Here is a 70,469-nt window from a genome sequence, read left to right on the forward strand (position 1 = left end):
CTCCTGTGAGCTAGTCCTCTTCACCTCAGCACGAAGACTGTGGGGACAGTAAGGACAGTGACACCTCATCTCCAGCAGGGGTTTCAACCCAGGAGGGGGCAGTTTGGACACCAAGAAGGTGGTGGATCCCTGAGTGCTCCAGGGGGAGGACTTGACCTCTTGCCTAGCAGAGATAGTTCTAGAAGCTAAGCCTCTGGGTGTCCCAGGGAAAGAGCAGGTGGGCTCATGTGGTCTCCGGTTTAGAATAGGTTACTGCCACCTGTAGTTGGGGGTAGATCCCTGTCATCCTTCACGGCTCAGGTCCCCCAAGACTCACTCCTAAGAAGCCCAAGGTTCTGTCTAGCCCTGAAGCTCAATTCAAACCTAGAGTCATGGACAGTGGCCATTTTGTGCTCTCATTCCAGTGACTGGGTGCTGTCTTGGTGCCACTTGTGATTTTGCAAGCCTTTTGGTGGAAGAAAGGAAGGGACCTTGTCCAGGGTCAAAGATGGGGGCTTTGGCAGACCCTCACCTAGGCAACAAGCCACCTCTGATCGCCCCTGACTCATCCCACTCAGCTGTAAGTAGGGTCATGGAGAAGGGCCCTATCTATACTGTGCCCACACACCCTGTTTGCAGGGCTTTGTTCACAGGTGCCCTGATGTGTATGTGTGGGTGCATTCATGCTGTGCCATGGTGCACATGTGGAGTTCAATGGGCAATTTGTGGGAGCTGCTTATCTTCTTCCATCATATGGGTCCTGGGGATTGAACTCAAGAGGGTGGCAGAATCCGGTGCCTGTGGTGTGATGCCTTGCACAGCCTTGGTGCAGTGGGAAGGGGCTTGGACCCGCCTAGGCTCAGTGTGCCGGGCTTTGCTGACTCCCCATGGGAGACCTTGATTTGGGGGATGTGGGAATGTGGGGTGGCTTGGGAGAGAGGACTGGGAGGAGGGAGGAGGTGGGATCTGTGGGTGGTATGTAGAGTGAGTAGAAAATTTCTTAATAAAGAAAAATGAGAAAAAAAAAAAGAGGGTGGCAGTATCCACTCTCTAATGAGCAGACGTTCTTCCTGGAACACTCACTCTGAAGGAGGGTCCTCGAACCACAGGCACCCCTTAAGCCTCCCAGAGTCATTCTTACTTCTGTGACATTGCTTGTTTTTGAGGGACTTGTGTCTGGAGCCAGGAAGAAAGGACAAATACACATATCTTATAGTTTTTGGGAAATTCCTGGGGATTGTCAGCCTTGTGAAGGAAGGAGTTCTGATGCCTACTACGTCAATGAACCCTGAGGATATTTTGCAGCCAGTCACAAGAACAAATACCTTGCCATTGTGGTGTGTGTGTGTGTGTGTGTGTGTGTGTGAGAGAGAGAGAGAGAGAGAGAGAGAGAGAGAGAGAGAGAGAGAGAGAGAGCGCATGTGCACACGCGGTATAGTTGCAACTAAAACTAACAGAAGCATGTATTTAGGAAATCCTCGGGGGGAAACAGTTATGTCTGTGTCAAAGGGGCACAGGAGCCCATGGGAAAGGCCAAGTGGAAGCAGGTGGAGCCACAGTAACTGAAGACCTGGGTTGTAACTGGAGTGCATTAGCACCTTGGGTCTGTGCTACATGGAGTGAGGGAGGAGGTGAGCAGGGCATCAGAGACGGATCTCTCCCACAGAAGAAAATTCCAGGCCATTTAGGCACGTGAATCCTCACTCCTCACATGATGGGGCACAGTGAGTTACTTTCCCAGGGCCAGGAACGGGGTGCTAGCTTACCACAGAGCAGCCTAGCGCCGGGCGATCAAGGCTGACGACAGCGAAGACAGTGTGCGCCGTCAGGGTGGGATGAGGATGGCCTCTGCAGGGCACCACCGTAGTCATGGAAGGCAGAACCCAGCCAAAGGGGGAGAAAACACCTGCCCAGATGGACTCTGAGCCAGCAAGGCCACCGAAGGAAAGAATGTTTGCGATGCTGTTATAGCCAAGTGGAACCTAGGGGGACACTGGATACAGTGTATAATGTTCTGGAACAGGATGGGACACCAAGTAAAAACAGCAAATCTGGATGAAGGCTCAGTTATTGAAAAAGATTAGAGCCCTGGAGAGTTGGTACCGGACAGTTCTGGAGTGTAATGTGACTTTGGATAAGCCACACACTTCACAGGCTGGGCTATGTGGACCAGATCCTGGCTAGGTTCCTCTAGCCCTAGACCCCAGACTGCTTTGTAAGCTGGCCTGAGTCATATCCCTGGCCCTGGCCATCTATGGGGCACAGAGCTGTTACAGCTGTACCACCTTGTGTCCCAGCTGTGATGTTCATAGCACCATTCCCCACTGGAGGGGAGTCTGGGGGACAGCCTGGCAGAGGGCTGAGGGGCACTGTTGCTCACTCTGGGAGGGACTTGAGAGAGAGAGAGAGAGAGAGAGAGAGAGAGAGAGAGAGAGAGAGAGAGTGGCCGGAATAACCACATTTAACCCATCATAATGTGGAGAGTTTTGTTATGAAAAACACCAGAAAGCCATTAATGTAAATCATGAAATATTCATCAAGGAAGTCACTTAAATGTCTTGTGTTCCCAGAAGTGGCGCTGGGTTCTTCCTGCATCCGGGCGCCAAACACCAGCTACCGAACATCTTCCTATGCATTAGTGCTGAACTGGAAGCCATAGCTCATACCACAGGCAGTGGCCTCTGTGCCCTCGCTCACCTAACAGGAGTGGGAAGGTGTTGTGGGGGCCGTGACCATTATTCTCCCTCATGTGTCAGTTGCCTCACCAGAAATCCCCTGGATCAGTGCATCAATACACATCCCTGCCTGAGAATGGCCAGAAAGGCAGCTGCCAGGCTGCCAGGCTGGAGAGATGAGTCAGCAGTTGAGAACACTTGCTGCTCTTCCAGGGGTCCTGGGTTCAGTTCCCAGCACCCACATGGCTGCTTATAAACACTTTTTTTTTTTTTTTTTTGAGACAGGGTTTCTCTGTGTAACAATCCTGGCTATCCTGGAACTCACTCTGTAGACCAGGCTGGCCTTGAACTCACAGAGATCCACCTGCCTCTGTCTCCCAGGTGCTAAGATTAAAGACGTGTGCTACCACCACCTGGCATTTATAAGCATTCTTTTTGTTTGTTTGTTAGTTTTTGTTTTCTTTGAGACAGGGTTTCTCTGGGTAGCTTTGGAGCCTGTTCTGGATCTCACTTTGTAGACCAGGCTGGACTCGAACTCACAAAGATTTGTCTGGCTCTGCCTCCCAAGTGCTAGGGTTAAAGGCGTGCGCCACCACGGTCCGGCAACATTCTTAACTAAAGTTCCAGGATACCCTCATCTGGCTTCTTGGGCACCAGGCACATACATAGTGGACACGGGGACATACACACACACACACACACACACACACACACACACACACACACACACGCACGCACGCACAGGCAAAACACTCATAAACAAAAATTTTTAAAAAATGTCTAAACAAGAGGGCATGAAGATGTGAGGGGGTTGGGATGGATCTGGGAGGAGCTGGAGGGGATCTGCCTGCCTAGGAAATGGAGGTCTAGTTCTCTCTGGTCCCTGCCTGTTCTTGCCAGTGGCAAAAGCAGGGCAAATGTTTGGTGAAACTTGCCAGGATTCTTCAGGACTTCTTGATTCTCTTCATGTTCCCAGGGGTTTCCTGGGCCTTCAGAGTCTGGCCAGGGTAGGCAGGGCCGGATGAGGCTGGGGCAGGAAGTGGGAGAGCTCTGGCTCCTGTTCCTTTGCTTGTGTATACCTGACTTCCCACCTGGGGGGAGGCATGGAACCCCTAGCAGCAGAGCTTGTCACCCTTGTCAAAGGGAGGTCAAGGATGTGCCACCCAAGGTCACTGTCACCTGCTGGTGTTCAGTCCAGGAGCCAGGATGCTAACGACCACTGTGTGTGCCATAGCCCCACCCCATAAAGTACCGTCTGCTCACAGTGCTGCTGTGACAAGCCACCACCAGTCCCACAAAGCCCATCTCAGTGAAGAGCATGTCGCCTTCCAGCAAACCAAGCCTCTGGAGGCCCCGGGCTCTCAGATTCCCAGTGACACGGTTCCAGGGACAGTTAAAGACACTGGTTACAGTAAAGCTTTGGTCCCAATTCAATCATTTCCAGGGGTACAGCTCACTTACGCACACAGCTGCCTACTGTTTGGCATCTCTGAGGTTGCCCAGATGCTTGATGTCTCAGGCCTGTTGGACCAAACTCTGATTACCATTGGGGAAACCGTGGGCCCATAGGGTACACACAACCCTCCCCTCCCCCCTCCTCCCTTCCCCCCATCTCCTCCCTCCTCACTTCCCCCTCCTCACTCCCCCCACCTCCTCCCTCCTCACTTCCCCCTCCTCCCTCCCCCCACCTCCTCTCTCCCACTTCTTCTTTTCTTCTCCTCCACTTGGTTTTTCTTTTTGAGATAGGGTTTTGCTATGTATCCCCAGCTGGTCTGGAATTTACCATATGGACCAGGCTGGCCTGGAAATTGCAGTAATCCTCCTGTCTCTGACTCCCTGGAAATTGCAGCAATCTTCCTGTTTCTGACTCCCAAGAGTTGGGATTACAGGCCTGTCAGCATGCTCAGGTAAGAATCTTTTTTGTTTTGTTTTGTTTTGTTTCGTTTCTTGAGTCAGGGTTTCTCTGTAGCTCTGGCTGTCCTGGAACTCATTCTGTAGATCAGGCTGGCCTCGAACTCAGGGTGATTAAAGGTATGTGCCACCACCAGGCAAGAACCTTGTTCTTTATACAATCTCTGTGCTATTGCCCTGACACACTCCACAGGGAGCTGTTCTTTCGGGGTCGGGGTGGGGGGGCTCTCATGTGCAGAGGTGGTCTCTGTCATGGCCATCCCTAGAATTCCTATATTCTTTCTTTTTCCAGAGTTGAGAGGACCAAACTCAGGGTCTTGTGCTTGCTAGGAAAGCTTTTTACCCCTAAGCTAAATCCCTAGCTCTTCATCCACACTTTCTGAACAGTCAAGAGCAAACGTGGCCACTCACTGGCTCACAGGCACACAGGGGTTGGGGAGGGCACAGTAGGACCTGGAGGGGGCAGTCTACACAGGATCCCAGGGGACTGTGTGGAGGTGGAGTCTGGGGAGGTCGTGGGGCCTAATTTTGAGCCTGTGGGCTCTATTATAGGTATTGCTCTGGGTGAGCCACAGGGCAAGGTGAAGGAGAACAGTCTGGGTACAGAGGGTGAGGGATCCCCACACATCTGGCAGCAAACGGAACTTCTGAAGGTTGGGAAAAGAGGTTTTCTCCAGACAGGCTGGGGCCGAAGCAGCAGTCACGAAGCAGCAGTGCCGAGGGGGCGGGGTCTGGGCAGCGACCCTCCTGTGTGCTGCTGTCACCCTCTTTGAAAGGAGGCATCTTGGAAAGCATTCCTTCCCACAAGAACAATCAGGGAAGGGCATCATGAAATCTGATTTTTTACTTACTGTGAATTTAGTGAATTGCTATGGTTTACCGGGCACTTGGGCCAGCCTATAATTGCCTTAAACAGCAGAAATAGCCCTGGGAAGCTGCTGCAGGGAGCAGGGGACTCCGCTATCCGGTTCTGGAGTACCACCATTTCTACCAGCACAAACCAGAAGACTGACATCAGGCCAGGCCCTTGGTCTCTCTCTGTCTTTTCATTTCGGAGACACAGAGGAGATGCAGAAAGTCCACTTCGGTGTTCAGTCCTGGTCCACACTTCCAGACAGAAAAGTCTGTGAAGGTTAAGGTTACACAGGACTAGCCTGTACCAGAGTGAAGATTGGAATTCAGTGTCTGTGCTGGTCTGGGTCAAGCCTCCCTTCTCCTCACTCCGATCATAGAAGCAGGACATAGAGTGGCTGCCAAGGTCCAGGAACCAAAGAGTGGGCAGCATCCCCTGTGCTGAGGGGAGGGGTAGCCTGCCTTTGGCTCCATAATGATATTCCTTGAAGCTGACAGAGAAGCAAGATGACCTGGTGGTCCCTTGGTCCCTTGAGGAAGGGACAACGGCCCTGCTGCACAGTTGAGGGCCCAGCTCCCAGATGACCGGAATGGTGGCTCCTCCTCATTATTTGGGGAGCTGGGAAATTACTATTCATGACAGTAAACTTAAAAATGAAATAATAAGTCTGTCCTTTTAAGAAGCAAATTGCGATGTCGGAATATTCATGAGCTGTGACTTCACGGGAAAAGGCAGCCGCCGGGAGATTATCATTTGGTTAAGTCAGCAGCAGCAGAACTTAGGGAAATGTGCCTGTCAGTCTGAGGAGATGGTGATTAATACTTCCTGTTTGCGGCCCCTTAACGGGTGCATTTTAATGTAATAATTAATTAACCTTGGGGATCACTCACATTTCACAGCTTCTGATGCTGTGGCTCCAGGGACGCGGAGGCAGCCTCTTTCTGCCTGGTTCCTGTCCTCCCAGGGCACTGGATCCTTGGGACTGACCTCCTGAGGAGCTGAGAGGTCACGGTTGAGCCCAAATCTGAGTGAGAGAGGGCCTTGTGTATGCAGGATGGGGTGGCCATAGGCAGGACTGGGAACAAAAACACAACCCTGTGCTAGTAAATGCCCATGGCCTCTCCCTTAGTGCTGCAAGTTGAGGCTCATGTTACTCATGTCCACTTGGAACCCTAGGATGTGGCTTTTCAGGAGGGGGTCTTTGTACGACCTTTCTCTAGAGTTTGGGTGGCACTAAATCCAACAATGGGTGTCCTTATAAGAGGAGAGAACAAAAAGAGTCAGAGGGAATGGGCCAGTGATTTGAGCCAAGGTTAAGGATGCCTAGGATTGAGGGAGTCATGGGAAGCTGGGAGGAGCCTGGGATGGCCAATCCTGCTGGGAACTTGATTTTGACTGCTGACCTCCAGCACAGGTGAGAAGGCATTTCTGTTGTTTTAAGCCACAGACTCCCTCATGGAACTGCAGCTACCCCGTGACACTCTAACAATGGTTGATTATGGTGGCCATTTGCTGTTCAAATGCTAAATGGTCTTATTAACAAAAAACCTTGTACCAGATATTGGGGTAAAAGCTGAAAGATGAGAGAAGCAGAGCAAGCCACAGCCAACCTCACCTCACCAACTCCTCAGCCGATCCTGTTTCCATGAATTCTCAGACTGAAAGCCTCTGAGTCCTCACCTGAACAGCCTCAGCCAAAAAGAGCCTTTAGTGTCTCCTCACGCCTTATATACCTTTCTCCACCCTGCCATATTCCTGGGATTAAATAAAGGTGTGTGTGCCAAATGGACAGTAGTATCGGGACATAATATCATGAATATAATAAATCAATACAATTAATGTAATTAATAAATATCATAAATATAGTTATTGAATGAATACTGCGAATGTAATCAATGAATACTATAAATGTATTTAATATCATGAGTATAATTAATATCTTGAATGTAATTCATGCCACTAAATTGTGAATTTAAAAATGGTTACAATTGCAAATATTATGTTCATTTAAAAACTAAGGTGGAATGTAATCACTATACATTATATGTGTGTATGAAATTGAAGACAGAGGGCTGGAGAGATGGCTCAGAGGTTAAGAGCACTGACTGCTCTTCCAGAGGTCCTGAGTTCAACTCCCAGCAACCACATGGTGGCTCACAACCATCTGTAATGAGATCTGGTGCCCTCTTCTGGTCATACATGCTGTATACAAAATAAATAAATAAATCTTAAAAAAAAAAAAAAAAAAAAAAAGAAATTGAAGACAGCAATGTTCTAAAATAGAAAGTGGTGATGGTGTCATGGGCCTATGAGGATGCTGGACTAAAGACTATCAAATTGTGCAAACAGGCAAATTGTATACTATGTGAATTATTTGTCAATAAAGATTTTATAAAATGTAAAAAAAAAAAAAAGTGTGTGTGCTTCCCAAGCAAGTGCTGGGAATAAAGGTGTGTGCCACCACTGCCTGGCTCTGTTTTCTCTCTTAGACTGAGTCAATCTCATGTAGTCCAGGGTGGTCTTGAACTCACAGAGATCCAGATGGATCTCTGCCTCTGAGTGCTAGGATTAATGGTGTGTGCCACCACTGCCTGGTCTCTATGTTTAATCTAGTGACTTGTTCTGTCCTCTGATCCTCAGGCAAGCTTTATTAGGGTACACAATATATCACCACAGCCATTGTCGAGGCCAACTCATGGAGGCCTTGTGGGGAAGAATAGAAACTCTTTAGGAGTTGGATCAGAGGACCTGGTACTGGCTTTTGTGGTGAACAGGACAAGAGACCAAAAGTCAGTTGTTTCCTCTCTCTAGGTGTAAGAGTCTTCCATTGTAAAGTGTTGGACCAGAGGTACACTTCTCAAACTGGATCCCCTCAGTGTACCCTAAGGGAGCATGGAAGTTGAAAAGTCTTCCCTTCTATTTCCTTCACTTGTTGCCTAGGAAACATAGTCATCCTTCATAGCCCAGTCCCAGCACCCTCCTCTGGTGGTGCTGCTCCTCAGTGCTCTGTACATCCTGCTCCTGCAATGTGGTGCTCTTTCCAGACACCTCCAGCTCTGGGCCCTGCAGAGTATCAGTAGATTAAAAGTGGCCATGCCAAGCATTAGGGTCCTGGGTCACACACACACCTGCACATTTATGTGCACCACATACACACCTATGATGACCGGTATACCTACAGACACAAACATGCGCACAGGCATATTCCCAAGTAAATTCATTCATACACATATGTGCACAGATATATACACATGTACACATCCATATATATGTTTGCACAGTATGCACACTCAGGCCACACATCCAGCCAACTCACAAATACCTGCTCTGAGCTGGACAGCAGCTTACTTGCGCCCTCTAATGGTCTGTTCCAGGTACTGCAGTATCCCCCTTTTGGCAAAATTTGCATCCTAAGGACTCTGTCCTATTTATGGCTGGCAGGATCAAAGACTTGATACCTTTTTGCAGGGAGACCCTTCCCAGATTGCCAACATAGCTAATGCCAACATAATATGTAAACTGACACCAAACAGGGCTCAATGGGTTGGGGCAGGTCTCCCCAGGGTGCTTGCCATGGTAGGGGAGGAGGAGGTCATGGGAAGGAGGGCCATGTTCCTGTCAGCCACCATTCAGGGATGCCACCTCCTCCAGTGAACTCTTGGTGCTTGAGCAGAAGCCAGCACCTGGTTGTGGTAGCTCTTTCCTAATCACAGCCCTCTTTGGTTCCCAGCTGGGCCCTGGGGCTTGCCACACTCAGACCAACTGAGGCGGGGAGCTGGCAGGATCTGAGAGTACCCATCTGGTTTGTTCTCTCCTTGAAAACTATATGGGTAGAAGGGTGTCCCTAAGGGTGTAAGTAGTGTTGCAAGCTACAGGTTACTCGGATCCTACTCATCAAGTTTTGTGGGCTAGGGTCTGGGGTAAGGGGTCCAGTGTGAAGGTAGTGGTGGGTTTGCCTAGGGAGCCCTGTATAGTGTGACTTCGGGACTTTATCCTGGTCCTCTTGGCTAATGGAGGTTCTGAGGGAGCCCAGGGACCCCTCTGTAGATTCCTTTCCTCTCTGAAGTGGTTCAAGCTGATTTTAATAGCTTTGATTAAGTGACTTCAGGGCCTTGTCTGGCCCACCCTAGGAACACAGGATCTACCGACCAGGAGCTCCACTGCCTTCCCCTGGTGCACCACTGGCATAAATAGCAGGTACTCAATAAACACTTGCCTTTCTGTGGGCTGGCGGGGAGGGGGCAGCATGTTCTTGGAAGCAGAGGCTGAGATTGGGCAAGGTGTAGAAAGGCACCAGGTCAGGGAGAAGCTGAGTGTCCATGCAAGCCCCATGCATGAGCCAGGCTGGTGAGCAGGGGGAGAACCAAGTGGGTGCTCCCTTGAATACTACATGAGCATCTACATAGCTTAGCCATACCAAGAGGGTTGTGACCTCCAAGCTTCTGTAACAAGGCTGACCTGGGAGGCTGGACAGCTCATCCTTCCTCAGACGGCTTTGAGTGAGTGGTATTTCTGTTTCTACATGGAAGCCTGGGTCTGTTGGAAGAGGGGACTTGTCGCCAACTGGGGAGGAACAACAAACATACATTGCAAAGACCACTATCTCCACAATTTCTCCTGCTTAGCACCCTCTCCTGGAGATCCTGGAGAGCCAGATCTAGCACATGGAAGGGACTCGTCCCATGTCCCTCTGGGTACTCCCTTCAGCATCTCCAGTGACAGGGTGCTCATACTGACTTTTGGCTCTGTGGAAATACTTTGCCAACACTCTCAGTATGCAAATAGGTAGCCCAGGGGATGCAGCCATGACAGGCTTCCAGGAGAAAAGTGCCCTAAGGCCTGAAGAATGGGCTGAGTTGCCTAGGCTTTGGACAAAGAACAAGGGGTTGGTTGGAGAGAGGCCTGGGGTACTTGACCAGCTAGAGGGGCCTTAGATCCACTCCTCACAACTCCCATTGCTCAGTTCTGGGACCATCTGTGGCAAGAGTCTTTACCTGCATGGCCTTGTGGACAGGATACCCCAGGGTGATGCAACATACCATGTATTGTACTCAGCTAGAAATGGGTCCTATGAACCCTTCTGGGCCTGTCTAAGGTCAGCAGAAATATTGCTTATGACAGGATCTCATGTACCCAAAGGTAACTATGAACTTGACCTTCTGATCCTTCTACCCCTACTTCTAAATCACCATTCCTGGCTCAATGATAGCTGTTCATTGTTTGCTTGTTTCTTAATTGTAAAAGACTTATTTTGTGAGTGTTTTGCTTGCAAATATGTATTAACATTACAGACAAGCCTTTGGAAAGCAGAAGGGGGCATCCGATCTCCAGGATAGTTGTGAGCTACCCTCTGGGTTCTGAGAACCAAACCTGGAACCTCTGCAAGAGTAGCAAGTGCTCTTAACCACTGAGTCATCTGTCCAGCTCGTGTGTGTGTGTGTGTGTGTGTGTGTGTGTGTGTGTGTGTGCGTTTTTTTGTGTGTATTTTTTATGCAGGCTTTCATATATTCCAGGGTGGCCCTGAACTCATTTTCCTTTCTGGTCCTTCTGGTTCTGCCTAAGTGCTAGGATTATAAACACGTGTCAGGGTTATACCGTGCTGGGGATCAAACCCAGGAGTTCCTGCATGCCAGACAAGTACATACTGTGACACATTCCTAGTGCCCTGATCGAGACGTTTTATATTTTTTCCTGCCAACTCTGAAGTCGTGTGTGCTTGACTTTGTAGCTAAGGCTGTTGGTGTTGAAGGAAAGAGGCGGATGGGGACCTGACCCGCTTCACACATTCCTTCTAAGAGGTCGGGAGCCCCTGTGGGAACTACATCTCCCGGCATGCCTTGGTGCACTACGTATTTCCGGCGCGGCTGCCAAAAAAAACCACAACTCCCGGCATACTCACGGGCGCACATTACGCACTTCCGGCGCGGCTGCGACAGCGCGCCCCCGGCGGCTACTGCGACGGCAGCAGCGGCAGCGAGGGGACAGCTCCGGCCCCTTCAGTGACGGGCGGCTAAGCCGACAGGAGCCGGGGCGGGGCGGCGGCGGCCAGCGAAGGAGCGCGCGGCGGCCCGGCCCCGCCCCTGATCCTCCCGCCAGCCCCGGTGACCTTCACGGGTTCGGGCGGCGGGCGCAGGCTCGGGCGGCGGCGCGATGTTCGTGCAGGAGGAAAAGATCTTCGCGGGCAAGGTGCTTCGCCTGCACATCTGCTCAGCCGACGGCGTCGAGTGGCTGGAAGAGGCGACCGAGGACACGTCGGTGGAGAAGCTCAAGGAGAGTTGCCTCAAGCATGTAAGGCCGAGCCCCTTACGACCCAGTTCCACTTCTGCCTCCTACCTGGAAACCAGAAACCTGTCCCGGATTCCGCCCCAGAGTCGCATCTCCACATAGGCACCAGACTTTCACTTCCACCTGGGACCCGACCCTGGGGTCCGCCGTGCAGCCTGCAGCTCCCAGCCGTCGCTCCTCCGGGTCGGGGCAGCACCTCCCGCTCTCTTTCGGAGCGAGCTGCAAATCTAGGAGAGAGAGCCTGGCCCGGCTGATGGGCGAGCTTTCTTTAATTTCTGCAACATGCTGAGGTAGTGAAGGCAACGAGTGAAGGGAGACTGGGAGAGAGAAAGCAAGGACTCATGGTTTTCTAGTATTGGGACTTTTTTGATGTTGGGATGAGGTTTTTGTTTTACATTAGCTTTCCCCAGAAGCTGAGAAGTAACTCGATCTCTTTATTAAGAGGGCCCGCTCCTTGCCTGAGAGCCAGCTGCTAGGAGCCCCTGGCCTGGGCTTGGCTCTTAGCTGTAGTCACTTAAAATAGTCCTTGTCTGGGACAAGTCCTTGGGCTCCTGTTTTCTGCTGGGGCAACGGTTTGATTGAGTGGGAAGATCCAGGACTGGGTCTCCTCACCAGCAACTGGCATTTGTAAAGTTTACTTACATGCAATGAGCTTTGTACTATAGTTAGCTTTTTAGTTTTAGGTAGTTAAGTCTTGGGACTAATTTCTGAAGCCTTTCTGCCTCTAAACTGCTCTCAGTTAAAGGTGAGACAGGTGCCCGTCAAATCCTGGTGGCCTATAGAAGCACTGTACCTGACCCAATTAGTGCCAGAATTTATGCTAAAGGTGGCCCCAACTTTTTAGTGGGGATTCTGGAAAGTTAGGGATCTGCAGTAGTAGGTTGTATTAAAAGGCAGCATTGAGTTGCCTCTAAAGGCAGTCTTCAATTTTTTTAGCAGCTCCTTTAGCAGTCTCCTTTGTGGAGTCGGTCTGTAATGTCAGACAGGCACCAGGAGATTGGGTTCAAGCCCCTTCTACATAGAGTAACCATGGGTCTTGGCTTCTGTGGTTCACCTCAAGGAGGCTCACATGGCCAAGGGCAAAATGTATTTAGACTGCTTTCTTGTTTTTCTTCTGAACACATCTCAGTGGTCCTGCCATCTAGAAAACTCACAGGCTTAGCACAAGCTAAAAGGTTGGGGACTCCTTGGGCATCTAGACTGTTTCCTAGCATTTGTCCTTGTCTGGTACTGTGCTGTGTACTCTGCCACCTGGTTGGGTTCCTCAGGGCTAAGCTTGGAGTCACTCCAAAGCCAGTATAAGGATTGACAGAGTCGGTGAAAATGTGTTGGCAACTAACTCCAAACCACATCAACATGGGATGTCCCCTCCGTTGGTGTGGCGTTTTGCTTGACTCACTAATGGTGTGAATTTACATAATCAGCATGGCAATACTTTATGAAGGGAATAGGAAATGATTCACAAATGCTAACTAATAAATTTCAGGAGCAGTGGGGTAAATTAGGCAACTGATTTTGATATGATGCTAATTATTAGTGATATTTAATATTCCATTTGGTATTGCAAGTTGTATCATTTTGAATTTGTTTGTTTGTCATTATCCTTCTTGAAATTGAGATTTTATTCTGCTCTGCATTCTCCAGGTGTGAGGACTGAAGCAGCAGGGGACACAGCGTAATTAAATAACAGGCCTAGAGAGCTGAGGCATCAGAACTGACCCACCTCCAGGTCCCATTGTTTGGGAGTCACAGAGCATTCATTAGAAGAGAGGGTTTTCTAGTTGTACCTGACTGTCTCCCTGGAAACCTGTTGGTGCACATCATATTGCTATCTTGACCTGATTTCCTTTCTCCTCATTCTCTTGTGCATACTTGTACTAGGGTTGTTTTTTACTATTATTTAATTCTTCTCTCCTCTCTACCTGAGGGGTATGATATAGTCTTTTAAAAATTTTCTCATACAGAACACCTGGGAGTCTACTGTTGTATCAAGGAGGGGCTTGTTATTATAATTCTTAAGGAAATGGATTTGTTTTTTGCCTTTTTTTTTTTTTTTTTTTTTTTTGTTCAAAGTGACTTCACCATGGTATTCCTCTGCTTCCATTGACCATGTCTGGGAATGGGACACAGTAAACCCTCTTTTCTAAAGGGGGTTAGTGGTGGTATGGTGTGATGGAGCTGAAGTATGGAGGGACCTTTTTGTGGTGCAAAGCACCTGGATGAAGCACAGAACTTCTCCCAAGGCTAAACTGTCCCAGGTCCTGTGAAGATTCAGGCCCGGTCATCTTTCTGTGATGTACAGTACCAGACATGAGCAGAAGCCAATGCCAGACACCTCTGGAATATGTGTATGTGAATGTTTGTGGTAGTGTGACGACCTGTGCTTATGTCTTGTTCCTGGTGTGCTGTTGACATGTTTCAGAATATAGTTATTTTATTTTTTAAATTGTATTTCAGACTGTATTCTGAACTTGAAAAATCCATTAGGATTAGCTACAGATTTTAGAATTTCAAAGCAACCCCTTTAGTGTTTCTGGAAGCAGAATGGGTGTTATACTCTTTTAGCTGCTGTGACCAGGTACCACATAAAAGCTCTTAGGGGATGAGTTTATTTTGGTTCACGGTCTGAAGTGTTACAGTTGTTTATGGTGGGGAAGATGGCTCTGTGGCGATGGGAGCTTGAGGCTGCTTGCTCTCATATCTTTGGATCAGGAAGCAGAGAGAGGGCAGTGCTGGCTCTCAGTTGGCTGTCTTCTTTTTATTCAGTCTGGGACTCCAACCCATATGATGGTGCCATCACATTCAGGATTGGTTTTCTTCCCCCTCACCTAATTCTCTGTGGAAAAGCCCTCAAAGTCACCCAGAAGTGTACCTTATGAATGCCTTAGGTGTTTTTTAGTTATCGAACAGCCCTTTCTAAGTTCAAGGGCAGTTGGTATTCTCTGCTTTATCACAGTGGTGAGTATGTAGGCTGCTGTAAGGTAGATTCCATCTTATATATATGCCCTTTGGTCTTAACAGCTTGGTGTGTGATGGTTCCCTCTTCCAAACTGTTTTCAATCTGAGACTGATGGAAGATTCTAGTATTCTAAAATTCCAGGGTCTAGAGGGAAACACATGCTTCATTTTTTTCTTTTCTGATTAGCAGCCATATGTACAGGGGCCTTTTGTTGAGTCTGTGCATCATGGTATCAAAGATCCTTCCAGAACATCCAGGAAGGCCTGAAGAACCCTGTGTCCCAAATGTGCTAGGTGGCCCATTCTGGGATGGACCAAAGCTTCCTCCAAGCCTGTGTCTTAGTTCCTTCCAGGTTTTAGAAAGTGCTAACGAGCCATCTCATTGAGTTTCCTGGCTTCTTCCTTTCTTAATCTAACACCAAGGGACCCATGGCAGCAAGAAAGAGTTATAACCCTTAGCCTTGTTCTTAGTTCGGGGAGGGCCAGCAGCTGACTTGGTATGATGTGTGGTACCTGGGCCTGAGAAAGCTATATGATGATGGGCAGTGGTGAACTTGTGGAAACTTGTACAAACTCAGGTGAGTATTCCTGGTGTTGAATACACAGACACAGTCATGTGGCACCAGCAGTGTGTTCTTGGTCTTTGTCTACTTGACAGGTAGAGGATGGTACGACCCAAAGGCAAGCAGGACTCTGTCGTTGGAAATGATCTGTTTGCATTCTGTTTGGGTGAATGCTGGAGCCTGACTGAGCTCGTGAGCTGTGTTTGCCAGGCCTCTGCCTACAGTCTGTGGTGAAAGATTGGAAGGGGTTGCACAAGCCTCCACTCAGTATGTGAAGTCACTTGTCATGAGGTAGCTTCTCTGGTCACCTGCGGGGTCCTTTTGGAGAGGCTGTCTTCCTCAGTACTTGGGATAGTTTGCTTTCCTAGTTCTGCCTGCCTCCTCTGCCCAACACTCTTACTAGCTGTCTAGGGCCCTGGGGACACAGGCACAGCTGTGAGCCCCTGACTCCTGTAAGCTGCATCTGGAGTGTGGTTATTGCTTGGGCCCAAGGCAAAGCTGAGGCCAGTTGTGCACTGTGCTCTGCTGAGGACTTTGTGATATTCATTGGGCAGGTGTCACCTCCTTGCTGTCTTCTTTCTGTGCAGTTCCTCTGCCCTTCATGGGTCTGCAGAAGAAGGAAAAGCGAATGAAGAAATCAAAGGGATCTTTAGATACTCGGGACCACAGACATTTTCATCTAAGTCATTTGCCAGATCTTCCCAAACTAAAGTGATTTGGGTTGCAAGTGCTTATCAGTAGGATCTTGTGCTCCCAAGCTCTTAGCCATCCCAAGAGTTTACTGTGGACTGGTGATAAGCTTGAAGGCCTAGAGGGGTCAACGCTTGCTGACCTTTCACTCAGCTTTTTATCATGTGTGCAGATTCTTTACTGTTGTTTATGCTTTAACATCTGGACTAGGAAAGAAACATGGGCTGGGGAGATGGCTCAGTAAACTGTCGGCCTTACACGCATGAGGACTTGGGCTTGGATCCCCAGCACCCATGTAAAGGCCAGTGTCAGCAGCACATTGTAATCCGAGCATTGAGGTGGGGCAGGGGTGAGGCAAAGACTAGAGGATCTCTGGAACTCATTGGCTGGTCACCATAGATGAATTGATGAGCCAGGTTCAATGAGAGATGCTGTCTCAAAAAATAAAGTAGTTGAAGAAGACTCCCAACTTTAGCCTCTGGCTGTCATATGCTTGTGGACACACATACAGACACCCACATGAAAAAATATATATACACTACACATATATACTATACACAGAGAGAGGGAAGGAGGGAGAGATACGGATAGACAGACAGGCAGACGCAGACAGAAGCAGCATCAGCAATTCCAGGTGTGGCTTGAGGTGTTAAGCTCTATGTTACTCTATCACAATTCAATTCCTATTTATAGATCTATGCCTGATTCTTCCTCCAGGGTGCTCACGGGAGCTTAGAAGACCCCAAGAATGTAACCCACCACAAGTTAATACATGCTGCTTCAGAGAGGGTGCTGAGTGACACCAAAACTATCTTGGAAGAAAACATCCAGGACCAAGGTAAGAGGGCCTTGAGAGGTAGTATCCACAGAGCATGGAGCCTCATTCCTGTGCCACCACATGGCGCTTTTCTGAATTTAGAAAGAGCAGGAGAGCCAGATTGACTCTGGTTTTGTTTGTTTATTTTTTTAAAACTTTTTTATTAAAAGAAGTGTGGGTTTTGGTGTACTTGTGAAAAGTAGCAGAAACCTAAACTGAACAACTAGCAGACATCTCAGAAGCCAAAAGAGTGTTATGTTTAATCCTGTTTTAAAGCAAAGCCAGATTCTGGAGTGTCTGTGCCTTTCTTTTTGTGATGGAAGTGCTCATCACAGTGGCTGTTTCAGGGTCCGAGTGAGAGAGACGCCTCTGCTCTGCACATCCACTTCTTCATTCGTACTTGGCTCTGGGAGAAAATAAGTTGTCTGTAAGTCATGCAAATGAGGACTTCAGGCTGTCATCTTTTATGATGAGCTATGATCAAAGCTCAAAATGGAGTAGGAGGTGATCCCCATAACCCCCCCACCCCCCACCCCCACCCCCACAGTGAACTGTGGACTGGCTATGTATGGTTCAGGTTGTTTGGGCTTTAGGTCAAGCTCTCTAGCCTCACAGATTTTTAGGACCAAGCCCTTGAAAATAAGGACCTCATGTGAGATGTCCACCAGTGCTCTGTATGGTTGTCACATGCTATGCCCACCTCTGAAGCCACAGGTCATCTATGGTGACCCAATGGCCACTTCAAAGCTAAGGAGGAAGAGCTGGCTTGGCTTAGGAGGGACCCAGAGGAAACTCCTGCTTTCTGACATCAAGCATCTAGCATTCTTGTGTGTTATGTGTATACATGTATGAATATTCATGTGGAAGTCTGGGGTTACATCATTTTATTCATTGAGGCAGGTTCTCTTGCTGAACCTAGAGCTTGTCTGTATGGCTATTCTGGCTAGCCAATTTGCTTTGGGGATTTTTTTGTCTCTGTCTTCCAAGTACTACAGTTATGGATAGGCTACCATGCCCACCTTTCATTTATGTGATTCTGGGCATCTGAACTCCAGTCCTCACTCTTGTATAGAAAGCCCTTAAACCACTGAGCCACTCCCCCCATCCCCATCTGGTACCTTTTATGTCATTTATGGCTATGAAATGGTAATTGACTTCAATATGTAACTGTTCAATTTTTTTCTAGATGTCTTGTTATTGATAAAAAAGCGTGCTCCTTCTCCACTTCCTAAGATGGCTGATGTCTCAGCAGAAGAAAAGGTAAGTTTCAGAGTTTGGAACTAGGGCTCTTCACTGGTAGCTGTCTCTTGTGCCTCAGACTTCAAAGTACTTAGTTTATTCCCTGGGCCTGCGTAGTCCCTCCACAGCATGTGTGCTGTAAGGGGTCCTTCATCATGGCCGAGCCTGGTGTCTAGTGACGGAAGAGCTGCCACTGGTCTGGAAGCAGAGGCGAGTGAGGACACCGTCCTCAGTGGGTGCTCCCTCCTGTGCTCCTTTGCAGTGTGACTCCTGTACGTCTGTCTTTCCCTTCTCCCGGAAGAGTGATGTAGAGAGCTGTAGCTAGGTATCTATCTGCACACAAAGAGCAGGCATGCAGAGAGGTGACAAGCAGCTGTGCACCTGGGTTGGCCTGGGTGTTCTTGTAGCTACGTTGAGGTCAGTGTCCTGGAGTCCCTGTTAGAGGGTGATCTGTGGCTGCACCTTCCCTTTACCTGGGGCCTGAGGAAAACCACCCACTTTGTTGTTTGTGTGGTGGCTGCTCCCGAGCCCATCCTTCAGCAGGGTTCTCTTACGCAGTGCAGGATGCATCCTGGGGGTAACCTGTCTCAACACCAGATTGCACACTTGTGCCTGGTGGAGAGAAATGAGATTTTGAAGATTTTTAAAACGTTTTTATTTGTGTATTTGTGGTTGTCTGTGTTTTTTTGCCTGCAGAGGCCAGAGAGGATGTCTGATCCCCTGGAGCTGGAGTTACAGATGGTTGTGAGCCTCCTGATGTGGATGCTGGGAACTGAACTTAGGTCCTGTGGCGGAGCAACAAGCGCTCTTAACTGCTGAGCCATCTCTCCAGTCCCAGGATGAGCTCTTTTAAAGGACAGTCACCTTTGTTTAACACCTTTTCCTGTTTCAGGGGTCTGGACTTCCTTATATGTGCTCTGATGTGCCCGGGAGAGTGTTAATGTCAGGGAAGGATCAGGCTAACTCTTGGGCTGGATCCATGGCCTGATAGCAAATGAGTTATTTTGGAGCCTCTTCTGAGGTCAAGGATATAGGAGAGTGCCTGGGCTTCACGCCCTCCTTATCTTTGGCCACCTGGCCGTGGTGGTGTGGGTGTGGGTACAGTCAGGCAGCAAGTGGGCAGGCTTCATCAGATAGTTCCTGGGCCACCCTCTACTTTCCTGAGCTGATGGCAGAGCTCAGATTACAGTTCTGAGCATGTAGACTTCAAGTCCCCGTAACTATTAAGAACATAGTTCTGACCATAAACTGTGTGGCCTGCTTGCTTAGGGTGAGTACCTAGCTAGTAGTTTGCTAGAGCTGCGTTGACATAGTACATAACTGCAAAGGGAAACATCATGGCATTATTTAAAATTCTAACAGTGCAGTTATTAAGAGTCAAAGAGTACTACAAATCTAATAAAAAATCATACTGGACTCATGTCTCCCAAAGGAAGTCACTCATAACTATAAGTGTTGGGGACAGATCCCAGCTGCCTTATGCTTGCCACCGAAACCCACTGCAGCCTGCCTCTACTTCTTTCAGCCGTTATCCTTGGCAGTTCTCTTCCTGCTTTCTAGATACTCTGCGTTCATTGTCCTTCTGCCATTACCAACGTTAGATTGTGGCTTCTAGTGATAAGGATACAGCTCCCCTCCTAGCCTCCTTCCCTCCAGTGATAGTAGGCTATCACAAGGTTGGCTGAAGACTGTTTCGTGTTTGCTTACTGTCCTAGTTAGGGTTTTTATTGCTGTAAAGAGACACCATGACCACAGCAACTCTTATAAAGGAAACATTTTACTGGGGCGGCTTGCTTACGGTTTCAGAGGTTCAGTCCATTATCATCGTGATGGGGAGCATGGCGGCATGCAGATGTGGTGCTGGAGCTGAGAGTGCTACATCTTGCAGGCAACAGGAAGTGGACCGACAGTCACACTGAGAGAAGCTTGAGCAAAAGAGACCTCAAAGTCTGCCCCCACAGTGACACACTTCCTCCAACAAGGCCACTCCTACTTTAACAAGCCACATTCTAGTAGTGCCACTCCCTTTGGTGGCCATTGTCTTTCAAACCACTGTACTTACTGTTGTCATTGAAGTATTCTTTTCGGCCAGAAGCACCGGGTATTAAGATTTTTTGGCCTGGTACTGGTGCACACCTTTAATCCCAGCACTCAGGGAGGCAGAGGCAGGCTGATGTCTGAATTCGAAGCCAGCCTGGTCTACAGAGCAAGTTCTAGGACAGCCACAGCTAGGGGGGAAAAAAAAGGTTGGTGGGTGTTTTTTTTTTTTTTTTTGTTGTTGTTGTAGGGCTAGGGAAGTGGCTTAGTGGTTGAGCACTTGTCTTGTGTGTCCAGGGCCTTGTGTGTAGTGCAAATTGCTGCCCACTATGCAGCCAGATCTCTCCACTTTCTGTGCTGTATATTGAGTTCTGTTGCTTCCTCTTGTTACCACAGACTCCCCTCCTGAACTTAGTACTAAGGCTTGTGAGGACAGAAGGCTCAGCTGACTCCTGTGCGTTTCTTTCTGAGGTTGTGGAAAGATGTGCTTCCAGGTGCTTTCATGCAGTTGACAGGATTCTGTCACTGCTGTTAGCTGGGGCCTACTCTCAGTTCCTGGGGACAGTTTGCATGGCCTTCCATCTTCGCCAATGAAGCAGAAATTTTTAGTGGTTGAACCCCCTTGCTGGGAAGAGTGGTATCCTTTGTAAGGGCTCTAGTAGCTAGGCCAGGAAAACCATGTGCTTTTTCTGCATTCACCTGTGCCACGTGACGAAACCGAAGCCCAGGGCTGATCACTCCTGCTTACATCTTCGTATCTTGCAGACTTGGGGACTGTTAGCAGGAAGCGTAGGGCTGTCTAGTTCTCTTCTGCAGAATTTTCTTCTTGTCCTCCTTTGGTGTGTCAGACTTGACCTCACTGTGACATAATACTAAGGAAACATGCTAGAGGAGGAAGAATTTATTTGGGTTTAACTTTTCAGGAGTTTCAGTAGGGGTCAACTGGCTTCATTACTTTAGGCTATAACAGTTGCAGAGTCATGGAGGAAGAGCATGGCAGACAGAAGCTTTTCACTGCATGGCAGTCAGGAAGCAAAGAAGGATGACAGGATGGGGTCAGGACAAAGATAATACTCTTTAAAAGACACGTCTTCAGCTGGGCAGTGGTGACGCACGCCTTTAATCCCAGCACTCAGGAGGCAGAGGCAGGCAGATTTCTGAGTTTGAGGCCAGCCTGGTCTACAGAGCAAGTTTCAGGACATCCAGGGCTACACAGAGAAACCTGTCTGGAAAAACAGAACAAAAGGATACACCTTTCAGTACCCACTTCCTCTAAGCAGGCCTTGCCTTGCCTTCCACAGGTCTGCCATCTCCCTACTTATACTCTGAAGCCATCAGTGGATGAAATCATTGATTAGGTCACAGCCCCAAAGAGCTAATTCTTTTTGGAAACATCCTCTCAGGCATGCCACAGATGTGCTCTACTAACTTCTATGTGTCTCTCAATCCACAGTTGACAGTGAAGATCAACCATTTCGCAGGGCTAGGTGGAACGTGACTGCATCATGATTTCCAGGCTTGGCGTTCCACATCTGACCTGAACTGACAGTTTTACTCTTGGCCTTCTGTGACCACCTCTTTCCCTGTTCTGTCTGTCTGAAACCTGGCGTCTGTGCCCTGAGGAATTGTGGAATTTGATTATGTACTCTGAAGCAGGCTTTTCCTAGATTCTGGAGAGTCAGGTGTTTGAATTCTAGAAATTTGCTTCTGGATCTTTTTTATATTTTGAGACAGGGCCTTGCTAGCTTGTACTTCTTATTTTTTTCATAGACAGAGTTTCTCTGTGTAACAACAGTCCTGGCTGTCCTGGAACTCACTCTGTAGACCAGGCTGCCTTGAACTCACTGAGATCTGTCTGCCTGTGCCTCCCAAGTACTGTTATTAAAGGCATGCTCCGGGCTGGAGAGATGGCTCAGTGGTTAAGAGCACTGACTGTTCTTCCAGAGGTCCTGGTGTCCTCTTCTGGCCTGCAAGAACACATATAGGCAGTACACTCTATACATAATAAATAAATAAATCTAAAAAAAAAAAGAATTAAATGTAAAAAAAGGCCTGCTCCTCCACCACCTGGCTCTAGCTTGTACTTCTATGTAGACTAGGCTGGCTTTGAACTATTGGAGATGTTCCTACTCCAGCCTCCCAAGTGGTATTACCAATGTGTGCCACCACACCTGTTTTATCTGATTGTTCTTGATAATTTCTTTCTCTGCAGTTATTGTTGGCTGGCTTGGTGGGCTTGCATCCTGTGGATTTCTTTGACCATATCTTCTAACCATTCTGTAGCCCCTTTATCTGGCTGTTTTGATTCTTGCTGGTGGCACCCTGGTGTGCACATGCTGGCTTGGTGTGGCTTTGGGTTGCTGGTAGCAAGACGCCCTCTTCTCTTTCCTCCTCCTCCTCCTCCTCCTCCTCCTCCTCCTCCTCCTCCTCCTCCTCCTCCTCCTCCTCACTACTTCTTATTCCCCTAACCTTGAGAGCCCTGGAAGCTTGCGGTGCTTTGTGCCTAGATGGTCTGTGCCAGGTGCTGAATTCCCTGGGGCAGAGGCCTTCTTGCACCCTTCCTGCTCCAGTCTATGAGGGTCGCTGGGGTGAACAAGAAGCAAAGCAGAAGCAGGGTGCAGGAAGGCCCCCCTTCCCCTTTCCTCCCTCTCCGCAGTGCAGCCTCTCACTCTCGGCTCTCAGGTTTCAGCAGGCTGTTGTTGGCCAAGGCCAGTGAGGTAGAGTAGTGGTTCTTGGATCCCAAACCTCCCTTTTCTGGCACCAGTATCCCGATGCCCTTCAGTAGGTTGGTATGGCCTTGATCTTAGTAGGTTGTGTTCTGTGGGCTCTTGGCATTAACTATGGCCCCAATCCACCCTTTGTGTGCCTTCCCCTACCTTCTGAACTCCCTCTGCTGGTTTGGTTTACTCTCCTGTCCTCATCTGTGAGCCTCTGCCACCTTCGTCCTTTACTTTCATTCATGGAGGATTGGGAGGCCTCCGGGCTTCACTGCAGCCATTGCTTCCTCTAGAGGACTCTGCCCTAGCCCCACCAAAGTACCACAGGACTGCCACTCTGCAGCACCAGCCTCTTCGTCTTCACCTGCATATGCTTTATAGCAGGTGTCATCATTCCCTAAGCATCTTGTCAGGCTTCTGCTTCCTATCCTGTGCCTAGAACTTTCCAGAATCTTCTAGCCTAAGGGGATCACAGCTAACACTTAGGTTACTGTTCTCCTCCCTGTGGGCTGTTGGTCCAGATTCATTGTTATACTCCTCATGTTCCTGGGTTCTTCTTTTCTGACTTGAATCATTTTCTCTGCAGAAGAAGCAAGAGCAAAAGGCTCCAGACAAAGATGCTATCCTCCGGGCAACAGCCAACCTGCCTGCCTGTAGCACAGACCGGACTGCAGTCCAGACCACCATGAGAGATGTGAGTACCTGCCTAGTGTGGGGCTGGGGGCATGTCCTCTGGGCCAGCAAGAAGCTTAGGGTTGGTGTCATGACTGGCATATGCTTCTGGTCCTGGCATTTAGGAGACTGAGGCAGAAGGATGGCCTGAGCTCAAGTTTGAGGCTAGCTTAGATGTTATAGTTATCTCAACCCCACCCCCCAAAAAAAGAGAAGACTCTGAAAGAGAGTATTCAGGAACTCTTTACTACTTTTGAACTGTTCCATAAATTACATTTTTTTTTTTTTCAACTACAAAGTTGACAAGATAACTGTAGCACTAGACAGACAGACAGCTATGGAGAAATGCAGTGGCTTTGCTCTAAGTACAGCAAAGCTTTCAGGGAGGAGTGTGAGCTCCCCAGTTACTGTGAACAAGAAAACTAAGTTAAAGTCAGAAGCCTGCAGCATGCTTACGTGGGCTAGTCGATGATAAAATATGCTGTGTATGCAGGAGTTGGGAAAGTGGCCAGCATTTAACTTTTATCAGTTCTGGATCCATGTTGGCACTGTTGGGAGCTAAGCCTCTCTGGGGTCTTTTTTTGAAGTGTTCCATTTGATAAGAGCTTTGCAATTCTTCTGCACTGACTGCTACATGTGTCGGTCCCTTCCTGGTTTCTGTGGGTCCAACCCTGGACAGGGTCTCAGGAGGCTTTAAGCTTGTGATATCCCATCTCCAGGCCCAGTATCAGGCAGGAGGCAGGGCTAGGGGAAGGAGGGGGGGGATGTCTCTGATCTCACCAGTCTAGGGTTTTTGTTTGTTATTGAGACAGAGTCTCACTGTGTAGATCAGGCTGACCTTGAATTCACATGTGTCTGTCTGCTTCTGTCTTCCCAGTGCTGGGATTAAAAGTTAGGGCCAAAGTGCCCTCATAGATTGGAGGGCCATGTCCAGGGTAGGGTTGCAGATCTAATCAGGTTTGTTGGACCCTCACAGAAATGATCTTCTTTTCTTTCCTTTTTGAGACAGGGTTTCACTGTATAGCTTAGGTTGGCCTCAAACTCCTAGCAATCAATCTTCCTGCCTCAGCCTTGCCAGAGCAGGGATTCCAGGTGTGTGTCACTTGCCAGGCATGATCTCTTTCTTCATTCTACCGCAGTTCCAGACTGAACTCCGCAAGATCCTGGTGTCTCTCATTGAGGTTGCACAGAAGCTGTTAGCACTGAATCCCGATGCCGTTGAATTGTTTAAGAAGGCAAATGGTATGAGTGGGTCCTAGCCTGTGCCCGCCAACTGTCTGCCCAAGCCTCAGAATGTGTCCCCAGCCCCCACACTCAAAACAGGTTCAACTTTCGGGTGATGGGGGCTAGGCGGGAGAGGGGAGCTCTGACCTGTTGTGCGGCCATTCCCTGTGTGTGTAAGAGCTGATGTTAGGGCTCGAGTTTTCTGTGGCATCAGTAATTGCCAGGAGCCTTTGCAGATGAGGCTGTGGGGCTTCAAAGGGCCTAGGAACCCCCTCATGGCAGGTCTTCTCTCTTTTTCTCAGCTATGCTGGATGAAGATGAGGATGAGCGAGTGGATGAGACTGCCTTGCGGCAGCTCACAGAGATGGGCTTTCCTGAGAGCAGAGCCTCGAAGGCTCTCCGGCTGAACCAGTATGCTTTCTTTCTTCCCTTGTTGGAGCTGGGCCTGGGCTTCCCTGTGATCTCCCCCCGAAACTCTGGTGGAGGCATACTTTTTTTTTTTTAAGATTTGTTTTAAATTTTTTATTTATCTGTGTATATGTGTGTGTATGTGTGTGCATGCATACACCCTATGCATGCATGCCCATGGAAGCCAGAAGAGGGAGTTGCATCTCCTGGAGCTGGAGTTACAGACTATTGTGAGCTGCCTGACATGGGTGCTGGGAACCAAACCCAGGTCCTCTGGAAGAGCAGTATGAGCTCTTCTTCTTAAACTCTGAGCCGTCTCTCCAACCTGACTAAGTAATTTCTAATATGTGTGTTTTAAAAGACACACCTTATTGTTGTGCCTCAGAAGTAGTTTCATTTATGATCTTTTTGGTGTGTGTGTGTGTGTGTGTGTGTGTGTGTGTGTGTGTGTGTGTGTGTGTTTTGAGGGTCTCTTGTTACCTATACTGGTCTTGAACTCCTGGACTCATGCAATCTTCCTGCCTCAGACTCCTGAGTAGCTGGCATTGAAGGTGTGACCCACCGTACCTGGCTGTTGGGAGAGTTAAACATTGTCTGTAGATGTGCCCTGTATCCTCAAATTAGGAGAGTCCTAAGCCAGACCTGCCCTAGTGGGGCAGGAGCCCTTTGATAGTCTTCTTGCACTTCTGGTTTCAGTTACTTACTCAGATCCCATATGAAAACTGTAGACCAGAGCTGGTCAACAGCTGTTCTCTGTGCTGTGGACCTGGGGCCTAGACTCCTTTGTCCCTTTGTTTTGGGCACATGTCTGTGCGTGCCTTGTTGGGTCTCGGGAGTTTGAGGCAAGGGCTCTGTGGAGGTTTCCATACAAGAGATCATCTGCCGCTGTTGCTACTGCTGTTCTTGCTGTCTCTGTTGAAGCATGTTGGAGCACATGGGACAGGAAAGTCTCCAGTGACCGTTCTGGGGGAGCTGAGGAGAATCTCTTGTCCCCTTTCAGCATGTCAGTGCCTCAGGCCATGGAATGGTTAATTGAACACTCGGAAGATCCAGCGATTGACACACCTCTTCCAGGTCATGCCTCCCAAACAGGAGCAGGTGCTGCAGCTCCCACCTCCACCTCCCCTGAAGCTACTGCGGGAACTAGTGCTGGAGATGAGGAGGCCCGAGATGAGCTCACAGAAATCTTCAAGAAGATCCGCAGGAAAAGGGAATTCCGAGCTGATGCTCGGGTATGTGATGGGGGCCTCAGCATGTGGTTGGCTTTGTGGTTGTGTTGTGCAAGGAAGCTGGGCCACCTGGAGTCTGGGTGGGAGTTCCCATTTAGGCCTGGCAGATCCTCAAATATATATATATATATATATATATATCACACACATACACATTCTGTGCTTGGGTCCAGTTGGCTTTTTTCTGCTCAGTGACATCTCCTGAAAAGCTGAGTATGCAAGCTTCCATCTGCTACATGTATGCTGCTGCACCTGTTGCTGTGGCCTTTGGGCTGGGTGGGCAGTGTCCAGAGAGCTGGAGGAGCATCTTGTGGGCTGGCAGGGAGTGGGAGTGCGTGATGCTAGTTGGCTACTGGATCAGGACCCAGGATCTAGGATACCTGTCTGCCTTCCATCAACTGCCACAAGTGCACACTTCTGACCCCACCTCGTCATCACCACAGGTTGATCTTTCTGGCCTCTGTGTTCTTTATTCCCTCTCCTGTTTTTTGCAGCAGTTTTAATCCCTCCTTGGCCTTCACTTTCTTCAGGTTACAGATCTTCCCAGTCAGGGCACAAGCTACTTGCTCTCCAGATTTTGGTGTCATCTGTGGCTCATATTTTCCTTAGCAATCCTATTGGCCAGGTTGAGAGATTTCTAAAGATAAACGGGGCTTTACTTCTGCATGGATGAGGAAAACTGCCAGCTAGGGCCTGTGTTTAGTCAGTTGTCCTGGTGCAGTCCTGGGCAGCACCAACTGCACTGCCAAGGCCCTGACTTCTATCCTTGGCTGTAAAGACGAAACGTTTCCTGCCCTGGCTTTAAGCAAGGGTCCCAGTGCCCTTTCCTACCTCACGTGTGCCAAGTGCTATCTACTGCCTGTGACTGACAGAAACCTGCACTGTACCGTGGTATGCTCCTTGGTGGGCAGTGTCCCCTGGTGAGGTGCTGACCAGCTTGTTCTTCCTTCTTAGGCGGTCATTTCACTGATGGAGATGGGCTTTGATGAGAAGGAAGTGATTGATGCACTCCGGGTGAACAACAACCAGCAGAACGCTGCTGTGAGTGCCAGCGATGCGCTCTGAGCATCTCATGTCGCCTTTACCTCGTGTGCATGCATTGGGAAGGTTCCTTGTTGGGATTTCCACACAGAGTTGGTGATGGCACTTTTTATGTGAAATACTAGGGAAGATACTTCAAACAGAAACTCAGAAAATCCTGGACCCACAAATGCTTTTTGTGTACATATTCTGTGGGTTATTAACTCTTAAGATCGAAGTCCATAGGATGTGTGTGGTGGCTCATACCTTCAGTCTCAGTACTTGGGTAGCAGAGGCAGGCGGATCTCTGAGTTTGAGGCCAGCGAGGGCTACACAAAGAAACCTTGTCTTGAAGAAACAAAACAAACAGAAAAGATCGAATACCATGCCATGAACACATAGTAGCTACTGACAGGCTCTCTGTCCAGGGAGGACTGTGTCATGGGCCTGTGACCTCCCCACTTGTGTATCGAGTCGAGCCTCAGACAACTGAGCCACACACAGTTCTGGATCCAGACTTCCGAGGCTCATTGGCTGTGGTGAGATACTGTCATACTGGGGTTCCCTCAGGTAAAGTAAAGTGTTGTGACCAGGTCTGCTAAGACAGCCGGATTGATCCTTCCTTCTGTCTCTTTGCTGGCTGAATGTGGACCAGGTCTGTTCATGTTAGGACCCCTTCCTGGCATTGCAGCAGTGGGAGCTTGTGGAGAACCACACAAAAGGGACAGGTCCTTTGAGAAGGGACTAATAGCTGCTCTGATATTCTTGGGTTTTTAGTGTGAATGGCTGCTAGGGGACCGGAAGCCATCCCCTGAGGAGTTGGACCAGGGCATCGATCCCAATAGCCCTCTCTTTCAGGCCATCCTGGACAACCCAGTGGTGCAGCTGGGTTTGACAAACCCTAAGACATTGCTAGGTATGTGTGTCTACTTAGGCCAGCTTGGGGAGGGGACACTTGGCGGGTGGGTTCCCTGCACAAGACACAGGTACCGGAGAGATGGTTTGGGCACTAGTGTGCTCTGCAGGTTGGCTTCTACAAGGCATTTTAGGCATTTTAGCTATGCTTCTGGAAGCCTGGTCCCTGTAAGTTGGACTCTGTCTTGGTGGGATGGGCCTCTGCAGAGGGGGACTTGAGGAGAGCAGAACAGTGGCCTGCATGGGGAGAGGAGATGAGGAGATGGTGTGTTTCGGCTTTTGCTTATTATAAGGCACTTCTTTGATCATTCTTTTTATTTGTGATATATATTTATATATTAAAAAGCCACCTGTCTCAAAAAACTTAAAAAAAAAAAAAAAAGAAGAGAGAGAGAAAGAAAAAATCCACATAATGGGGCTAGTAAGATGGCTTAGTGGGTAAGAGTATTTGCTGCCAAGCCTGGGTTTGAGGCTGGAAATCACATAGTGAAAGGTGAGCACTGACTTCTGCTTGCACACTGTGGCATGTGCATGCCCCCCTAAATAAATAAATAAATGCCCAAAATAGAAGTAAGATCTAAGTTTGTACCTTTAAAAAGTATAGAGCTAGCCAGGCGGTGGTGGCGCACACCTTTAATCCCAGCACTTGGGAGGCAGGCGGATCTCTGTGAGTTTGAGGCCAGCCTGGTCTACAGAGCAAGATCCAGGAAAGGTGCAAAGCTACACAGAGAAACCCTGTCTCGAAAAACCAAAAACAAAAAAGTATAGAGCTAAATAGCTATGCATATGCCCTTCATTTGTAGATAGTACAGTTAGCCAGTTGTAGTGGCCATGCCTGTAGTCTTAGCACTTGGAAGGCAGAGGCAGGAGAATTAAGAGGCTAAGGCCAGCCTGGGTGTGTTGCAAGATGCTGTTGCAACCTCTCCCCACTCAGCAGTCACAGTGTCCACAGTACTGGTTCCAGGGAGTGTGTGCAGACACTTCGGTCTCATAATGGAGCATAGAAACTGATGTGGCTTACACCTGCAATCCCAGAGAAGGACAGAGTTCTTAGCCTGAGCTAAGAGTGAGACTTTGTCTCAAAGAAACAACAGAAAAAGGCCCAGTATTGCTTCTACTCTCTAGATTCCTTTTGACTTCTAACGTAACATGAATGCCAGGAGAGTGGCTGTGATTCTGAATTGTTCGGGGATGATGACAAGATGAAAAGTCCATATGTGTTTGCATGCATGCACATTTTTTTCTTGAAGTTTTGTGTTTGTTTGCTTGTTTTTTTTTTTTTGTTGTTGTTGTTTTTAATTGGAAACAGGGTCTGGCTATGTAGCCTCCTGAATCAAGGTGGGCCTTTCCTCAGAGTTTTAGTCCTGTGAGTGCAGAGTTTTGACTCATCCAGCCCCTGCTTCCTCTGAGCCTTCACGTGCCATTCCCACATATCACCCATTCCCTTGATGCAAGAGTGGCCGTAACCCTGGGGACCTGTCCTTCCTTGGCTTTCCTCTAGGATTCAGCCATTCCTCTGCACATTGTCAGTCTCTCACTTGTCCCTGCCTTATAATGGGGCATCACTTTTCGGCCACGTCTGTGCTTACTGCCGTATCTCCTGTGAGGTGCACTATTCCATGGGCCAGAGGTGACTGTACCCTGCTGTTCAGTGGTGCATGGGTCATTTCCTTACATGCAGAAGCTTGTGGCTGTCTCTCAGTGCACATGGGCTCCTGTGGGCGGGGCTTCCAGTGCTAGGGGCGAGCTCAGAGAAGGCATTGCTGCCGCCTGGGCCCTAAGTATCCCTGTGCTCTTTGGTCTCAAGACCAAATTCAGCAGCAGTGGCCTCTGTATGTCTCTCCCTTGGAGGTTCTTCTTTTCCTCTTGTTGAGGAAGTCCTTCACATTCTGAACACAGGCCCTTCCCAGCTTATTGTGTGTGTCGTCCCATTTCTGGTTTCCTATCAAGAGCTTTTGGGAACAGAAGTCCTCTGATCCTTGAACTTGAAAGGTGCCTGTTATCTGTTATGTTCAGAAAGACATTTCTCTAGGGTTGTTGGAGAGTTTTGAATTTTCTTTAAGTCCATCATTTAGCTGTGTGTGTGTGTGTGGTTGTAGCCTGCATGGTGTAAGGTACAGAGTTTTCTCTTGTGTATTGAGACTGTGTGTGTGTGTGTGTGTGTGTGTGTGTGTGTGTGTGTGTGTGTGTGTGTGTGTATTTGTGGTTGTAGCCTGCATGGTGTAAGGTACAGAGTTTTCTCTTGTGTATTGAGACTGTGTCTTTGGTGTTTTCACTGTCACTGGTTCTTTCACACTGAGAGCATCACTCTCCCAACCCTTGCCGGGCTGTTTGTAGATCTTAAGAAATTAATAGGTGCTGCTGTCTTGGGATCTGACCAGAGGACTTCTCTGTGTGTGTGTGTGTGTGTGTGTGTGCGTGTGCATGTGCGTGTGCGTGTGCGTGCTGGGGTCCAGGGCCTGGCATGCTGAGTACACTATGACTGAGCTTTCTTTTCATATGTCAGTGTGGCTCTTACTGCATGGAGATTAGTGTGTTTTAAGATACATTTGGTCAGATAAAAGAAGCTGTCCCAGCTGATCGTGGCGCACACCTTTAATCCCAGCACTTGGGAGGCAGAGGTAGTTTGAGGCCAGCCTGGTTTACAGAGCGAGTTTCAGGACAGGCTCCAAAGCTGCACAGAGAAACCCTGTCTCGAAAAAGAAGGAGCTCTCCCTCATTTTAGGTACTAGGTGTTTAGTCTTGTCTTTTTAGATGATGACATATATTTAGCGGGTGTCACTCCTTTCTTCCTTTTCTGAAATAAGCCACCCAGAGTAAGCACCCTTCGTCTGCACCTGATAGGGTCTCCAGTAGGGCAGGACCCAGCTGCGTAGACCACTGCTCACAGCAGCAGCCTGTTCACAGGGCAGAGCATCAGCACCCTGCATAAAAGGACTGAGTTGACTCCAGAGGTTACACATGGCTCTCAGCCACGTCTGCACTGCACACTGGTGCCATCCATGCAGTACTCCTGTGAAGGTCCACAGCAGCCAGGGTGGCCTGCTTGAGCCATCCTCTGCAGGGATCGCACACCTCTCTCAAACTCTAATTAGATATTTTTGATAATTTTTAATAGTAAAATGAAAACTACCTTGGGCTGGCAAGATGGCTCAGTGACTAAAGATATTTGCCACCAAATCTGACAACTTGAGGTCAATTCCTGGAACTCAGCGTAGGAGAAAACCAGCTTCTTCAAATTGTCGTCAACTTCCCTGCACACTGAGGTGTGCCCTCCCAGTAGATAAAGAAATTAATTTTATAAATTAAGGAATCCCCAAACCTCTGACCTTTATGTTTTAGCAGAAATATGTTAGTTTTAGAAACTTTGTAAGTAGAAGTCACCTTGACCCCTGTGGTGGGTGTCATTCTGACTTCTGTTTTCAGTCTTGCTGCCCTGCTTGCTGTGCACCTTAGGTTGGCCCCAAACCTGTACTGTCCTCCCACCTTAGCCTTCCGTGTGCTAGGCGTGTGCCACTGGGCCTGGCTTCTGAGCATTTGGTGTCTGTGCTGGTGGGCCAGTGGTGCTGCAGTATTGCTGTGTGACTCTTGCTAACATGCCACACTGGGTTCTTTGTTCTCCTTAACACTTGAGACAGTGTTGATGAATGCATAGCAGTTGGTTCTCTGGATGCACTTTGTTATTTTGGCAGAATGGTTCCCTGTTTCTGGTCACTTAAATTGCTTTCTGTCTGACTACAGTAGGGCCTGCCTTTCTTGTGCAGCAAGCCTTTCTTGTGCCCTATACTCTGGGTGCAGCTCATATTTCCCAAGAGTGAGCAGCGTCAGATGACTAAGTCAGAGGCTGGGCATCTGGGCTCTTGCTTGTCTTGTCTGCCCGCTTTCCCTTCTACCATTGCCACCAACCGTGAAAACACCTACATCCTCCATTGCCGAAGGCCTGAGTGCTTAACCACCTGAGAACTGTCTTAGCGTGGTGGAATACCTTGTGTTGGTGATCTGCATCCCTTCTTTTATGTATTGCCCTTGAATATCGAGCATCCATTTTCTCAATTGTGACACTCATTTTAGACCAGCATGTGCGTGCAAAGAACACCTGCCCGTTGCTACCCGGTACAGACCTTTCAGATACCCCTTAATCCTGTAGGGTCACTTTGTGTCTACATGTGTATGTATTCGTGTGTGTGCAGATGAACATGTGTCTGTGCCTGTGATGCTGGAGGTCAACCTTAGGTGTCATTCCTCAGCTGCCCACCAGATGTGTTATGTTATTTATGTGTGTGCGCAGGCATGTATGGGCATGTGGAGGTCAGAGGGCAGTTTTCAGAGTTTTTCCTCTTCCACCTGTGCGTCCTTGGGATTGAACTCAGGTCATCAGACTTAGTGGCAAACTCCTTACCTGCTAAGCCATTTTGCCAGCTCCCATTTTGTTTTTTGAGACAAGGTCCTTCATTGATGTGGAAATTGCTGAGTAGGTTAGGCTGGCTAGCTAGTAAGCCCCAGGCTCCCCTGTCTCCACCTCCCCAGTACTGGGATTCCAAGTGTGTGCTGTCATAGCCTGCTTTTTATATGGGTGCTGGCGATTAATCAGGTCCTCAATTGTACGTGACAAATGCTTTTATCCACTGAGCCATCTCCCCAGTCATAATTTTGTGAAACTGTAGAAAATCAAAGTTTGTCGGGGGGCAGTGGTGGCACACACTTTTAATCCTAGCACTCTGGGAGGCAGAGGCAGGCCTAAACTGGAGGCTGGCCTGGTCTACAGAGTGAGTTCCAGGACAGCTAGGACTACACAGAAAACCCTGTCTGAAAAAACCAGGAAAAAAACAAAAAAGAAAATCAAAGTTTTCATTTCGAAGAAATGCCTTGTTACATTTTTATTTTTATGGTTTAGTGATGGACCTGGGGCCTGTGTGTGCTGAGCAAATGATGACTGTTGAGCTGTACTCCAGCCTTCCGTGACATGTTCACTGTGCTTGAACATGTAGGTTTTCCAAGCCGATGGTGTTAAATCTGCTGGAGCATATTAGTACAAAGGGTTATGCACATGGCCATTTCCTGTGGTGTCTGGAAAGGAGGGTTGCGGGCTGACTTTTGAGTCTTACTGGTGGCTTTCCAGAGTTGAGGTGCTGTGAGCTCAGGCTGTTGTTGACTCCCCACTGGTGGCCGATGAGCTGGGGCACTTAAGCACACACGCAGTTCGTGACTTTGTCAGAGGTGGAAGAAAGGGCAGCCACCACCCTGCTGATGGGCTGTGGTCGGGAGTGCTGTGATCACATAGACAGTCTACCTCCCAGCCGATGGCTCCTGAGGTCTGTCTTCTATTCTCAGATCTATTTGGTCAACAGCTTAGGCACTGTGGTTGGCTCTTAAGGGTGAGTGCCAGGGTCAGCAGTAAGCTCTTTGTGTCCCTTCCCCCTTTCACTACTGGGCCACTGAGAAAGGCTCAGTGTGCTCATTGGTGTCTGGGTGCTGCCACTCAGCTCTGTTGTCTTCCCACAGCATTTGAAGACATGCTGGAGAACCCACTTAACAGCACACAGTGGATGAACGACCCGGAGACGGGCCCTGTCATGCTGCAGATCTCTAGAATCTTCCAGACACTGAATCGCACGTAGGTGGTGCCTACTGTGCTGCTTGGTGTGCAGCCTCAGCAGCCTCCGAGGCAGTGGGCACAGGGCCCAGCTGGAATCTTGCCTGGATCACAGCTGCGGTGACTCTCCTTCCCTGACCTTACTGCTTCTCAGCGTCTGCCACGTGTTTGAAAGCTGCGGTCCCAGCTTCTGACAGGTGTTTACAGGAAGTGGCTGTCCATTGGGAAGGGGACCGACTGCTGCCCTACCCTCCAGATGCTCTGCTGGGCTCCTGAAGTGCTACTTGAATGACCCTTAGCTGTCTGCTTGTGGAGCCCACTATGTTTGAAAGAAGGCATGTTCTGATCCAGAGTGTTGTGTCAAGTGTGCTAACTTAACCAGAGTGACTCACAGATGACTTTAATAAATAAGCCCTTTTCCTACTCTCAGTTGTGTTACTCCACGGCAGCAAGGGCAGCACGTGTCCCCTAGGCCTGTGCGTCTGCCTCTGCCCAGAGCGGTGTCAGTGCCGTCCTAGAACTTACTCCGGAGACCAGGCTGGCCTCAAACTCACAGAGATCCACCTGCCTCTGCCTCCTGAGTGCTGGGATTAAAGGTGTGTGCCACCGCCGCCTGGCAGCACTTTTTTTTTTTAATGTCTCTGACTCATCTTGCTGGCCCATGAAGGAGTCCCTTCCTGTGACCCCTGCTCAGTGTTACTGTGTAAAACACACTAGTTCTCAAGTGTGTTTAAGTGTCTTTATGAAGCCCTCACACCTGCCTGACCTCCACCTCCAAGGTGAGCTGTACACAGCCACAGCCCTGGCACTCAGCCTGTTGCAGAAACATCTAAGCACGTGTTTCTAGGTGCTGGGGAAGTGACTCGGTGGGTGAAGTGCTTGCTGTAGAAGTGTGAGGACCCGGGTTTGAATTCCCAGCACCCATGTAAAAAGCTGGGCATGGTGGCGCACGCCTGTAACCCCAGTGTTTGGTAAGTGGAGTTTTGATCCTGGGGGCTAACAATGAGCAGGAAGTGATAGAGGAAGATACACACAACACACACTGCACTGCTGCAGTCCCACGCCAGGGCTCTGCCTGTCTGCCTCGTGAGCTGAAGAGTCAGGCATCAGAAGCCCCCAGGGAGGGTGGAGAGATGGCTCAGTGCCTAAGAGCACTCGCTGTTCTGGCAGAGGACTCAAGGTTAATTCCCAGCATCCACATTGGGTGGCTCACAACCACCTGTCTGACTCCAACCCCAGCTCCAGGTCTGGTTCCCTCTTCTAGCCTCCGCATACACATCCAAATAAAAATAAGGGGTTCTGGAGGCCATGGGAGTGTCCTATCCTTGGGGATAGGTCCTGATGCTCTGGGCCTTTGTCCAGGATATCTCTCTGTCTCTGTCTGTGTGTGTGTGTGTGTATGTGTGTGTGTGTGTGTTTTCTACAACACAAATGTCCTTGGAATGACCAAGTAAACAAGCAGCTGTGCCCATGTGACAGCTTGAGAAGCTAACACAAACTGGCTCTGGAAAGGGGTCTTCATTTGGAGAGAAAGGATTTCCTGTTCTGTTTTTTGTTTTTTTTCTTGAGACAGGGTTTCTCTGTGTAGCCCTGGATGTCCTGGATCTCACTCTGTAGACCAGGCTGGACTCAAACTCACAGAGATCAGCCTGCCTCTGCCTCCCGAGTGCTGAGTGCTGGGGTTAAAGGCGTGCGCCACCTCCGACCCATGTGGATCTCCCCTTGGCTGTCCTTACAGCTATGTTTCCCCTGCTAGTGTGTGCCTTTCATGGCCCACTTTTAGCCTGAGGCCTGAGGTTGCAAATGCACTTTCTTTAATCCCAACCTCTGCTATGCATGGAACAGTGTGTCTATTGGGTTGTAGTTTTTAGACATTAAAAAGAATCCTGTGTTGTTAATGGTGTGTGGGAGAGTGTTTGTGAGCCACCGTGCATGCATGAAGAAGGTCAGAGGAACCTTTGTGGAGTCCATTTTCTCCTTCACCTTTATGTGGGTTCCAGGTGTCTAACTCAGGTCATCAAGCTCACCTGCAAGCATTTTACTTGCTGAACCAAACCCCCAGCTCTGGGTCCCAGTTTTAATACACTGTGGAGTCCTAGAAAGAACCACAGTGGTGGTAACCAGTGGCCTCAGAGAGTAACTACCCTAGTGCCAAATTTCCACTCCCGCTTTGGCCACTGGGGAGTGCCCAAGGCATCGTGCTGCCTGCTACTTGATACACAGCCTCTTGTGGAGCCTTTTGAGTGAACACTCCCTGGCAGTCATTGTTTAGGGCTGGTGTTGCAGGGCTGGCAAAGCATGGACTTCGTCATTCTCTATGTAGACTTGACTTGAAAGCTGGGACCCAGAGAGAAGAAAAACGTCTGTGCCTTGAGCTGGCTTCAAGCTCAGCTTATGTCCCAGCTGTTGATGGCTAAGTGACTTCGGCCAGTTGGGGTGGGTTTTGTGGCTCTGAGTTGTAGCTGCTGCTGCTGAGGTGTGGACATAGGTCTAGTGACACCGAGGCCCGACACTTGCATAGTTGGCCTAGGTAGGGCAATCTTCCTATTGAAGACAGAGCAATTGTGTCATTTCCGCTTCTGCGCAGCCATGTCCCTTAGGGAACTTGTAGAATGGGTCTCAATGCAGATCAATGGGGGACACTTCTTAAGGGGGCCACAAGGGAACTCTGGTGGGGGAACTGGATATAGGGAAGGAAGGCCTTGTGGTTTAGGGCTTATAACCTTCTTGAGGGCAGGACCTGTGCTCAGATCCCAGGTTCAGACCTGGCAGGCCATGGTGGTGGTAAAAAAACAAAAAACAAAAAACAAAAAAAACTTAATGGGATGGGTGGGAGGTAGCTTCAAGCACATGGCCTCTCAGCTAGCTATAGATCCTGTTCCCAGAATTTACTTGCCAAATTTCCACACTGGACTTGAAGCACTGCTGTGTTCAGATGGCTTAGGATAGGAAACCAGTGTTTTATTGTCAAATACTTGTATTTAATGGCATGTTTCTCCTCCTCCCCCGTCGCCTCCCCATACACAGAGATCTGCCTGAATGGCATGTTTCTAACTATGGCCTTTAAGACTCCCAGGTAGAGCTGGGCGATAGTGGTGCACACCTTTAATCCCCTGCTCGAGAGGCAGAGGTAGGTGGATCTCTGGGAGTTCTGGGTCAGCCGAGTCTACAGAGCGAGATCCAGGACAGCCAGGGCTACACAAAGAAACCCTGTCCCGGGAAAATAAAGACTACCAGGTATATTTGGGTTTGGACTCTGTACATTTAGACTAGAAACTAGAGTCTGAGATGCTTGTCGTGGGGCAGAATAAGGAGTGGACATACTCGAGAGCTGGCCAGACATAGAGGTTTCTCTGGATAGCCATGTGGATTGTGGACCAGTAATAATCGGTGAGTGGGAAGGTGTCCATGTTGTGCTGAGGCAAGAGCATGACCATTTCTTTGTCATCTGTTGGCTTTCCTTCCTTGCTAGACCCTTGCCACCTTTCCGTGGGATGCCGTGTCCTCCATACATACCCTCTGATCCCAACATGGTGACGTTGAGACTGGTCTTTTGGGGTCTTGTCCCCTGCTTTGTTGTATAAGGCCTGCAGTACCTGTATGTTCCTGTCAGCAGGGTGCCATGGGAGCCCAGCTGGGAGGGGCCCACCAGCTGCAGAGCTGTGCAGGGAGATGGAGGCAGGGAGTGGGAGGTGGAGAACCATTGCAGGTTGTATAAGGTGAAGATCTTGAGTGGAGGATTGGATGGGGTGGGGGTTGCAGAAGAAGGGAATAGGGAGGGAGATGGACAGGAAGGTCATGGGGATAGAGTTCTTTGCCAAAGAGGGGCCTGAAGGACAATAGCATATGTAGGTCATAGACAGGGAAGGGACCTTGAAGGTAGGTGAGGGTACTCTCTTCACTACCAGAAGGCTTGAGCTGCGAAGCATAGGATTACCCTAGAGAGTGGTTCATCTCCACCCGTGGCTGCTGCGTGTTTTCCAAGCATAGCCCCACCAGCAGCTATCTATCAAAATACCAAATATAGACTGGTGCATGATCCAGCCATCCCAAGATTCCCGAAAGAAGTGAAAGCAGCTCGCCAGCAGGTCCTGCACCTGTGTGCACAGCAGAAGCCGCCACATAGACCAGAGGTGGGATGACCCAGTGTCTGTGGTCAGCAGCATGTGGGTCCATCCATCACGTGGGCCACTACTCAGCTATAACAGGAGAGAAAACCCCTCCTACAATGGGGATTGATCTGGAGGAATCACGCTGAGTGACAGGAGCCAGGTACAGGTTTCCAGAGCTCACAAAGTCAGGACAGGAAGTGGAGTAGTGTGTTTCCTAGGAACAGTTTTAGTTTAGGAAACGGAAGTTATAGAGAAGCATGATGGTGATGGCTGCAGTGTGGATGTGTTTAATGCACTGAACTGCACAGTTATAGTGAAGTCAGCTTCCAACCCCAAACCTCCTGGGCCCGAGGGATGGAAGAATGTAAGGATACATACATGTCTTTTAGTGATGCTTGGCAAGGAGAAGCAGAGGCCTAGCTTAGGCTACTTCCGGAGACAACCTTCCTTGCACAGGTGAGTGCCCTGGAAGAAGCCCCTAATTGCCTGTCCCTCTTTCCAGCTTCTTTCTGGCCAAGCTGGGGGACCCAGCACTCTGCAGTCTGGTGGTACTCTCTGGGGACAAGAATGGTGTCAGTTCAGATCAGCCTGTCCGGTTCCAAGCCTAGGATAGTTAGCAGAGAGACCAAGATGAGTGATGCTGTGCTGTCCATTGGGAGATACCTGGATAGAATACCTACCCTCTAGAGAGGTGCCCACAGGAGGCTGTGTGACTGGCAGCCATGCTGAGGACTGAGGAAAAGGACCTCAGGAGAGTTGTGACTCAGGCTCAGAAGCCTAGATGGAACAGGCACAGAACTATCCCCTCACACATCCTTTCTGCTTCATAGGAACCATTAGAGTCTCACAGATCCCTGGAGAAAGGAAGAGGCTCCCATACACCCTATGGGTGTTAGGCTTCACACTGGCCCCACTTGCTTCTAGCCTTCTGGTCCCATCCTAAAGGAGGGTTCGTTTGGATTCCTAAGGTCCCTACCAGCTGAGAGGCCCTGAATCCTGGAGTTGACTGTCATACTGACTTGCTGGGGCCCTTCACATCTCTGCCCCTAGTGGCTGGTCTCTGGTTAGATTATAAGGCACAGGCCAGGGAGGCCATGGTGGTGGTGATGGTGTATGGCTCGTGCAGGCCATTCAGCTCCTTGCATTCAGTTCTTTTTGTTACATTTTTTCTTCTGGCCAGCCAGCTCCTGGAGGACAGCAGCCAGCTCTTCCAGGTGTCCTAACACACCCAGGGCTGTGGCTTGCCCTGTTCTGTCCTGGCTTTGGGGGCACAACTTTGTTCTTGTATATCCTGGTGCCCTGGCCCTGCACGATGAAACTATTTGCTACTGTGTCCCTTGAGGGTAGGTTTTCCAGTTAAGAAGTGTGATGCCGCCGGGCGGTGGTGGCGCACGCCTTTAATCCCAGCACTTGGGAGGCAGAGCCAGGCGGATCTCTGTGAGTTCGAGGCCAGCCTGAGCTACCAAGTGAGTTCCAGGAAAGGCGCAAAGCTACACAGAGAAACCCTGTCTCAAAAAAAAAAAAACCAAAAAAAAAAAAAGAAGTGTGATGCCATGTATAAGGTCTCCCCACCCCCACCATTGGTCACACAGAGACAGATATCACCTAGTTTTTTTCCTAGAGAGCAGCTCTACCCCCATGGACTTTACTGTTCCCAGACAAGGTGAGACCACCTGGTCACAGAAGCTGTCTCCCTGGATGCTTAGAACCTCTTTCCAGGCATGGTCTTTTTGTTTTTGTTTTTGTTTTTTTGAGACAGGGTTTCTCTGTGTATCTATGGCTGTCCTGGAACTCACTCTGTAGACCAGGCTGGCCTCGAACTCAGAGATCTGCCTGTGTCTGTCTCCTGAGTGCTTGGATTAAAGGCATGCACCACCACTGCCAGGCTGCAGGCATGGCCTTGACATTTGGTTCTGTCCAGCTTGTGGAAGTCTTTTGGAACTAAGGGGCTGTGTGTGAAGACTTTGTCCTCCCTACCTTGAGGCTATGCCTCAGTTTCTTCCTTTACCTGGATAGGAGTTTGGAAACTGCTGGCGGGTACCTGCTCAGACCTGGGTCTCTGCTGGACTGAGTTCCATCTTCCTTCACACCTATTTTATTTTATTGTGTTTTGCTTGTTTGTTTGTTTTTGTTTTTGTTTTTGAGACGAGTTTCTCTGTGTAGCCTGAACTGACCTGGAACTAGCTTTGTAGACCAGGCTGGCCTCAAACTCACAGAGATCCACCTGCCTCTGCCCCCAGAGTGCTGGTATTAAAGTCATGTGCCACCATCGCCCTGCCTTTTCACACCCATTTTAATGTGGGTCCCAAAGAAATGTGGACACATCTCCAGTGTGCAGAGACACAGCTGCCGGAGGGCCACACCAAGTCAAGCCTCAAGCACGTTCTTCAGCATTTACCGTGTCTTCAGAATTCAGAAGGTCCAAAGATGACAACAGGTAAGCAGTACTTTTGTCCCAGAAGGAGCTGGGCTTGAGATGTATGGAGTGGTGTGGCCAGAGGCACTTGACTGTGGGCTTGGGAGACCCTAGGCTTAGACTTGAGGAAACAAGGCGTCTTTCTACTTGCCACTGTCTAGACCAGTGTTCTCATTCACCACATAGCTAGAATCCTGGGCCGGCATGGGTGAAAACACAGCTACATCCTTGGTTTGGGCTGTGTGGTCCACAGACACCTGACTAACAAGAGACAACATCCACACCACTCAGTCCATTGTACAGTTGCTGGTAGCGCAGCGCCTGCTGGGTGGGGGTGGTGTGGGGGACAGATATATGTTCCAGGAGGGCAGGCACACCAGGGGTATTGTTGGCTCTTTGGGGGCCTGCCACCCAGCTTCCAAATAAATCACACACCGAGGCTTATTACTTCTTATAAATGTTCGGCCTTAGCATGGCTTGTTTCTAGCCAACTTTTCTTTTCTTTTTTTCTTTGATTTTTTTCAAGACAGGGTTTCTGTATGTAACAGTCCTAGCTGTCCTGGAACTTGATTTGTAAGACCAGGATGGCCTTGAACTCACAGAGATCTGCCTGTCTCTGCCTCCCAAGTTCTGGAATTAAAGGCATGCACCACTACTGCACAGCACCTAGCCAACTTTTCTTAATTTCAATTATTCCATCTCCCTTTTGCCTCTGGGCTTTTCCAGTTCTCTTATTTCTGTAATCTTACTTTCACTCTTACTCCATGGCTGGCTGTTTGGCTGGGTGGCTGGCCCCTGGAGTCCTCCTCCTTTTCTGGCTACTTTTTCCTTTCCCTAGATTTCTCTTTCTATTTATCCTCTCTGCCTGCCACCTCCACCGATCCTTTCTCCTATCTTGCTATTGGCCATTCAGCTCTTTATTAGACCATCAGGTGTTTTAGACAGGCACAGTAACACAGCTTCACAGAGTTAAACAAAAGCAACATAAACAAAAGTAACACACCTTAAAATAATATTCTACAACAGTTCCTTTTGTCTAAAGAAAGGTTTTAACTTTAGCATAGTAAGACTGTATATAATAAGAACAATTATCAAGTAAAGATTACATTCACAATGCACTGAATTCCAAATCATTTGTGTCTGGTACATTTAAAGAAAATACTCCATAATCTATACTATCTTAGTAAATCCAAAATTTTATACCTAATTTACTTTCTATCATCTCTAAGGAAAACTGCAGTTATAACTATCTAGTCTTCAACTTCATCAAAGACCCCAGAAAGATATAATATTATTTAAGTAAACAAAAGGTGCATTGCAAACAACTTTCAAAACCTCTAGAAATGACAGAGACATCTGACTGCCTGGACAGTCACCTGAAGTTTCTCTGCAATGTTGGGGCATCCATCTTCAGCCTACTGGCCTGTAGTATTTGGCACACTTTTCAATAAAGCAGGAAATTTGAAAGACTGTCCCACCTATAATGGCAAAGTTTGTCAGTCACTTTCCACTGTGGCCTGCAGAATGTCTGGCAGTTTCTTCCATGAAGTGGGAACCCCGAAGGCCCATCCTGCCTTGTTTTGGCAAAGTTCAGTGGTCACTTTCCTGTGGGTCCTGCATGTCCAGTTTATACAACATACTGTCAAGCAGTCCAGGCAAGAGCAGCTTCTTGCCCAAATGGCTAGCCTTGCCACATTGAAAGAAAACTCCATAAGGAGTTTCTTCAATGCCCATCATCTCTAAAGTAAATTGGTGCTGCCAGGAGCAGATGTGTCTCATTGTCATGAAAAATGCTAAGTTAACAAAACATTTTAAACGCCATATTCTGTAGGTCTTTGAAAGGTTTGAAGACCATCTATCTATCTAAAATATATCTCTGTGGGCTGGAGAGATGGCTCAGAGCACTGGCTGCTCTTCCAGAGGTCCTGAGTCCAATTCCCAGCAACCATAAGATGGCTCACAACCATCTGTAATGGGATCAGATTCCTTCTGGTGTGCATGAAGAAAGAGCTCTCATATACATAAAATACATAATAAATAAATCTTTAAAAAATATACAATTTTGATTGTTATAAATGACCAACCACTAACCTATGTTTCCTGATTATCCTATATAGTTTATAATAATAGCTTTCAAAAACTAGAACTTCACCCTACATTTCCAAATGAACTGCATAGGCACAATACCTCAAACAAAAATAGAAACGTACATACAATATGTTGTAACAAAAATAACCTTAAATTTTTATCAGTATACAAAAATCCTTTACACGAAAGTAGAAACATATATACAGTGTAACAAAAATTGTAGATGAACGGTCTTGTTAAATAAGAAACAGAGCCAATGCAGAGATGAAAGCCCAAGAGGTCAGAGCTAAAAACCTCACCCTTCACTGCTGCTGTTGTCCTCTTCCGCAAGAGACCTACTTCCTGTCTGTTTGTCTTTTTTATAGACTTTCTATTCTGCCTTCTCATTGGTTGTAAACCCAACCACATGACCTCCTCGTCACTGCCTGTCTGTACAGACCTCCAGGTCTTCTATGGTTGGTATTGAGATTAAAGGCGTGTGTTTCCATGCTGGCTTTATCCTTGAACACACAGAGATCCACCTCGCTCTGCCTCCCAAGAGCTGGGATTAAAGGCGTGCACCACCACTGCCCAGTTTCTGCTATGGCTTGCTATTAGTTCTGACCCCCAGGCAACTTTATTTATTAACATACAAATAAAATCACATTTCAGTACAATTAAAATATCACCATACAAAATAACTTTAAATTTGTACCAATATACCAAAATCCATGCCAATGCAAAATATCTGAGATTTTTTTTTTTAATCTTATATTCCTATATTCCCCTAAATGATAACAAATGTCCATAATGTACCAAATAACCAAAGACCACCCACTCTTATCCTGTGGCTGGCTGGGTGGCTGGGTGGCTGGGTGGCTGGGTGGCTGGGTGGCTGGGTGGCTGGGTGGCTGGGTGGTTGGGTGGCTGGGAGGCTGGTCCCTAACATCCTCCTCTCCTTGTTCTCTTGCTCCTCACTCCTCCTTTTTCTCCTGTTTATTCTCTCTGCCTGCCGGCCCTGCCTATCCCTTCTCCTGCCTTGCTGTTGGCCGTTCAGCTCTTTATTAGACCAATCAGGTGTTTTAGACAGGCAAAGTAACACAGCTTCACAGAGTGAAACAAATGCAACATAAAAGAATACAACACCTCTTTGCATCATTAAAACAAATGTTCCACAGCATAAACAAATGTAACACATCTTAAAATAATATTCCACAACACAGGGGCTTCACAGTGGGTGCAGAGCTGGGATAGGGCCGTGCTATCGCAGGAGCTCAGGAACTATAACCCCAACTGCACAAAAGCCTGGGCAGGCTTGCTTGTCTCCAGAGGCCTAATGGCCATACCAGGAGCTTTAGTCAGTAAGTGTATAGCAGACATCTAAGCAGAGGACAAATGGGCATCCCCTGGAGCTTGTGGGATACATCCTGCAGCATTTAGGAACATATGGTTATCCTAAGGAAGGTTAGGCTGGGCACAAGCTGGGACTCAAGTTTGGGACTCCTGGGTGGCTCAGAAATTTTAGCTGCTACTGTGGTTTATGACTATTCAGTGCTTAGCCCTACCCAACTAACAGGCAATCCAACTGTTGAGTCTCTGAGAAGGATAGCGAATTTAATCAGTTCACTGAGTTTAAACAGCATTTTCTCTTTGGGGGAGCAGAGAGGCAGCCTTGTGCCTGTGCTCAATGGGCTCTGCTGGTGCTCTGTGCTGAGAGGCCAGGGTAGAGCTGCTCTGGCCCCTTCCATACACGTTCCACTGTAGAGTCCCTTTAGCGCCTCAATAAAGCATTCCCTAATCACCCCGACGAGACTCCACACGTCAAGTGAAGCTCTGGGGGATGGTGCTGATTTTTAGGGTTTTGTTTTTACTTGTAGCTCTTCTTTTATTTGGATAGCAGTTTCATCAAATATGGTCAAGAACATTCAAATACGAACCCCAATAAATCCAGATGTTCAATATTGGTCTTCAGACGTTATAGCCAATGATGCCATGTTTGCCTATCATCTCTCCGACATAACCACAGCCACACTTCAGTGACCACCAAACTATTTGGCACATCTCCCTTAACTTAACTGTTGAAGCTACCAGTTTTAGCACTTGGGATTTTTTTTTTTTTCAAGCTCTGCATAGCTATAGGAAACTCAGCAGGAGCTGGGGAATCAGGGCAACCTTGGTGTACTACCAAAATGTGGCCAGTCATAGCTCTGAGTTTACCAGTGCAGGGGCCGTCTCTGAGAGGTGATAAACTGAGCCGTGGTCTGAGGTGGAAGGTCCATCACCTTGAACCACCAGCTGAATGTCACCTCTGGAAGCTTGTTTGCTGCTTTGTGTTTATGTCTGTCATCTTGGCACTGTGGCTTACAGGAGGTCAAAGCTAATATGGGATACATGGTGAGGTCCAGTCTCAAAGAGCAAAAAAAACAAAAACAAGCTGGGCGGCGGTGGCGCACGCCTTTAATCCCGGCACTCGGGAGGCAGAGCCAGGCGGATCTCTGTGAGTTCGAGGCCAGCCTGGCCTACAGAGTGAGAGCTAGGACAGGCACCAAAACAACACAGAGAAACCCTATCTTGAAAAACCAAAACCAAAACTTTGAATTTTTAAAATGTTTGTGTTGAGGAATTTATTCCCTTAACTTCTAAGGATATTTAAGATCCAGTTCCTCTTTTTCTTTTTTTGGAAGTACATACAAAAGTGGCCTGTGTTGAGTAAACAATTGATGGGTTTTGTGTGTGTGTGCACTAGGCCCTTTCCTGCTGAGAAATGACATTCTGGGGTTCACCTTAGTTGTTCCCTCATGCTGGGTCAAGGACAGCATGGCTATAAGCAAGACCAACTCCATCTCTTCCCTGACAATGAATAAACACAAAGGGATCGGCTTAGTGAAAATCACTGAACTCCCATAGGGAATGAAGCACTGGCCTGTGCGGATGAAGCTTCCCAGTCTGGTGCTAAGTGAAAGAGCCAGAGCGGAAAGTGTACTTTGAGTCAGCAGATCCAGAGCAGCCGAAGTGCTGCAGTCTGGTGTGATGGAGCTGGAATGCGGTGAGTAAGACAGATGTGCAAACCGTGCTAAAAAACCACATCACACACTTCAAAAGAGTGAGGTGTGTGACACAATATTAATCTCAAGCATGTTTTTTGATTTTGTGTATGAGGATGAACATGCACCACAGTGCTCTTAACCACTGAGCCATCTCTCCAGCCCATGTATGTTTTCTAAAAAGAACTTTGAAATAGGGCCAGCAAGATGGCTCAGTGGGTACAGGTGCTTGCACTAAGCCTGATGACCTGAGTTCAACCCCCAGACCTCACAGGGTGGAAGGAGGAAATGACTCCTGCAATTAGTTGTCTTCTAACCTCCACATGTACACAGTGGTATGTGTACATCCTCATACACAAAATCACCGCATTCCAGCTCCATCACACCAGGCTGCAGCACTTCGGCTGCTCTGGATCTGCTGACTCAAAGTACACTTTCCGCTCTGGCTCTTTCACTTAGCACCAGACTGGGGAGCTTCATCCACACAGGCCAGTGCTTCATTCCCTGTGGGAGTTCAGTGATTTTCACTAAGCTGATCCCTTTGTGTTTATCCTTCATCCACTGATGGACACCTGACTGTACTGTCGCTTGACTGCAGGGAATAATGCTGCTGGTGTGTGGGTGTCCATTTTTGTTTGATGTCCCTTCCACATTTCTACTGGACACAGGTGACCACACCTAGTCCTTTCTGTGCTATGTACCCTTTAGGTAATCTGGTAAAACCCAGACCTCTTCTGAGAGAATGCCCCTTCCCTGTTTTGAGACAGGGTCATGCTATATGGCACAGGCTGGCCTTAAACTCTCAATCCTCCAGCCTCAGTCTGTGCAGTAGTCCTGGGATTACAGGTGTGTGTCACCACACTTAGCAAATTAAAAAGTTCACTGTTTTAAATTTCTTTTTTTCTTCCGTTGCCATGATAGAGATGGAATTCAGGGCCTTACACATGCTAGGCAAGGGTGCTACACTGAGTCATATCCCTAGCTCTGCTTTTCTTTTTCTTATTTATTTATTTATTTAAATTTTTAAAGAAGATTTATTTATTATGTATACAGTGTTCTGCCTGCATGTGTCCCTGCAGGCCAGAAGAGGGCACCAGAACTCACTACAGGTGGTTGTGAGCCACGATGTGGGTGCTAGGAATTGAATCCAGGTCACTTAAGCCATTGCTCTTGTCTTAGTTAGGGTTACTGTTGCTGTGACTTGACCAAAAGCAACTTGGGGAAGAAAGGGTTTATTTGGGTCACACTTCCACATCACTGTTCATCACTGAAGGAAGTCAAGACAGGAACTCAAGCAGGGCAGGAACCTGGAGGCAGGAGCTGATGCAGAGGCCGTGGAGGGGTGCTGCTTATTGGCTTGCCTCCCCTGGCTTGCTCAGTCTGCTTTCTTACAGAACCCAGGACCACCAGCCCAGGGATGGCACCACCCACATGGGCTGGGCCCTCCCCCACTAATTGAGAAAATGCCTTACAGGAGAAAATGGAGGTATTTTCTCAACTGAGGTTCCCTTCTCTCAGATAACTCTAGCTTGGGTCAAGTTGACCTAAAACTAAGCCAGTGTAGCTCTTAACCACTGAGTCATCTCTCTAGCCCTTCCGCCTTAGTTTTTGAGACAAGGTCTCTCATTGAACCCAGCTTGCCAGTTTAACCCAGGAAATAAATGGCCGTATAAATTCAGTGATGTTCAAATTCTATCCAGTAAGTACTTGTGAATAGTAAATAGTCCTCAGAACGGGTGACAGGGTGCATTTCTGAGTTCTATGTCCAAGCTGGTGTCTGCTTGATCTTTTTTTTTCTTCCTGTATAGCAGAAGCTAGCCTTGAACTTGCCATCCTCCTGCCTCGGTCTAAGTGCTGAGATCTTAGTGCTGAGATCACAGGTTTGTACCACCACATTCAGCTTCTATCTAGTTTTGCACATAGAAGTGTCATGAAGGAATAATGTTTTGGTTGAAGACCTGAGGGGTCTGCACTGGGGTCTGGAGCAGCCTCCCTCCCAATTCACCTCTCAGCTCTACCCAGATTTATCAGGAATGAGCCCAGGAAGGGGAGGGCAGCCTACTCTTAATGGGCCACACAGCCTCTTACTAGCAGGAGCTCCTACTGTGCTTCCAACTGGGTGGACTTCCAACTGGGGAGGACTCCTGAGAACACCCTAGACTCCTAGCTCCTGGGACGGGGACGGACAGCTGTCCTAGGTCACAGGTAAACTGTTACAAAGGTCTCCCTGCTCAGTGCCCTCAGGTGAAAGACCCTCCAGATGGCCTCTTCCCAGCTTCCTGTGGTGCTGTCTTAACACTCTTTCAGAGCTTCCTGTTGACCAGGGTGGTATGGTCAGGGGTCTTCCCATTATATATGCTGGGGGCCAGGATGCTTCAGATTTCTCTGCTGTCTGCACACAAAGAGTATGAATTCCAATGCAAGGGCCAGGAAGAGAGGAGTAAATACCATGTTTGAGCAGGTCATGCACATCAAGCCTTCTGTGGCTTTATTCCCTTTAGGGACATGGGCCATCCTCACCATTGCCACAGACAGGAAGTGGGCCTCAGAGCCACGCTGCACCACTTTCTCCTGGGCATCTGTGATGAGCCTGTGTCCAGCCGTGGTGACTTATGGCATACTGGCTCATACCTGTTGTGTGCCTGGGTGGGGGTGGAGGACCAGCTTGAACCAGAATTTGTGAGAAGACAGGTCAGGGAAGTGGGGCCCTGGCTGGCCAGGCAGACTGTTGTGTAGCAGGAATCTTAAATAGTCTTATTAATAAAAACAAACCCAGGGCCAGGTATTGGGTTAAATGCTGGAAGATCAGAGAAGCAGAATAAGCCACAGCCACCTCACCTTGCCAATTCCTCAGCTGATCCTGTTTCCTCAGACTGGAAGCCTCTGAGTCCTCATCCAGAATGAATCTCAGCTGAACTGCTGCTCAAAAGTCTAAAAGTTTAACCAGCTAAAAGCTTCTATGTAGATGTAACCAACCTTCTTATTAAATAAGAAACACAGAACCAATGCAAAGAAGAAAGCCAAGAGGTCAGGGCTAAGAGCTAAAACCTTACCCTTCCTCCTGCAGGGGTCCTACCTCTCCGAACCAGAGCTACTTTCTGTGTTAAAGTCTTTATATAGAGTTCCTGTTCTGCCTTCTCATTGGTTGTAAACCCAACCACATGACCGCCTCGTCACAGCCTGTCTGTATAGACCTCCAGGTTTTCCATGATTGGTATTGAGATTAAAGGCATGTGTATCTAATAATGGCTGTATCCCTGAACACACAGAGACTTACCCAGCTCTGCCTACCAAGTGCTGGGATTACAAGCGTACGCCACCACTGCCCTGCTTTCCTATGACTTGCTAATAGCTCTGACCCCGGGCAACTTTATTTATTAACATACAAATTACATTTTAATACAAATAAAATATCACCATACTTCTAGTTTCTGGTCTTCACGCCTTATATACCTTTCTGCTTTCTGCCATCACTCCCTGGGATTAAAGTCTCGCTTTCTGGGATTAAAGGCGTGAGTCACCATGCTTGGCTGTGTCCTTGAACACACAGAGATCCAGGTAGATCTCTGCCTCTGGAATGCTAGGATTAAAGGCGTGTGCTACCACTGCCTATCCTCTATGTTTAATATTGTGGCTGTTCTGTTCTCTGACCCCAGATAAGTTTATTAGCGTGCACAGTATTTCGGGAAACACAATACCACCTCACTGCTGCCCTCCTCTGGGAGACACTGGAGGATGCAGGACAAGGTTGTTTCCTCCTGCTCTGGTTGCAAGCTGGTGTGTGTGTTGGGGGGAAGGGAGGCGAGCTACTGCCAACTGTTTGACAGGCACATTCATTGTATCCTGACTGAGGATTCAAGGGTGGCCAGAAAGAGAAGCTGTTCCTCCTGCCTCCTCAGAGCCTGCTAGCTTCTCTGATAAGCTACCCCTCTTATCTCCTGGGGTGAGTTGTTCGAGGTGCTGGGACAGACCTGCCTTCAGGTGGGGCCAAAGCCTCTCCTTCCCATGTTGGACATGAGCACTGTGCAGAAGCCTGGGCAAATGGCTTTGAAGGAAGGTCCCTCAAAATGAAAACAAGCCCAACGCCTAGACAAGGGCTAATCTCGCCAGCTAATCTCTCAGAAGTCATCTTAAATACACAGCTCTAAGCAGTCCAGCGTGGCTACTGTTCTTCTAGGCTCAAGTCCATTCTTCCTTTGTACAGTCTGCTGCTGGAGCTCAAGGGACCTCAGGCTGTCCCTTGAGCCTAGGGCACTTTGTGTTGCTGGATCCTCCATCTGCTTGTCAGCCATATGACCTAGTGTCACCAATGACTCCAGCATATCCTTTGATAGTTCTATCCTGGTCAAACTCAGTGGCTCTGCCAAAGCCTTCGCCCACGTTCTAGCCTCCTGTCCACTTGCAGGATGTCTCCCAAGGGAGCAGGGAATGCAGCAGGCATCATGTTATGTCTGCAGCCCAGGCAACTGTCCCAGGCCTTTTCTTGTCTAACCCATAATACTTCTGCTCTGCCACCAGTACAGAACTAGCTGGTGCCCACTCCAGTCAGTCTTCTGCCCCCACACCTCCTGCTTTCTCTCCTGCTGCTAAAGGAGGAAGAAGGAAGGCCCTTCCTGCTAGGCTTCGGCCCAAATGCATGATGCCAGCACTCTGCCGACCTACCCAGAACTAGACCTTCCTACTACTGCAGTGTGCCAGTGAGCATCCCAATGATGTGATCTTGCCACTCTTAAAACAGACTTGGTCTACTGTACCTTCTGTAGCCCCTCAGTTCTAGCTCCCCTCCTGAAACTGTACCTATTGTGAGAATTCTTTCCCTGGGGAGACAAAAACCAACCCTTTCCTCATAAAGATAAGGCCTCAAAGACATGTGGGGAACCAGTGAATTTATTGGGCTTATCTACAGAACATGGGTGAAGTGCTACTCATAAAAGTGTGGGACCCAGCCAGGTGGTGGTAGCACACGCCTTTAATCCCAACACTCGGGAGGCAGAGGCAGGTGGATCTCTGTGAGTTCAAGGCCAGCCTGGTCTGCAGAGCGAGTTCCAGGACAGCCAGTCTACACAGTAAAATCCTGTCTCAACCCCCAACCCCCCCAAAAAAAGTGTGGGACCCCAAAGCAGCTGCAGCAGAAAATATTTTTTCTTTTTCTTTTTTCTTTTTGTAGTCCTGGATGTCCTGGAATCTGCTATGTAGATCACGCTTGCCCCTAACTCACAGAGTTCTGGGATTAAAGGCATGAGACACCACACCTGACTTTGTACCAGAAAGTCTTTACGCTCCACAGATGGCTTCCTATTAGCTGCAGAGATGGAGGTCTCCTACCTTCAGTTAACCTTCTCCAGTCTATCTACTTTAGGCCACAAGCAATTAGGTGCTGTGGAATAATCCTTTTGTATACTGTAAAGATTTGTCACTTGAATTGGTTTAATAAAACACTGATTGGCCAGTAGCCAGACAGGAAGTATAGGTGGGGTGACCAAACTAAGAATTCTAGGAAGAGGAAGGGCAGAGAGGGCAGTTGCCAGCCAGACACAGAGGAAGCAAGATGAGAATGTCATACTAAGAAAAGGTACCAAGCCATGTGGCTAAACATAGATAAGAATTATGGGTTAATTTAAGTGTAAGAGCTAGTTAGTAACAAGCCTGAGCTATCAGCTGAGCATTTATAAGCAATATTAAGCCTCTGAGTCAATTATTTGGGAAGCAGATGCTGGGTATTTGGGAGTTGCTGGCGAGACAGAAATGTCCACTACAACCCGGCAGCTGTTCTGCTCAGAGGACAGCATTGTATGACAGCAACCCATGCCCGCTTTCCCTTATGGCACTGTATGGTATGACTCCCGGGGCCTGGTCTCTCTGTTATAGCAACTGCATCCTGTGCTTCCTGGGGCCTCTGTTCTCCTTTATAGTAACAGCAACCTGTCTTCCCTACTCTTCTGTTCACCTTTACCTCAACATTCTTAACAAGGGTTGATTTGGGTTGTCAACTTGAGGGGATTTAGAATCTAGGAAACAAACTCAACACGCCAAGGAGGGCATTTCCAGAGAGGTTTAACTGAGGTGACATGACCTGCCCTGAATGTGTGTGGCACCATCCTATGGGGTGGTGATCCAGACTGAATAAAAATGAGGACACACCTGAGCCCCAGCATTCATTTCAGACATCTCCCGCCCCTCCTGCCATGTCTTCCCTGCCATGTTGGATTCCACCTTCAAACTGTGAGCCCCTAAGTTGCTACTTGTTAGTATTTGGTCATAGCATTGTGAGGATGTCTGTCCCCTCCAGTCTTTTGTTTCACAAAAGTGACTGCCAGGGATAGTAAGACACCACCAAAACTGAAAGTCACTCTCCAGATTCCTGAACGAACTTCCCTCTCCTCCCCTGCCTCTCCCATCTTGGTTGAACACAATGCTTAGGCCCAAATGGACTTAGATAAAATGGACAAATTCCTAGAAAGATACAAAGCATGGAACCTGACTGAAGAAACAGGTAATCTGAGTAGACCTATAGCAAGGAAGAAAGTTTGTCATGAAAAGCCATCTATTGGCTGGCAGGCTTGCTACACCTGCTAACCTGAGTTTGGTCCCTGGAATCCACTGTGGAAGAAGAGAGCTGATTCTGAGAGCCATCCTTTGACTGCCACAAGTGCGCTGTGGTACATGCACTAACATGACCCTCCTCACCACAAGCCACCCATTAAGACAAGACCAAGTAGGTCTATGAGATACTGAGAGAGTTCATACCAACTCTTCCCAAAACTATAAGAGGGGCCAGGTGTAGTGGCTCACATCCACAATCTTAACACTTTGGGAGGCTGAGCAAGATTACCATGAGTAGAAGCCTGGCATACAGAATGAGTTTCAGACCAGCATGGCCAGTAAGGTCTTGCCTCAAATAATTAAACCAAAGTGAAACAAGAACATAAAAGGAACACTTCCAACTTACTTTATTTGGCCAGCAGCAATCTGCTACTAAAACTGCCACAGACATCACAAGCAAACTGAAGACTAGACTCTGCCATGAACACTCAGGAGATAGCAGTAAACAAAGGTAGGTACATATAAAAAGGATTATGCTCCATGCCAAGTGGAATCTCTTCCAGAATACAGAGGTGGATCAGTATCTGAAAACCAGTCAACGTTATACACCACGGACAGAACAAAAACCTTTATGTGACCAGCAGGTGCAAAACAAAGCCCTAGACAAAAAACCCAGTTTCTGAACTGAACACCTTTAATCCCAGCACTCAGGAGGCAGAGGCAGGCGGATATCTGTGAGTTTGAGGCCAGCCTGGTCTACAGAGTGAGAGCGAGATCCAGGACAGGCACCAACACAACACAGAGAAACCCTGTCTCGAAAAACCAACCAACCAACCAACCAACCAACCAACCAACCAACCAAACAACAACAACAAAAAAACAAAACCCAGTTTTGTAAGGAAAAACACTGCGATGACTTGGAATAGATGGATTTCCTGAGCTCGATAAGGAACACCTACCAAAACCCCACACTCACAGTGCAAACTGCTTCTTCCAGATCAGCATAAGACAAGGAACCTGCTTTTCTCTGCTACGCCACAGGGCGCTGAAGGCTCTAGACCAGACAGAAAGGCAAGAATGAAAAGGCACCCAGGTGGGAAAGGAGGAGGTAAGGTGGGCTCTCGATCCAGAGGACATGTCTGTATTTCAGACATCTAGAGAACCCACCAAGAGACCATCTAGACTAGCAATGGGCTCCTCAGAGCTGCAGAATACAGGGCCAGCACACCAGATCACTATCCCTGACCCCTTTCCACTTCTTTCCCATTTGTCAGCTTTGCCCTGCTACCTGCCTGGCATGACCCCACACCCCAGCGAGGCCAAGTTCTGCTGTTCCAACCCTTTTGGTCCTACACTCTTTTGCACCTGGGGCTCTGGGTTCTGTGACTTTGCTGTTTCTTACACACTGGGGTTTACATCAGCCTACTATAGCAATCCAGTCTGGTGCTTCCTGGGCAGACCCACACCAAGCTTACTTCTTGCCCCTTTCTGCCCAATTGTCCCCCCCACTTGTTTCTCCCTGGCTACCCAGTCCTAACAATTATTTTACTTTTGAGACAGGGTCCTACTATGTAGTTTTGGCTGACTTGGAACTCGATTAGAAACGGATGGCCCTGAAGTCACAGAGATCCACTTGCCTCGGCCTCCCGAGTGCTGGGATTCAAGGTGTGTGCCACACCGGGCCTCTATCCATTTTTTATTTTGTTTTTTGAGACAGGGTCTCTTCTCCAGTATGAAGCCGGCCTTGAATTTCATCCAGATCCTCCTGCCTCCACCTCCCCAGAGCTGGGATAACAAGCACCGGATACCATGCCCAGCCTCATCCACCCCTTTCTGATTGCATGCACTCTCTCCTCCGCATCTGAGGTACAGCATCCGCTCTACCCACTGCCTTTTTTTGTGGGTAGGGAGGCTCTGACAGTGATAGAGGTTAAGCACTCTGAAGCTTACAGATGGGGGGCCAGTACGGCCACCCACACCCGAGGCGCTGGGTTCCTGCTGCTCCCCAGGGGCTGGTACATACACTGTCAGCTCTCCAGTGACATCTTCCGCATTGCGCATTGCGCACCCAGGTTTCACAAAAATACTCTTGCTCCTTTCAAGCACTAAAATGCAGGCCACACATGGCGTTGGTCTTAAGTACTCATTCCCTCTAGGCGCCCAACCTGAGCGAGAGATCATGCCAGTGCCCATCTGGGGTGAGGGGTTCGCGATTGCTCCGGACTCCGAGCGCAGCTGGGGTTGTTCTGGATCTGATGTCAGGTGCTCTTCCCGAGCCGCGCGCACTCTGCCTGCCCCGGTGAAGACCTTAAGGGTGCTCAGTTCTCAGAGAGCCGAATTGTCAGAGGTAGAGACGCAGGAGTGAAGCTCTATCAACCCGCGGCGCCGGATGATACTCCCCCAAATCGCAGGAAAAGAGGAGTCCCCAGGAGAGTATACTGCGCCTGCGCAGGACCCGGGCTGGGGGCGGGTCAGGGGCGTGTCTACTGTGGCAGAAGAAGGGGGCGAGGCTGGGTGGACGGGCGTGGTTACTGCGCTTGAGAATGAAGTAGAGGCGGGGCCGAGGGCGTGTCCACGACGACTGAGGACGGGGACTGGGCTAGGTTAGAGGGGCGTACCCACTGCGGAGGAGGCGGGGTGGGGGCGGGGCCGAGGGTGTGTCTGGAGCGCCTGAAGAAGGGGACAGGTACTGAGCTTGCGGAAGAGGGGCGGGGCGAGCGGGGCTACAGGGCGGTGCCTACTGCGCCTGCGGAGAAAGGTGGGGCTGCGGGAGGCCCTAAGTGCGCCTGCGTGACGCGGCGGCGGCGGCGCGTTAGCTTCTACCCGTTGGCCGCCGCCTCAGCTGCCGCTTCTCCGGGGCCGCGCACGCGCCGCCGTCGCCGCCGACCCCGGCCCGTCCCCGCATCGCGCCTGCCCCGCGCCTGCCTTGGCCGGCGCTTGCCCGCCGCCGCCTCCCCGGCCCGCTCGGCGCCTTCTCGGGCTCGGCTCGGCGCCCGCAGCATGCAGCAACAGCCCGGGTGGCGGCGGCGGCCGTGAAGCAAGGGCCGTGCGCCCGAGCGGGCGGCGCGGGAGGGCGGCGGCGTCTTTGTTGCGGCCGGGCCGTCGCGGCCTTTGTCTGCAGATGGACGCGGGCGGCCGCTCCGCCGCCGAAGGCTGGAGGAGGATGGAGGCGCCGCCGGAGGGCGCCGACCTGGTGCCGCTGGACCGCTACGACGCGGCGCGGGCCAAGATCGCAGCCAACCTGCAGTGGATCTGTGCGAAGGCCTATGGCCTAGGTGGGCGGGCGCGGCTGGGTCCGGGTCCGGGGGATGGGATTACAGGGGGACGAACGGGGAACGAATAGGGCTCTGGGATGGTACTAGAGGGGAACCGACGGAGCATGGACTGGTGTCGGACGCGACCGGGAGATGTCGGGCGGATGCGGGAACCGGGGGATGGGACCAGCGGGAGACCGACTGGGGTCGGACTGGGACGGGGGATGGGACCAAAGGGGAATGCGATAGCTGTAGGCTGGCATCAGAGGGAGAGAGACGGGGAACGTATTGGACCAGGTATGACACCAGAGGGGTCAGAAAGGGGACTGACATGCGGGGAGGTGAGACCAAAGAGGGTCGGACGCTGGACGAACCGGGCAGGGAGGTAGGACCAAAGGGGACCCGACGGATCTGGGGGATGGGACACTGGGTAAGGTCTGGGGACAAGGAATGGGAGACGGAGCCAAGGTTGGGAATGAGGCCGGTGACAGGGCCAGGGCGCGCCTTTGCGTGGTGTCGGTTCAAGACTTGCTGTCCTGGCGGCGGCCCAGGTGAGCGAGCGCTGAGGTCGCCCGGGGTCGGTCCTGGCACGGGACTGCGCTCGAGTGTCATCCATACTCCGAGTCTCGGGTGGGGTGGAGGGTGCCTGTCTGGTGCAGTGTTATTCTCTAGCGACTGGACTGGCCCTCTGAGTCTAAGAAAGACTCTCTTGTCTGAATAACCACTGCCTAGGCATCTCCTACTGCAACAGTGACCAGAAAGGCTTAGTAGTTTGAGTAGTTTGAGGCTTAGTCCAAGGGGACAAACCCAGAGCCCCGGCTATTCTGGTTTATGTATTAGGAATTTTGATACTTACCAGGACATGAGCCATTGGAAACTCCAAAGATATATTTTGTGGTACACAGATTGTGCAGAAACTGTCATGATCCCATTTGGTTAATTCCTATTGTGAAGAACAAGGTAACCTTGTGGTGAAACCCCATTTATGAGGCCTAATATGCTTAGTGGATTAAGACGCTCTAGTTTGGTGCTCTGGGAACTTTGCAGTCCAAATAGTGCTGGTAATGAATTGACTGGGAGGCTCTAGTATCAGTGACAAGTGCCTTGTTTCAGGCACAAAATGAAGGGTTAAGAACTTGTGAATCCCCCTAATTTGGAGCATAAATTGCCCTTGTTCTGGCAAAAACATTACAGACAGGCTAGGTTGCTGAGATAACCCTTTCAGGAAAGGGTTAGGTGACCACTTTAGAAAACTTGCTAAGCAGGTGTTCTCTGTGACAGTGGACTGTGTCGTTGCACTTCCCACTAGTCATAAGGACAGACATGTTTAGTGAGTTTGGGGAGTAAATAAACTGTTATTTTAAACTTAATGCTGTGGTGTAAAGCTAGCCGTGAGGAAGTAGTTCTTTCTCTTACAGTTTTCAGTTTTATAATTCTTGGTCACTGTTTCGGTTGGGTTTCAGGTTTTGCTTGGTGGTGGAGAAACACTGCTGTGTAACTGGCTTTACCTGACTTTAAAAAGTACAATTGAAGAAGCTGGGTGGTGGTGGCTCATGCCTTTAATCACAGCACTCCAGAGGCAACACAGAGAAACCCTGTCTTGAAACTTGCCCCCCCCAACCCAAACCAATCCCAAACACTGAATAACCACTGTAATTGATAAAAAGATGTCTGATACTTAACTAGAGCAGATAGTGAGTGTCTAGCCATTGGTCATATCTACCATCACCAGCCCCACAGACCCCTTCTTACCTTGGCAGCCCCCCCCCCCAAACCTTTGCTTGCTGTTCTGAGCTGTATCATTCAGTTTTTTGTTTGTTTTTTGAGACAGGGTTTCTTTGTGCAGTCCTGACCGTTCTGGAACTTGCTCTGTAGACCAGGCTGGCCTCAGACTCACAGAGATCTGCCTGCCTCTGCCTCACCAGTGCTAGGATTAAAGCTTTGGGCCACCACTGCCTGGCATTATTCAGTTTTGCATATTTTTTTTTGGAAACAGTATCTGGCTTGGAATTTCTTATTTAGACCATTCTGACCTTGAACTCAAGAGATCCACCTACCTCTGTCTCCTGTGTGCTGGCATTAAAAGTGTGTGCAGACATACTGGGCTAGTTTTTCGTATTTTCTAGCCTTTCTAGTGTTATCTTGGAGGCTTTCTTTCTTTCTGTAGTACGTTCTTAAGTTCATCTTAGCTCCCAGCATCTTTTACCCTGCTGTTTAGTATTTGAACAAGGCTAGTCTACCACATGCCATGGTCCTACTCACAGGTGCCGGCTCATTTCAGATTTTTGCTTTTAAACATGGTGCATCCTTGTGTACAAGTTTTCACTTCTGTTTTAACCTTTGTGCTGGGCATGGAACTCAAGGCTTTGCTAGGCAAGTACTCTTGCTGAACTGCCTTCTGTGTTTTTAAGATTGGCCATGTGAAAATAGTTTACTTAGACTCTGTTTATTTACTTTCTAGTTTCTTTAACGGGGTGTGTTTGGTTATGTGTAGCCTTAACATTCAGCTTGGGGTTTGTAGTATTGAGATAAATTTTCCTCTCTCGTTGTTGGCACCTGGTTTAGTTTAGTTTTCTTCTAGCACCAGATTACTCATGAGATCTGATGCCTCATCAAATAATGGAGCAAATGAGCTTTACGGTTTTAGATTTGTTTTTTTGAGACAGGGTTTCCATATGTAACAACCCTGGCTGTCCTGGAACTGGATTTGTAGACCAGGCTGGCTTGGAACTCACAGCGATCTGCCTGTCTGTGTGTGCCACCATGCCCAGTGGTTTTAGAGTTATTAAGAGTGCTCATATGAGGACTTGGGAGGAAGAGCAGGACTGAGGACCACCATGGGGCCTGAGCCTAGGTGACCTCATGACCTGAGACAGGACTCTGCTAGCAGAATGCACTTCATATGGGTGTTAGGAGGTCTAGTTCCCTTCCATTAATTGTTGCAAATGAGGTTTCCATTCTATACCCAGGGAGGTGCCAATTTATATGACCAAGCTGGCTCAGCTAGAGAGGTACTAAAGGTGTTTGTAGCCTGGTATGAATTTAGTTCTACCAGCCAGGAGTTGTGTCTTACGGGAATCAGGGTGGGGAGGGAGTTTTGGCAAGATACATAGGGGACCCCCTGCCCCCACAAAACTTTGATCCTATTCCAGGGGTAAATCTTTTATTTTTGGCAACCTCCATGTGCCTCTCAGCTTAGGCTACTGTTCACTGGTCATGCTGCTTTCCATTTGGATGCTTCAGTGACAACGTAGTTTGAGTGGGTGGTCATAGGGAAGGGGTCTTGTATGCTTTATGTGTTATGCGCTTTTTGGTTAAGTCACGAAGTGAAACCAGTTTTCGTTCTGTGTAGGAGTTGAAAATGTGGAACTGTGGGGCTAGCTACTGGAGACTCCGTTGTCACTTGCCCCCGGGAATCTATGTCCCTGTACCAGGCTGCTGTCTGTAGTGAGTGACAAGCTCTGGAGCTCATCCTAGGCCTTGGGCTTATGGTCATGAAGAAACATTTTCTCCAGAAATGATTCTGCTCTCGTGCCACAACCGAGATTTGGGGGATGTCTTGAACTTCTATTTTTAGGTTCCTTCTCTTCTTTTTCTGGCAACTCTTGCATTGCATTGACAGTCTTTTAGTTATTTTTTAGGAGTAACTTATTAGGCATGCTGAAAATTGTTCACTTAAATGTGTCTACAAAGAGGAGCAAAGTCTGCTTAGCTGCAAGAGTGTGGTAGCGTTTGTTGTTTGATAGAGAAATTCCAAGGGGTGAGTGGAAGGACCATTTATTTTACAGGGTAGTGTGCTGGACGAGGGCTGCAGCAGTCCTGTCTTTGCTTCTGGTCCATTTGCATTGTGTTTGTGCCCTTAGCAAGCTCAGAGTATCTAGGCTTTGGTTTCAGGGGACAGTGGGGGAATGCGAGTTTTTATCTCTCAAGGACAGTGGAACACACAGGGACCGGATGAGAAGGCTCTCAACTGTTTGCAAGGAGATTGCTCTGTGGCTCAGCAGAAACTGATTTGTCCTTCTGCCCCAGAGCTGAGCTGTCCTGAATCCTAGGCCCAGTCAGGACCTCATCCTTCTCATTTTACTAGCAGCAGCAGGCTGAGTTAGAGAGGGGTGGTGGCCTGGCTGGAGGGTTAGGTCTACTAACCAGAAATGCTGCTCCCCATCCTCTTTTCTACCCCCCTGATCTCCCATGCTCACCAGAGTCCTCAGACTACTAATTTGAAAAGCACAGTGTAGAGGAAGAAGTCATAAGCAGGTCTGTGGCCCTGTGCAGCCCAGTTCCTAGGAAATCTGTGCTAGAGCTGCTGCTGGCAACAAAGTGCTTTTAAGCTGATTGGTCTACCCAGTGTTAGGAGCAGAGCCCTTTCCTAACTCTAGGGGTCACCTCATTGCCCAGAGTCATGGCATTGTTTGGTTTAGAGGCATTTGGTCAAAAGGAGTTCACTGCTTGGAACCCCTTTCCATAGCTCTAGAGCTGGCTGGGACTGCTCACTGCTCCTTTCTTTTCCTGGACTGGGCAGGTTTCCCTGGAAGCAGTCTGCTGCCTGGGCCAGTTCAGAAGTGTGTTACCAAGTTGTTCTAGGTCACAATTATATTCAGACTACTGGTTCATGAGTTTAGATTGTGGTTTTATTTATTTTTATTTTAAGTGTCTGGGTACATTGTCTGCATGTATGTCTGTGCACCTTATCTGTACCTGGTGCCCACAGAGGCTAGAAGAGGCCATCAGGTCCCCTGGAACTGGATGTACATATGGTTGTGAACTCCTTGTAGGTGGTGGGAATTGAACCTGGGTTCTCTGGAAGAACAGCCAGTGCTCTTTAGCGCTGAGCAATCTCTCAGCCCCTAGACTATTGTTTTTAAACAGCCTTTTGTTATTCTTGGCAAGTGAATTGGGTGTTTCTGGGTGGGAGGGTCCAGGATCCTCAAGTGTTTGCTGACCATGAGAAGAGAAGCTTGATGCTGTAGGAGCTGCTGGCTGGCAGTGGTTGCCGTGACCCTTTCTCTACAGGGTATCTCAGAAGCTCCGATCTTCTGCTTTTGGTATTTCTGCTCTCACATGCACTATTGTGCCCACCTGCAGAATACTCATGTGCTTGTTATGTTCTGTGAGAGGAGTTTATGTTTTTAGGGTTGTGCTTATACATGTTCTCCTTCCTGGCCTGATGCCAGGAGTTAAATACTAATCAGAGAATGAAAATCTGTCTTTAATCTCTTAGCTAATCCATTGTTTGACCCTCCGAAGGGTTAGCTGCTATTGTGTTTCAGAACGTTAATTTTGGCTATACATTCAAATGGCTTTAATGTGTTCGTTCTTTCTTTTTTTAAAAAGAGTGACGGGGTCTCACTCTGTAGCCAAGGCTATCCTGGAACAAACTTACTGCTGCCATGTTTCTTGTGTTGATTTTTGTTTCAGGATAGCCCTGTCAACTTTAGGTATGCAAATGGCCCCTCTACCTCAAAGTTGCACTGTTTAATAACCTGGATGGCTGTCAATTGTCATCTTGTCTGAGGATGACCAGCATGGAGCCAAGCTTGCTTTCTTCCAATGGCTATTGTGTGCATAACTATTTTTTCAGTATAGGCACTATAAAGGGAGAAGGCACATGGTGCTATCTACTTTGTTGATCAAAATCCTTGTGAAATGTGGACATTGATGGAGGAACTGGGAATAATGGAAGGGCTGGAGATGACTTACTAGGACTGGGGAGGCAGCTCAGACACTAAAGTGCTTGCTAGGCATGGGGCTAGGGAGATGGCTCAGATTGGTAAAGCGCTTGTTAAACAAGCAGGAAGACCTGAGAGAATCCCAGGACCCATAGTGAAAAAAAGCCAGGGATGCTGGCGAGACGGCTCCTCAGCCTGACAGCCTGACTTTGATCCCTGGAACCTCCATAATGGAAAGAGAACTGACTACTACAAGTTATCCTCTGACCTCTACACATATGCTGTGGCATGCACAGGTATACATGCATGCATTCGAATGAATAAATATTATTGTTGTTGTTATTTGAGACAGGGTTTCTCTGTGTAGCCCTGGCTGTCCTGGAACTCACTTTGTAGACCAGGCTGGCCTTGAACTCAAAAGGTCCACCTGCCTCTGCCCCCTGAGTGCTGGGATTAAAGATGTGTGTCACCACTGCCTGGCATAAGGTAACTTTTAAATAATAAAAAAGTCGGGCGTGGTGGTGTATGCTTGTAATCCCATGCTGGGGAGGTAGAAATGGGTTATTTGACCAGCCAGCCTGGCCTACTCTTAGGCTCCAGGTCAGTGAGAGACCATGTGTCAAAGAACAAAAGTGAATCACTCTGAAGGTTGGTGAAGGCCTGGGCAGCCCGAGAGCAGAGGGTGGGTATCTGGCTGTACCATTGTGTAGCAGCCAAGTGATCTCGTGCATTGAGTAGATTAATTGTGCTGAGGTAGAGGCATAAGGACTGACATAGTAGGTGATTAATTTGGAATAGTCTGGGGCCAGGTTGTTTACAGTGCTCCTGGTGCCATCAGGGACTTCTTTGATGTATGTTCCTGGGAACACTTTTGAATAGGAGATGGTTTGCTGAGAGCCTGGGAATGTGCTTTGAGCAGATATTCCCCAGTTGCTGCAGTTTCAATCAGTCAAAATTAGAGGTGTATCAGTCTAGGTGAACATTGTGGGAACTGAAATGGAGCTTTGAACGCCACACACACAAGACCTATAAGGAGAATCCTGGGTGGTGCCTTGTTTACACAGGAGCAGATGCCACTGGCAGGTCAGGTGAGGAAGAAGAGGGACTCCTTTGAGGGGATCTGGAATGCCCATACAGAGAAGGGGAATGGAGGCAGGTGTGGGTGCAGTTTGCTCAAGCACAAGCCCAGGCAAGTGGAATTAGAAGCTGAGATTAGCTTGGACAAAAGGCTGAGTTTCAGATCTTGGGATGTCTTAGATAACAAATTGGTAAATCCTTGCAGGGGTTACTTATGGACTCCTTATGGACAGTTTCTGAGGAGGAAAGAGATCTGGGCTTTTTAGCAGAGCACAATGAGTACTGCTCACTATTTACCAAGTGGATACTTGTTTTGGACCTTTATTGGTGTACAATTTATATTCAGTAAAGCACATGAAAGCATATGGTTAGATAAAGTTTTGGTGGTGTGCCTCCTCCAGACCCTGTAAGTTTCATACTGGCCTTCCTATACCTGCTTCCTGCCTACAGTTTCCTATCATTTGTAACACAAATTGTTAGATGGTGGGTGCCAGATGTAGCACGAATTTTAAAAGGTCTTATTAATAAAAACAAACCCAGAGCCAGGTATTGGGGTGAACGCTGAAAGATCAGAGAAACAGAACAAGCCACATCCAACCTCACCTTGCCAACTTCTCAGCTGATCCTATTTCCTGAGACTGAAAGCCTCTGAGTCCTCATCTGAATGGATCTCAGCTGAACTGCTGCTAAAAGCCTAAAAGCTTAAAAGACTCTAGTTCCTGGTCCTCACGCTTTATATACATTTCTGCTTCCTGCCATCACTTCTGGGATTAAAGGCGTGTGTCCCCACGCCTAGCGGTTTCCAGTGTGGCTTTGAACTCACAGAGATGCACATGGATATCTGCCTCTGGAATGCTAGGATTAAAGGTGTGTGTGCCACCATTTTCTGGCCTCTGTGTCTGTCTAGTAGCTGTTCTGTTTTCTGACCTCAGATAAGTTTATTAGGGTGCACAGTATATTGGGGGACACAATATCACCGCAATCATTTAAGCACATCATAGTCCTGCACCTAGCTTCCTTTACACAGTATCTTTGAGATTCATCCATATATCTCATGGTGTATAGGTCTTTGCTTAATAATAGTATTCCATTGTATGATTAGCCTATTTGTCTGTTGATGAATATTGTTAAGGTGGTTTCTAGTTTGGGGATATTATGAAAAAAGCTGCTATGAGCATTCATTCATTTGTGTGGGCAGATTTTTTTTTTTTTTTTTTTTTTTTTGGTGTTTCAAGACAGGGTTTCTCTGTGTAACAGCTCTGCCTGTCCTGGAACTCACTTTGTAGACCAGGCTGGCCTTGAACTCAACAGAGATCCACCTGCCTCTGCCTCCCAAGTGCTGGGATTAAAGGCATGTGTCACTTTAATCAATTTTAAAGCAGTGGGCAGATATTTTTATTCATCTTAAATAGGTGTAGGATTAGTAGGTCATGAGATAATGCATGTTTAATTCATAAGAAAGTACGAAGTTTTCCAGAGTGGCTGACTCATTATTTCCCATGAGCACTGTATGAGAATTCCAGTTGCTCTGCCTTTCGTGTCAGCACTTGGTGGTGTTGGTCTTTATACTTTTAGCCAGTCAAGTGGGTGGATTGCGCCTTCCTACTGTGGTTTAGTGTGCATTTCCCTGATGACTAATGAAGAGGAGTCCTTTAAAATATGCCTTTTGTCCATTTTAATTTCTTGCAATGTAATAATAGCTTTTAGGATCTTGGACAATGTAAGAAAAGTTAAATTATTTCGAGGTTCGTTAACATGTAGTTGTAAGACATTCTGCGAAGGTCCTGGGTGTTTTTACTCGGTTCCCCAATGGTAACTTCTTTTTTTTTTTTCCATTTATTTATTTTTATTTTATGTGCATTTGTGTTCTGCCTGCATGTATGTCTGTGTGAAGGTGTCACGATCCCCTGGAACTGGAGTTACAGACAGGTGTGAGCCACTATGTGGGTGCTGGGAATTGAACCTGGGTCCTCTGGAAGAGCAGCCAGTGCTCATAACTGCTGAGCCATCTTGTCAGTCCCCCCAGTGGTAACTTCTTATAAATCTATTAGAAGGTTAGAACCAGATGTGGGACTTTCGCTCCCCTCAGAACCTCCTGTTACCCTTTCAGGGCTGTGACTGCCTTGCGTGTGCTCTGGCTACTGTTGCTCTTCCCTTCTCGTTGTTGACTGGACAGCCCGCTGACTTCACTGCTTAGACTAGCAGGTAGTGTGGCAGCGCTGTAGCTCACACCGGTTGGTAGTTCATAGTTTGTTGTTTTGTTTCTTCGGTGGTTTTGAGATGAAGCTTATGTAGGCCAGGCTCAACTAAAGTATGTGGCTAGGGATGACCTTGAACTCCCAATCTTCCTGCTTCTACCTCCCCAAAGTGCTGAGATTACAGGTGTGTGTCATCATGCTGGACTTACGTTTTCACGTTCATCCATTTCAATGTATGAAAAGTTTCCTTTGATGCTTGCTTTTATTTCATTTGGATTGCTATGAAAAATACCATAGCCTAGGTAATTCATAAACGATGGAGATGTGTTGCTTACAGTTCTAGGGGTGTGGAAGTCCAAGCTGAGTGCAACAGCAGATTCTACATGTGATAAGGCTCTGGTCCTTGTTCCATACCCAGCACCCATACAACTGGGTATTGTGGTACATGGCTATAATTCTAGTACTTGGGAAGTAGAGGCAGGAGGATCAGGAGTTCAAGATCATCCTTATATACAGTAAATTGAAGGCCAACCAGAACTACATGAAATCCTGTCTCTACCCCCACCCTACATTGAAACATTCTAAAACAATACAATCCGAATATACCAGTTTGATACTTACATGCTGAGGAATGATGAGGGGAAATATTTTTGTGTATTAAGCTATTATGTTTCTATAGGAGCAGAAAACGTTGTGTGTACAGTAAAAACACATTTCTGTTCATGACATAGAGTAGTAGCCTTGAATCTAAGGTGAGGTATTTGAGGTTGTATTTGTTGGTATTGTGTGGTGTGATGGCATGTACAGTGTGCATGCTGTGTGTTCAGAACTATGGCTGCAGTGAAACTTCTTGATGAAACATGAGTGAGCACTGCCAGAAACATCTTGGATCATTTGATTGTGAATTGGTTTCTGGTTGTTGTGTATTTGGAAACCTTTTACTATTATCATTTAATTCTCCAGCTCCCATATTTAGTTATGTAGCCCCATATGGGCTCAAGACCTACAGTGTAAGAAGCTGGGGCCTAAAATCTAATTTATTTTGGTGAATGTTTGGGCATGTAGCAGAGAACATTTAAGACAGCTTCTTGTTCCCCTCCCTTGCCTTCCACTCCTCTTGTTCCTTTTGGCTAAGTAGACCTTTCTTTAAGGCTCTGCTGACCAGATGCAGGAAGTCCAGGTCCACGTGCAGTTCCCATCTGGACCCCCATAGATTACAGTATGGCACCATCTTCCATTTCAAAATCCCCAACCCCTGGGGATAGAATGCTGTTCATAGCTTGAGCATGAACGGGTAGAAGAATATCAGAGTAAGAAACTAAGCTGGTTGTTTTGGGGGAAGAACTGGAGTATGAGGTGATGAATTGGGGGCTTTAGTTTTTCTTTCCAATCCTTTCTCTAATCTCTTAACATTAATCTTTTCCAGCGGAACTTCCCTCCTCTCCCTTTATTCATATAAACTGACTTATTTAAGAATAAAATGCCCCCCCAAAAAAAGCCGGGCGGTGGTGGCGCACGCCTTTAATCCCAGCACTCGGGAGGCAGAGCCAGGCGGATCTCTGTGAGTTCGAGGCCAGCCTGGGCTACCAAGTGAGTTCCAGGACAGGTGCAAAGCTACACAGAGAAACCCTATCTCGAAAAACCAAAAAAAAAAAAAAAAAAAAAAAAAAAAAGAATAAAATGCCCAGGAGTTCCCAGATCCAGATGACTTTCAGGAAGAGGGGGAGGAAAACCTTCTCTAGCCTGGGGATTTTCTACCTGTTGTCACTCTGTAACCCCTCATGTTTCTGTAGTCTTAACAGCGAGCTTCTTTCCGCCAACTTGGCTTCTGTAGACTGGAGTCTTGTGGACCCAGAGTGCGGCAGTAGGCATTTGTCAGTGAGTAGCAGCCTGGGCTTTGTGCACAGTAGAGTCTGCTGGCTGTTGGTGTCCTTGCTGGCTATGTCTAATAAATAGTCTGTCAGTTGCTGATGAACAAGTGCCAGAGTTTTCATGCTCGTAGATTTATCTGTTTTATTAGCTCTATCAGCTGTTTCATCTATTTTGAGTCTAGTTAGTACTACTAACACTAAGGATTTTACTGTTTGTCTTTAGGAATTTCCTTTTTTTAAAGACAGGTTTCTCTGTGTAGCCCTGGCTATCCTGGAACTCACTCTGTAGACCAGGCTGTCCTGGAACTCACAGAGATCCGCCTGCCTCTGCCTCCCGAGTGCTGGGATTAAAGGTGTGCGCCACCACTACCTGGCCTCCTTCCTACCTTTTATCAGCCTGTTGTTCCTACTTAGCTGTTTTTCACTTTGTGCAGTCTGCTACTGTGGTCAACTGCAGTATGAAAATATTTCATGGACAATCCCCAGAAATGATTCCTAAGTTTTAAATATCATGGCATTTTGACTAGCACAGTGGTTCTCAACTTTTCTAATGCTGTGACCCTTTAATGCAGTTCCTCATGTGGTGACCTTCAACCATAAAATTACATGGGTTGCTACTTCATAACTGTAATTTTGCTACTGTTGTAGATCATAATATAAATATCTGATATGCAGGATATGTGATATGTGACCCCTGTGAAAGGGTCCTTCAACCCCCAGAAGGGTCTCAGCCCACAGGTTGAGAACCACTGGAGTGGCATGAAACTCACACACTGTCCTTCCTGGTATCTTACAATTGCTTTATTGTAAGTTGAACTTCATCAGTTATGTCTGTATAGGGAACAGGGATAGGGTTTGGTACTACTCCAGTTTAGATGTCCATGGGTGTCTAGAAACCAGTCCTGGCAGAAGAGGATAGAGGGCACTGTAATCCTTTCTGATAATGTAACAGTTACTTAAAGAATTTAAACATTTCTCCAGGAAATCCCATGCCAGGGAAGGAATTGCTGGAGGAGAAAGGTGTCCTGGAGAGGGTTAATCTCACAGCTCTGATAGCTTACCTGATACTTACTACCTGATACAGTGCCTAGTTCCGGGCTTTTCCTTCCTTTTTTCTATAAAGTGTAATGTGGCCAAAGGGAAGAAACAAATCTTTTCCTTTCCCCAGTCCAGTCTAAAACTTACATTTCCATTGACTGATTCCTATCTCTCATTAGAAGAGATAGGAATCTCTTCTTTTGGTAGAAGCCAGCAGTGGACTTTAGATTTTGCTAATACCATCTTCTTTTTTTTAATGTAATTTTTTTTTCATTTTATTTAATGTGTGTAGGTGTTTTGCCTGGATGCATCTCTGTGCACCATGTGTGCTTGCAGAGGCCAGAAGAGGCAATGAGTTCCCCAGAACTAGAGTGACAGATGATTGTGAGCTGCCATGTGGGTGCTGGGAATTGAACTCAGGTCCTCTGGAAGAGTAGCCAGTGCTCTTAACCACCGAGCTATCTCTCCAGCCCCCCCTTACTTCTTATTGAATACTGTTTGCATGTTTTATATATATATATATATGTTCTGCTCTACCTTTGGGCTATATCCCTAGTCATGGTGTATCTGTTCCTATTTTTATTTTTTTAATTTGTTTTTCCATCCTTTATCCCCTCTGTCCCTTCCTCATTTCTTTTTGAGACTAGGTCTTGCAATGTTAAACCCAGGCTTGCTGCAAACTGGTTTATCTTACTGAATTAGAAGTGAATTTCTTGTGAACAGTATATTGCTGTACTGCTTTTGTTGGTGTTGCTTGAGACAGGAACTCTCTATTATGTAGCCTTGGCTGGCCTGGAACAAATTATGTAGACCAGGCTGACCTCGACCTCACAGATCTTCCTGCCTCTGCCTCCCGAGTACTGGGATTAAAGGTGTGTGCCACCAGGCCTGGTTCTGGTATGGTAGTGTTGTTTGTACCGTGTGTCTGAGAACTACAAAGGACAGGCTGCTGTAGTTATCACATTACTCATTTCTTCTGCTGCCTTTTCTTGATGCTTCATTTTCTTCTACCATTTTCTTTCTCTTTGGAGAACTTACTTTAGCCATTCTCATAGTTATTTTTATTTTACTTATTTATCTTTAAAAATTATTTTATTATGGGAGGTAGAAGCAGGTGGATCTCTGTGAGTTCGAGGCAGCCTGGCCTACAAAGTGAATTCCAGGACAACCAGGACTGTTACTCAGAGAAACCCTGTCTTGAAAAACCTATCTCTCTCTCTCTCTCTCTCTCTCTCTCTCTCTGTCTATCTATCTATCTATCTGTATATATGTATACATATATATGTATTGCATATATTGTGTGTGTGTGTGTGTGTGTGTGTGTGTGTGTGTGTGTGTGTGTGTGCATATAGATGTTTTTTGCTTGCATGTGTGTCTGTGCACCACTCCCCTGCTTTGTGTACAGGGAAGCCAGAAGAAGGTATCAGATCTTCTGGAACCAGAGTTACAGACAGTTGTGAGCCGCCATGTGGCTGCTGGGACTCAGTTACTTTGTAAGAATATCCAGTGCTCTTAACTGCTGAGCCATCTCTCCAGCCCCTAGTTATTTGTATGTGTGTGAAAGATGTGAAATGTGTGTGTGTAGGGTGTTGGTGTTTGCCACCGTATATGTGTGTCGATTAGAGACAACTTACCGGGGTCAGTTCTCTCCCTTTTTTTGGTGCGTTCTGAGGATGGAACTTAATTCATCAGGCTTGGCTGTAAGCACCTTTGCGTATTGATACCACAGCTTCAGATGAGAGTCCCACTGTCACTGGGATGGGAATTCCTTCCACAAGTATGCCTTTCCTCTGCTTCAGAATTTTCTTTTTAGCTTTAGAAGTTTGAATCTATGTCTTGGCTCAGATTCCTTTGGGTTTTCTTGATTCATGGTTTGCTCATTGTCTTAAAATCAGTAGGTTGGTGTCTTTCACTGCATTTAGTAAGTTTTCAGCCATTAATTTGCTCTGTACTCTCCTTGCCACCTTCTTCCCTGGGACTCTGGTGGACAGTAGCTCTCCCCTAGGTCTGTTTTCTTCTTCCCCAGTTCTGGTCTCCATTTTCTGCCTGTGGTTCAGATTGGATGGATGCTGTTGATTTAACCTTAAAGTCCGCAGTTCAGTCCTCTGTCATTGTTATCCTGCTGCTCAGCCTGTCCAGTGAGTTTCTAAATGTCTGTTGCTCTACTTTTCATCTCTATATTTAGTGCTTTAAAAAGCTATTTGCCGGACTTTTCTAGTTTGCTTCAGAGTTTGTAACTCCTGCAATCATTCTGTGCTGGCTACTTTCAAATGTCAGAGATGTTTCAACACTTGATGCGTCTTGGTGTGTGTCCGTTGGTCATCTTGAGTGGCGATTTCAGATGATTCCTGATCTCTAAGGTATTACAGGAGGAGCCAGCGCTCTCAGACTCTTATTTTAGTAGCTGGTCTCCTGTTGGGTTTGCCTGCAGCCTTGAGCTTCATGGTTGGCCATGGTTCCAGTAGGTCCTGTGCCCCAGCCCTGTGCTCCTAGTTCAGTCTACTCCTCGGGCTCCCTGCTGCTGTTGCTTAAGGGTAAGAGGAACTTTCCAGGCTGGGTAGGTGGGACTCTGCCTACAAGATTGCTGCTTATGGTTGGCCATCTCTGCTTCCTAGGAGGAGATTGTACAGTTCTGACGATTTATAAACCCATTTTATAGGACAGAACTGTGATTGACCATTGATGGGCAGGACCACTCCTTCCCTTTCTTTAAGCCTAAATTTCATGTCAGTACCCTAAAGGTGGACTTAGGGGGTTTTGGACCCCTTTATTTGTTCTTGCCAATGTGATCACAGTGAATAAATTGCTTTTTTTCTGTGTTTCACTATCACTTGTTTCATTAATTGATGTATCGAGGACAGGTGGCCAAGCCTAGCTTGCTGGGGATGCCAGGGACCAGAATTATACCCCCAAACCTCTGGTAACAGCTGCATGCGGAGAGGAATTTCATGACCAGCGGGGAGGGAGAGTATCTTCTCTGCCAGGTGCTTTTGGTGAGACCTTGTTTGTTGTGTTCCCTGGTCCATGGTGGCTGTCTCTGGCTTTAGGGAAAGGTATCTGGGGCTGAATATGGTAGCAGAGCACCTTTGCCCCACCGTGTCCCCATGTCCCCTGCTGCTTTATTGTTAGTGGGGCCTCCTGTTGATCCCCCTCCCTTCCATGGCCCAGAAACCAGTTGCCTTGCCTGTTTTGCCTGCTGTACTGGGAGTGAGCAAGCATCAGGCCTGCCTCTGGTGGGGGTGTCCTACAGTGTGAGGTCCAAGTCGGCATCCTTCTCTCCGCTTTCTAGTTCCCCTCTGCTTGTCCTTGATGTGTTTCAGGGTTTGTAGCTGCCTTCTACACAAAGGGGCAAGCAGGGATGGTCTGCTGGCCTGGCCTGACAGGAGCTCCCTCTG

The 70,469-nt window shown here is 48.1% G+C and overlaps 2 protein-coding genes across 4 annotated transcripts in view; both read left to right on the forward strand.

The window, feature by feature from the left end:
• Window positions 1-11,378: 11,378 nt before the first annotated feature.
• Ubac1 (UBA domain containing 1) lies at window positions 11,379-34,209 on the forward strand. Of its 2 annotated transcripts, XM_052723386.1 has the most exons (10): window positions 11,381-11,706; window positions 16,632-16,752; window positions 17,918-17,991; window positions 23,311-23,418; window positions 24,536-24,638; window positions 24,923-25,031; window positions 26,029-26,260; window positions 27,212-27,298; window positions 28,055-28,193; window positions 33,695-34,209. In XM_052723386.1, exons 1-10 carry the CDS (start codon window positions 11,569-11,571, stop codon window positions 33,808-33,810), a joined length of 1,227 nt encoding a protein of 408 aa, XP_052579346.1. In that variant the 5' UTR covers window positions 11,381-11,568; the 3' UTR covers window positions 33,811-34,209. The 2 variants fall into 2 exon arrangements, with proteins under 2 accessions (XP_052579347.1, XP_052579346.1); XM_052723387.1 differs by lacking the exon at window positions 28,055-28,193 and having other exon boundaries at window positions 11,379-11,706.
• Window positions 34,210-54,891: 20,682 nt separating this feature from the next.
• Window positions 54,892-70,469, forward strand: part of Camsap1 (calmodulin regulated spectrin associated protein 1) — a 71,145-nt gene continuing 55,567 nt past the window's right edge. The window contains exon 1 of one of the 2 annotated variants that reach the window (XM_052723144.1): window positions 54,892-55,242. In XM_052723144.1, the coding sequence (XP_052579104.1) occupies window positions 55,089-55,242 (154 nt within the window). In that variant the 5' untranslated portion in view covers window positions 54,892-55,088. The remainder of the gene's footprint in view (window positions 55,243-70,469) is intronic. The other variant, XM_052723143.1, reaches the window with a different exon arrangement.

The sequence above is a fragment of the Peromyscus californicus genome, unplaced genomic scaffold (genome assembly GCF_007827085.1).
Source record: "Peromyscus californicus insignis strain IS unplaced genomic scaffold, ASM782708v3 Scaffold_7__1_contigs__length_154581171, whole genome shotgun sequence".
Taxonomy (NCBI): domain Eukaryota; kingdom Metazoa; phylum Chordata; class Mammalia; order Rodentia; family Cricetidae; genus Peromyscus; species Peromyscus californicus.

Bases quoted from the DNA above. Each gene is read 5' to 3' on its own strand.
- Ubac1 (XM_052723386.1), top strand. From the start codon at position 11,569: ATGTTCGTGCAGGAGGAAAAGATCTTCGCGGGCAAGGTGCTTCGCCTG. The intron at 17,992-23,310 runs GTAAGTTTCAGA...TTTTCTCTGCAG, and splicing joins ATGTCTCAGCAGAAGAAAAG to AAGAAGCAAGAGCAAAAGGC. The intron at 24,639-24,922 runs GTATGAGTGGGT...TCTTTTTCTCAG, and splicing joins ATTGTTTAAGAAGGCAAATG to CTATGCTGGATGAAGATGAG.